General features: G+C 33.7%; 1 protein-coding gene and 1 pseudogene across 1 annotated transcript; both read right to left on the bottom strand.

The window, feature by feature from the left end:
• Window positions 1-25,627: 25,627 nt before the first annotated feature.
• LOC125867908 (serine carboxypeptidase-like 13) lies at window positions 25,628-36,050 on the bottom strand. Its single transcript, XM_049548496.1, has 14 exons — window positions 35,841-36,050; window positions 34,396-34,541; window positions 32,776-32,852; window positions 32,173-32,295; window positions 31,571-31,673; window positions 31,429-31,466; window positions 29,483-29,584; window positions 28,645-28,734; window positions 28,419-28,553; window positions 27,502-27,573; window positions 27,299-27,414; window positions 27,097-27,210; window positions 26,943-26,988; window positions 25,628-26,180 (listed from the first exon to the last, which is right to left on the bottom strand). The coding sequence occupies exons 1-14, from the start codon at window positions 36,026-36,028 to the stop codon at window positions 26,097-26,099; spliced, it is 1,434 nt and encodes a 477-aa protein (XP_049404453.1). The 5' UTR covers window positions 36,029-36,050; the 3' UTR covers window positions 25,628-26,096.
• A 26,564-nt stretch (window positions 36,051-62,614) lies between these two features.
• LOC125867910 (serine carboxypeptidase-like 2) lies at window positions 62,615-71,907 on the bottom strand (annotated as a pseudogene).
• Window positions 71,908-72,089: the final 182 nt, after the last annotated feature.

Consider the following 72,089-nt stretch of genomic DNA (forward strand, 5'->3'; position numbering starts at 1 on the left):
CATGGGATGAAGCCGTGTTGTGAAATGGGGGTTTGGAATTCTTAATTTTGCTCACTGGTTCCGTGAAAGTCGCTAGGGCGGGATTTATCTCTCCAGGGCGGGGCAGCTGTGGCGGGTTGGGTCCCGCTATAGCGGGACAGACGCGAGTTAAAGTCGAAAATAAACCCCAAAATTGTATTATTCTGCAATTTTCAAACTTGAGATCTAAGGAACGAACCCAAGCCTTTTCTTGACTGTTTTCTACCATTTTTGAGGCTAAAGGTAAGGTTTTCACTCCTCGAAACCATTTTTCGATTAGTATTACTTGGTTTCTTGGGTGATTATTGTTAGGGAAGGGTTTTTGGAATTGTTTGGATAATGGGAAAAACCCTAATTTGAGTAATGGGATCTTGGGTTGTCCTAGGGTTGATAATGTTGATTATAATCCGGGTAATTAGGCCTTATTTATTGATCCTTGTGTTAATTGTATGCTTTTAGACCACGAACAAGCGGGAAGATTCAAGTGCCTTAGGGGATCCAAGCTTGGATTCGAAGTAGGTGATGATTGTGATTTCATGTTGGTGTCATATGTGTTTGTAATTTCTCATTATAATGCATGTATGTATGCGAATGTTACATTATTGATTGCCTTAATTGTAAATGAGGATAACTGAATAATTGTATACCATGAATCACCTCTTGTTGTATGATTGTAAGAATATACATTATGATTGTGGTTTGTTGAATGGATTGGGTATTACGTTCCGACACACTAACTTGGATCGATTGCCATGCTCTGGCATAAATATGGGATCGTTTTCCACGCTCCGACATAAATATGGGATCGTTTTCCACGTTCACTAACAGTTTGGGTTCCATGAGAGGACCCTTGAATTGGGTTCCGTGAAAGGACCATTGAATTGTGTTGTGTATCTACTTGTGTTGATTACGTTCGTATCTAATGGTGATTGAGGTTGAAAGATTGTTTGTTGCTCTAAAATGATAACCAATGTGTATTATTGAGAGCGTGAAATGCTACATTGATCCTGAAAAGATGACTAATGTTGTATATGTTCTGTATATGCCTGTTTTATAATGTTGTGGTTACTTGCATGTGTTTCACTTATTAGGATAGCCGCGTGATTCCATCAGTACACTGTAGTAGTGTACTGATACTGCACTTGTTTGTTCTTTGTTGAATACACGACATCTTCAGGCGGCTATTGATAGACCTCAACTAAGTGACTATTTATCGTGACCAGATTCAAGGGTGAGCCAGTTCTTTCAGGTTGCCATAGATCTCTCTTGTTTAAGTCCATTCTTTCTGGACTCAAACTAATTTTTTAAAGTGTTTGTTTAGTTTGGGGGTTGTACCCCTTGTTCTTAGACTTGTCGTTAGTAGAGTCTTGGTACAATGACTTTCAGGTTCTAGGGATTGTTCTTCCATATTAGTTTGGTTAGTTGTTTGTTAAAACCTTGGAGTTTATGTGGACTCCATTTTTATAGTCATTTAAACTTGTTTATGTATCTTTAAATGCCTTAGTTTTCATAAAATTTGTTTGTTTAGGTTGTAGTAATGGTTCTCCCCACCGGAGGGTTTGTGTGGGTGCCAATCACGATGGTCTGGTGACAAAGTTGGTATCAGAGCCCTAGGTTCGTTGATCTCATTGTACCAAAACGAGTCTAGTAGAGTCTTGAGAAACGGTACGATGACGTCCGTACTTTTCTTCGAGAGGCTATAAGACTTTAGGAAAAAACTCACTTTTTTCTACTCCTTCGTGCTATGACTTGAATCCAATCGGTATCTGGGTGATACAAATTGAAATCTTTCCTCCTTCACTCTATGGTCCGAGCTAGAGCAACAACAACGGTACCACCATCACTAGCAAGAGAGGATGTGTATAGACTACCGACAGTTGAATAGGGTCACCATTTAGAACAAGTATCCATTGCCTCGGATAGATGACCTTTTTGACCAATTGCAAGGTGTATCGATTTTCTCTAAGATTGATTTAAGGTGTGGTTACCATCAGTTAAAGGTTGAAGCGGTTAAGAATTGGGTTCAACCAAGTTCTATGATTGAAATTAGCAGTTTTGTGGGGCTCGCTAGCTACTATTATTGCTTGTGGTATGAGTTGAGTCCAATTGGTATCTCCCAATTCTAATTGGTATCTCAACGAAAGGAACTAGATGTCGTAGTCCCGGCTGAAGGGACACAAACAAGTTAATTGGAACTGAGAAGGTTCCAATTAGTATCTAGCCTTAGGGGCCATATAAGGCATAAATTATTAGTAATGATCGTCTATGGAACGAACTAATTAAATAATTTGGACTTGTCTGCAAGTTGTAACTGCTCGAGTGTCGTGAAACTTGTTGTGAAAAAAAATTCATCACGAGATTAGGTACAAGGGTCTAGATATATTACGATGTGGTTCGTAAGCGAGAAATTTGGACGTGCGTTGCGACCAACTGATAACCGTGTGAGAGTTTGGGTATATCCTGGGGATATGTGTGTGGTAGTGTTGAAACAATGTAAAATGATTCTAAAATGCGTACTTCATTGGGTTGACAATGATTGTCTTAGCTAAAGGGATTTTCTTAAATGCCTAGTTATAGCCAGGAAATCTAGAAAAGAGAGGAACCCTAAAAATTGTTGGCAGTGGTTCTGTTTTCGTCAGAGCCGCTGGGGAGGGATAATCTCGCCAGCGCGAGACCGCCAGTGCGGGATTTCTCCCGCCAAAGCAGGATAGGGCAAGACAAAATCTCAACCCTGTCTCCCATGTTTTCCTCTAATCACAATTATGAACCCCGAATCGTATCTGAACTAACCCCTGTGATCTAATTCAATGTTCATCAATCGAATATAAGTTATAAGGGTGTTAAGATTGTGGAGAACCTGTGCATATGAGCAGGAAATCAGCGAGGCCATGGAGGTCAGGGAAATGGTAATGTAGGTAGTGGAGTAGTGCAGCCAGGTGAGGAGGTTACCTATCAAGACGACATGGCTCAGTTATATGCTTTTTCAGGCAAGACCGAGTTTGAGGCATGTGATGCAGTGGTCACTAGTGCTACTCTTGTCTGTCCCCGAATAACTATTGTTTTGTGTGATCTGGGTTCTACTTATTTGTATGTGTTAGTTCAATTACCTTGGGATTTGATGTGGTTTGTGATATACTTGATGCCTCCATCCATGTTTCTACCCCAGTTGAAGAGTCAATCATAGTCACCCTTGTATATCATGCTTGTCTTGTTGTGTTTATGAATTTTCAGACTTGGGTTAATTTCGTTATGTTGGGTATGACTGACTTGATGTAATCGTAGGCATGACTTGGTTGTCCCCCCTATTATACCGGACTTAATTGTAATACTAAGTCGGTAACTCTAGAGATCCCCGGTAGGGAAAGATTAGAGTGGGAAACGGTGTACAAGCCTAAGCTAGCTAAGATCATATCATTCATTCGGGCAAGGAAACTAGTAGGGCAAGGTTGTTTGGCTTATTTGGTTCATGTTTGGGGTGTTGAGGTTGAGTCTCCCTCTATTGAGTCTATTCCTGTAGTATCTGAGTTTTAAGGAAGTTTTTCCTATGAATTTTCCTGGTATGCCTCCCCATATAGAGATATAGATTTATACATTGACTTGAAAACTAACCCTTGCCCCATTTCCATCCCTCTGTATCATATGGCTCCAGCAGAATTAAGAGAGCTTAAGGCTCAAATCCAAGGGCTTCTTGATAAAGGGTTCATCCGTCCTAGTGTTTCCAAGTGGGATGCTCTTGTCTTGTTTGTTAAGAAGAAGGAGGGTAGTATGAGGACTGATGATTTTATCTTAGTCCATAAGGGAGTGGATTAATACCAAAAGGACAAACTTATGGATAAAGAAAGTTCCATTGAGTATATTTGGGTGAAGGAAATTGAAGATTTTAATAAAAAGTGTGTATCAAAATTTGGTTATTGTAATACCCCGGATACTAGTAAGTTGAACTAGTGAGTTCTAGAGCCTTTTGTAAGAGTTTTGAAGTGTGGTATGAGGATTAAAATCACAAGAAACGATTACCATAATTAGAATAGGGGTTAAAGGGTTAGGGCGTCAAGGTACAACCTCCCAAGGACCACCCAATGGGTCCTTGAGGAGGACCCAAAAGACAGCCCAAAAGCTGTCAAAATTCCAGCACCTACGTTTGACCACCTATGACTAGTAGGTGGACCCACGCCCCGTAGGTGGGGGTCGTGGGTCAAGGCCTGCAAAGTCCTGCCATGTTAAGCCCCAGACCTCATCCACGATCCAGCCAGTAGGCCTAACCCACCCATGGTCCGTGGGTGGGGATCCGTAGGTCCTGCCAGTTTTCAACTTTTTAGTTTTTAGTTGAGACTTAGGGATTTAATTAAGTAATTAGTTAGGGCTTATGGAGGTAGGTTAATTAATTAAATAGCAACCTATAAATACCTAATAAGACCCTAAACTAAGTCATTAACTCATTCATCTAAAGATCCACTTCCTCTCAAATATTCCTCTCTCTAGAAGCAAAGAAAAAGAAGGAGAAGATGGGCCGCAACTAGGTAGAATTCACCATTGATTCAAGCTTTGTTTAGGGCTATGAAAAGAGGTATGTTTAGCTTATTCATCTATAGGTTCTTCCCCCATAAAGCCCCCTTAGTTTTCCCCCAATTGAAAAGTCAAGAACTCAATTCTAGCTAGGGGTGTGCTTGCATGTGGGTAGTGCTTAGGTATGATTCCAATCTAGTGGATAATACGAAATAATGATTGATTAAGCTTTGTTTAGTGATATTATGATAAACTTATGTGATTTCAATGGTAAACCCTAATCTAAGTTGATGAATGTGATATTTGTGGGCTATGCCATTAGAGATGGAATTGAAGGTTCTTAAGTGATCTTCCTTGTTTTACTCAAAAAAAGAAAAAAGAAAAATGACTTTAGTTTTCGAAAAATCGACTTAACTTATGTTTTGAAGAAAAATTGATTTTCCAAAAAAGAGAGCCGCTACTTAATTTTTGAAAGAAATTAAGAAAATTTATAATTTTCAAAAGACTCAAACAGATAAAAAAATTCAATTGAAATAAAAAGGATTCGAATTCAATGTACATTTCGAGAAGGTATTAAACCCTCAGGATGTCCGCTAACTTGTGATGACCGGCGATTTGACTAAAATGACTTTTTAACTTAACTTTTAAAATCTTCACCAAGTTTATAAAAAAAAGACAATTTTAAGTTGTTACTTTTAAGGGAAAGATGACATAATTCTTATTAAGACAAAATAAATTATATGTAACTAGATATATCAAATAAATAAATAATAGATACTTCAAAAATAAGAAAGACTATATTGGGGAACTTAATTAAATTAAACCATAAAAAAGGGTAGATAACCAATAACATGAATTATAATAAGGAAAAAAGAAACAATTGAACTTGAGTCTTTTGCCCAAATCCAATTTAGTTGGGCTTTGGCCCACCTGTCCTAAATTCTAAAAAAAAATAATCAAAATCATGGGTCTTGGCCCATTTCTATTCCTCTTGCTGTGCAGATTTTGGGCTTTGGCCCACTTTTCTACCATCTGGACATGTTGGAAATGGTTCAAGACTTTGGCCTCTTTTTGTTTTTGGGAATTTGTGTATACATTCAACATATACCCTTGTATACCACATGCATACGACGTCTAAAACCTGTGTTTCTCCTTCAAACTTTGTATTTTTGCATTCCTCAACTTGTATATCCATGTTTTGCACTTGTATACTGTATTTTTGGCTGTATACCAGCGCATACAACAGGTATATCAGTGTTTAAATGCCATATCTCAGCCTGATTTTTGGCTTTCTAGAACATATTTTTCAATTTCCAGCTCCTTGTACCGCCTTCAACCTTTTCATCGACTGTTTTTGGACTCGATAGAGAGAAGCATTGTGCCTGTTAGGCCTAATCAACGAAATGCAAAGAGAGGGAGTGGAGTCCAAATGGACTCAAATGGATTTCACATACAACAGAGAAAGGATAAATAAATTAGTATAAGTTAAAAAAAGCTTTCATGATATAAAATAATCATTATATTTAAGATAGTAAAGAAAGTAAACAAATTCAAATAGCGAAATTTGAAACAAAAAATGAGCAATTAATGTAACGACCCGAAAATGATAGAGTGAAACTAGAGCCTCACATGTGAGTTTGGAGTCGAGAACTTAATGAAATGATTATATTTGAATTTGACCCAAAAGTTCTTAAAAATGTGCTTCGGAAGTTACCGGAAACTTGTTTAGCTGTATATTAAAAGATCCGTTTCGTTTTTCGAAAATCCGACTTCATATTCTTGTTTAGGGGGTCAAATTGAGTGGGAAATGGGTCTAACCCAAATTTTAGAGCAACCGTATCAAAATCCGAAATTTCCAAGTGAAGCCTTTTTCGAGGGTCTACTTTGGAGGGTCATATCTCCTAGCACACAAATAATTGGGTGGCCCATAATATATCCATGGAAAGCCCTTTGAGTTAGCTACCTAACGCACTTCGTTTCACCTCATTCGGAGTTCGGACGAAGAAGTTATGCCCATTTTCGTAAAGTCTGTCCGGCAGAAAATGCAAATTCCAGTAGCTAATTTTACTGTTCATTACTGTTCACCCGCCTGAAATTTTTTCTAAGTGTTGGACCATTTTTTTCAAAGGACTTATATTATTTCCTATATACCATTAGTTCATTCCCATCCCTAAAAACATTTCCCTCTCTACAATCCTCCATTTAAGAAGAAGAAGAAGTGGGAGCTAGGGCTTTGGATTCAAGGCTTTCTTCATCAAATTTCGTGGGAGATCATAGCAAAGGTATGGTGGTCTTGATCCTTGTCTAATTTTCCATTCAAGGAGCCAAATCCAAAGTTATTTCAAAGTATGAAAAATCTAGGTTTTCACTCAATCTCATGGGTTCTTCCACCAAATGGTTTTAAAAGGTTTCTAATGGCACTTTATGGTTATATTGTTGTTGTATTGACGATTTAAGATGAAAATACTCCATGAACCCATGATTTCTCTCTATTCCTAGTTTATGCCTTTATGAAGTGGGTTGCTAGATAATGAATGTATATGAATCAAACTTGTTTAAAGGTCTTTAGATTGTTGAAGTATGTCATTACCCATGCTTATTTTATGGTGTATTGTTGGTGTATTGGTATGTGAGGCTTATGGCCTTAAAGGCATAGTATGAGAAATTGGAGTGTTATCATGACATTATACGAATGAGAATTCAATGAAGATAATGTGATCATGTTATGAATGTAAAGGTGTTGTTGTAGGTTGTTCACTGGTTTGGTTGCATAATTACTACCCTATTTTCCATGCTCTTTGATTCCATTACATGCCTTCAAGGTGTTTGACAAAATGTCCAACTATGGAGAATTGATGAATCGATGCTTTAAAGTTTGAGTTATGAGATGTATGGAAATCCAGAGATGTGTTGATGACACTCATGAATGTTGATGATATAATATGAAGGATTCTTCAATATAAAGTATACCTTGAATTGGTAGGGCTTATGCATCATTTTCTTGTATAAATGATTATATTGTTGATTGTTGAATCCTTGGATCGGTAGGCTTATGGCACCCTTCCACACATGCTTATAATGAACCTTGGATCGGTAGGCTAATGGCACCCTTCCATTAATGATAAGTAATGAACCTTGGATTCGGTAGGCCTATGGCACCTTTCCATAAAGGTTAATGATGAGACTTGAATCGGTAGGCCCATGGCACCCTTTCAAGAGGAGTTAATGAGCTTTCCTAAATGTACCTTGAATCGGTAGGCTTATGGCACCCTTTCATGTGTTAAATAATGTACCTTGAATCGGTAGGCTTATGGCACCCTTTCATGTGTGATGATGTCAAAGTAATGAACTATTCTATGGGAATGTAGGCTAAGCACCGAGCGGATTTGGTTAGATGGAAACTCCCCCGACAGTTAGGCATGAGTTTCAATGATCGTCTACCTTATCCCATAAACTATGTGCCCGCATAGGAAGCTAGTGGATCCATTAAGCTATATATACCGGTCTTCCTTAGGCAAGTAGACCACCTCTTTTCGGTGTGGGGACTCATGACACCGGATTCCATGACAAGCTCTCATGGTCTATGTCGGTTAAACGCTTACTTCCCATCATGTGAGATTTCATTATGGTTTCTTGACAGGTTCTACAAAGTGTAGGTAGTAGTATGGGATGCTACCTATACATTGCACGAGTAGGCTTGGAGAGGGTCATAGTGAGTTTCTCTAAATCCTAATGACTGTGACATGAATGTACCCTAAATGAGGTTATTAAAGAATGTTGGCTCTTAAATGCTTAATATGTTATGCATGTTATACTTGGGTTATATTACGAGTTATTTTCCCTTGTCATGTCTTAATTAATGATATACCTCTTATGTATGAATATTGTGCAAAGGTGAAAGAAAGGAATGATAAGTTACTTTAAGTGACCTAAATGTGGTGCCTTAGTATGGATGGTGGTATGGGACGTCATCCATACATTGCACGAGGTATAGCATAAGGGTTTCTTGAGGTGAAGGTCCAAGGTAAAGGTTTTCATGTTGATATTGTTTAAAGGTGATATTATGACTTACTTGATGTTATGCTTGTCTTGTATGTCTTTTATGCTATTGTTCATGATATTTCAAAAAGGTGGCATAATGCATGGTTTCTAACTAAAATGTCCCTTTTTAAGCATGTTTTGCATGGTCATCATACTTAGTACATTTTGTGTACTAACCCATATTCTTCATATTTTTACTATAAGTGTAGGTTCCGGCAAGTGATCCCTCCTAGCTAGTTTGAAGTGTTGGATTGCTTTCCTCCAAGACTTGGTATGTCCTCATGGATTCGAGGACAAGACTTTTAAGTTCTTTTGTTCATGTAATAGACTTCTTTTGATTGTAAAGGGCCGTGTCCCTACTTATGTTTTGCGACTGTGTCTAAGATGGCCATGTGAGACTTAGACTTCCGCTGTGTGTTTTTTTTTAGTTGTTTTAATGAAGTTCAAATGTGTGGATGTAAATAAGTTTTTTTTTATTCCGCACTATTTTCATTATTGAATGCAATGAATGACTATGTGGCTTGTATAAGACCCCTTCGGGGTCGAGTACGCCTTGTTACGACTTGGGGGTGCTCCCGGGTCGTGACAATTAATTAAGCCTATTATTAGATATGACTGTTCTTAATACTTATCTAAGAAAAAGTAGATGCCCACCCAAGATCTTTCCCAGATGACAAAGAACATGATAAAATCTTATTCATAAACCTTCTTAAGCTCAAGTGACATCAAGAGATATATTTAGCATACCAAGAATTGATTAACCAAAGCATTTAAACTTCTTTTTTAAATAGACTAAAAGAGATAGCCAAAATAGTAATTTGAAAAAAAAAGACATCTATGCCATCTAAAAAAGAACACATGAACAATGGTGGCAGATAGGACTTATCCAAAGAGGTATTTTTTTTACAAAGATGAGCTTTCCAAACAGATGTAACAATAAGAAATGAGCAGTCATGACTCAATTTGGGAACAAGAAATAATTTTAAATACCATTATAGACAACAATTCCTTACTGATCTTAATCTTCCCATTTAGAAATAAAGGTCAGGTACATGCTCTCAACTATTACAAATAGTGAACATGAGAACCAGTACATAAACACGACAGAGTATCCAGAAATAAAACCACAGTGAACCTAAACAAGTACTATCAACTCGAGAATGCAAGGTGGAACAAATAGAGACACTATACTTAAAGAAATCTCATGCTAAACTAATACTCTACTGAATAGGTAGAAATTAGATCATTTCAAATCAAGAAGGCATGGAACAAACTTAAACTAATGCAATAGAACATGATCAGTCGTATGGAGCTATATTCATGCTAGTAATAAGCTCTTTGAATTCAGGGTGAAATATTAGGCTAACTAGGATGAATGAATGAGTCACGAGAACATCTAATCATCAAAACACTAAACGAGTCCAATAATTTCATACTACAAAATGATCCCAAAACAACCGAGTCACATTATTATGACCTGAAATTTCTACTCGAAAATGCACAAGAGAAATAACGAAATGACTTCTTTGACACTTAAGAACATGTAGTCAAAAATGGGAAAATTACTTCAGCAAACAGAGACAGAACATAATCAAGGTGATTAACAAACGATTAAATCAAGCTTAAGGTGAGCATAATAGCCGTGAATTCGAAGAGAACATAATCAACGATGTGAGCTTAAACAAGCATTAAATCAGCAAGAAAACGAACACATACTAACATTTTAGAAAAATAAGATGAAGAGAATAACACAAATCGAACACATCATGCAAGCTTATCTTAAAATCCGCAAAGAACTACACATCAAACCAACACAATGAACTCAAAAAAAATAAAGTACCTTGTTCGAGGCAGCGAACTGAAGACAAACGAGCAGAGAAGTGACGACCTTCACCACGATAAACTCGAATATGAACGATAATCAAGGAAACTAGGCAGAAATTCGAGCAGCTACCTCGAGTTCGAACGAGCTTGTGAGAGAGCAATGGACGACCCAAAACAAAAGAAACGAAACTAAGGTCTTCAGGGAATTAACTTCTCTGTTCCGAAGTATATTTCGAAGGTATTCAAACTACTTTTCTTAAGCTATTCTATGTATTTTCGCTAAAAATCCCAACCCTTTAACATTGAAAAAGAGGGGGTTTATATAGGGGAGTTCTAGGGTTCCAATCTTTTTGGGGGGAAACGGATGAAACCCGTATAGGAACGAGGCCCACAAAATTCAAACTTCAAAAATCTTTCACCATTAAAGGGAAGTACCGATTTTCCTAAAATTTTGACCAATTCCAAAAGAAGAAAGGGCGAAATGGACGTCTCGAGTGTCCTTGAGATGCTACATGCCTCAATCTCAAACTACAAGGACGAAGACGCGGCTACAACAGGTGCTTTAGCTGCTCTGCTGTACTGTTGCAGCGAGGAAGACGACGAAAAACAGCGTATTGATGTACTAGGCACGCGTTTTCTCGCGTTGTGAACCTGCCGTGTGGTTTCTGTCTACTTGTGAACATTAGCATCGTTCAGAATTGTTGTTTGGTTTCTATTGTTTCCGCATTTTGCTAGGCGTTGTTGACGTCGCCTTGTATCGTGAAGACGCCGTGTATTGCTACGTTGGATTGTTGTTCAAACGAAGGTTCTGGGTTCTTTTAGAATTGGAAATAGGCCGGGTCATGGAGTGGGATGCTAGGTTACTGAAATTGGAAAACAAAAGGGTATGAGAGAATGGGCTGGGAATTTTTGGATGATTGGCATTGGGCTGTTGAAAGGTTGGAAAAAGGCCCAAGCTTTTGATCTCCAAATGGGTTGAATGGAATGTTGAGTTTGGCTAAAATTGTAATAGATTAATTAACAATTTAGCCAAACGGATTAAAGGGGTAACCAAAAGTATTACTTTTTAAAAGATTTGACTAGAATTCAAATAAGACGAATTAATATGATTAATTTATGAGTTTCTTAATCTTAACGAAATGAAATAGTTAATTTAGTTAATTTAAATACAAACTAATTAGTTCAAAATTAAAACTATAATTCAAACTAAGACTAAATTAATAAAATATTTATCTTAACAAAGTAAAAATCTTTTGATATGATTTTCGAATATTCATAAAATGTACTAATTATATGGGATATATTTATTATTCAAAAATTATAAAAATCTACTGAAATTACTTAAAATAACTTTGAAACTATTTGAATTTTATAAGGCTAATTATTCCACATTGTTTGGAAATTAAGAAGCTCGAAAATCAATTATTATCGGGGAAGGTCAAAATTGGGGGTCAACATTCCTAAATCAATGGCATGTGTAGTAATTTATCAAAGTTAGGAACATATAATCATGAATTGAACTAGATCTTATTGAATATGATTGATCTTGACTTGTAAGTTAGAATTGAACCTTTATGATCAATTGAGACTTGAATCACCTAGTAATGAAAGATGTGATCAAAATACCTTGAAATCTAGGTATAAAGAACAGATTAAGAAAGAAACCTTGAGAGTAAGGCTTGTGATCATAATATCTATGGCTTTAGGGTGAAGCTAATGTCATTACCTATTAATGCTAAGGCTTTGAGAGTATAGTCTAAAAGAGAATAGAAGTCTAATAGGTAGAATTGTGGTGAAAGACTTATACTCACCTAAACTACCTTATGAATGCTTAAAAGTATAAAGTAATGGAATCACTTGAACATGGATTGATTGTCAAAGACATCCTTCCATGAGATATGAGTGTTAAGCAAGGCTTAACAAGAAAATATTGGGGTATGCTTGGCTCCAAGTTGATATTGAAAATGAGATGGAGTGTCACACAAGATAGGGTCCAGGCTGCAAGTAGAAAGGGGAACCACACCTAGTTGATGTGAGGACTATCCAAGTAAAAAGGGGGAACTCTTACGTAGTAGAGTGTGGATTTTCCCAAAGTTAGGTCTCATGAGATGGAAGCCTTCACGTAGTTGAGTTAAGGTTTCTAGTAGCAATTTTCATATCCAATGAACTAAGACATGCTTAAAGAAGTATCTCATAGTGTTCTAAAGCATAATTGAACTAAGACTTACTTAATGAAGTACCTCATAGTGTTCAAGAGTATAAGTGGACTTAGACATGTTTAAGGTAGTATCTCATATGGTCCATATAAAGAAGGAACTTAGACATACTTAAGAGAGTATCTCAGAGTGTTCAAAGTACAAATGAATTTAAACATGCTTAAGTAAGTGTCTCATAGGATCCATGTTAGTAATGAACTTAGATGTGCTTAAGGAAGCACCTCATAGTGTTCCAAGGTTTAAAAAGAGATGAACTAAGATGTGCCTAAGAGAGTACCTCTTAGTGTTCTAAAGTAAAGAGAGGAACTAGGTTCCAAACCAAGAAGTGTTATGTTAGTATGAGGACCCAAATGTGGTACTTAACATGAATCGTATTATAGGGTGATATCCATGCATTGCACAAATATGACTTAGGGTTATTAAAGAGAAGTCTTGAGATAAGATTGTGCTATAGTTGCCCTTCCTAGCTATAGTTGACTAAAGGTGACAAATTCCCTTAGTTATGGGAGTTAAGCTAATAATGAGATCAAAGGAGGGTGAGTATGACTAAGATGAATTCAAGGCTATGCTTAGTGTGAAAGGTAGGATGGGATGCCTTTCATACATTACACAAGTGTGCTTTGAGGTTACTTAGGAGTATGGTCCCCTTATGGTAGAGATGCTTAAGAGTTTACCATGTACATAGATTATGATTAAGATGACCAAAAAAGGATACTTGGCTTGGGTGGTATTATGGGATGTTATTCATGTCTTACACTTATATGTTTTTAAGGTTACTTGAGAATGGTGCTATTATGGAATAGATGACTAGGAGTCAAATTATGCTTATATAATGCGTATGTTGAAGACTTGACTTATTAGGATTATGATGTATCTCCCATGCTCTTTAACTATGTCTTATATTGACTTATGATTATATGATGCGTATGTTGGAGATTATGCTATGACTATGTTGATTATGCTATGATCATGTTATTGTCTCTTATGCGTATGTCTTATGTTGACTAACCATTTGAGATGCTCTTATGATGTTGTGCTAGCTTTCATGCTTGGTACATTTTGTACTAATGCATATTGCCTACATTCTAATCAAATGTAGGGTTTCGGAGATTGAGTTGCTTTGGAGGCTAGGTTTCTAAGGTGCAAGAAGGGTTGAAGATTTGGTGAGCCATCATAGCTTTGAGGACAAATCCATATTTCCTTTATGTCATTTCTTTATGGTTTAGACTTTGTATGGGCTGTGTCCCAAGAGTTTTATTCAAGAGTTAATAGATGGTTTGAGACAAAGTATAGAAAGACTTCCGCTTGATTTTTATGAAATTGACTTCGATTGTAAACGTTTTAAATTTTTCCTGTATTTTCTATTATCTTATGTTCAAGATATGCTAAGGGCTTGTATGCAACCCCTTCGGGATCAAGTACGCCATGTTACGTCTAGGGGGTACCCCTGTGTCGTGACAAATAGTCCTTTGAATTTGATGAGTTTACCTCAGTTTGGGGAGTCATGTTGATGAAAAAGGTTGACTTCGTAGTGATAATCAAGGTTGACGGAGTGTAATAGCATTAAGAGTTCGTGATGGATTGTGACAGGATGCAACCATATAATAAAATTGTTGGTTAAGTAAATTTTTGTATAGTAATTACGACTTGTGAGTATCCAAGGTCGTGGTTTTCTAAAACTTGGTGAGTAACGTGGTTGTATGGAAGATTATAAGAGATGGTAGGACACCGTTCGAATAAAAATTTAAAGAGCTACAGTTATAATGAAGGAAAATATAGTATAATGTAGTACAACCTTTAGAGAGAGGCGAGAGCAAGAATATTTTATTGGACTCTTAAGGCTAAAGAGGTATCTTCAGAGGGGTAGATAATTCAGATAGCCGCATGATCCTACCAGTACATTGTGGTAGTGTACTGATACTACACTTGCTTGTTCTTTGTTGAGTACAGGGCATGTTCAGGCGGTTATTGATAGACCTCAGCTAAGTGACTATTGATCGTGATCGGATTCAAGGGTGAGCCAGTTCTTTTAGGCTGCCATGGATCTCTCTACTTTAAGTCCATTCTTTTCGAATTCAGACTATTTGTTTAAGGCGTTTGTTTAGTTTCGGGGTTGTACCCCTTGTTCTTAGACTTGTCGTTGGTAGAGTTTTGGTACAATGACTTTCAGGTTCTAGGGGTTGTTCTTCCGCATTAGCTTGGTTAGTTGTTTGTTAAAACCTTAAAGTTTATGGGGACTCCATTTTTATAGTCATTTAAACCTGTTTCTGTATCTTTCAATGCCTTAATTTTCATAAAATTTATTTGTTTGGGTTGTAGTAATGGTTCTCCCACCAGAGGGTTTGTGTGGGTGCCAATCACAACGGTCTGGGTCGTGACACTCCATTTCGATTTATGTAATGTTTATTTGACTTAACAAGATTTTTAAAAAAAAAACACTTTTAAAGCCCATGGTCTAAAATAAACCATAAATGTTCATATGACTATAAATCATCTTACTAAGAATAAAATGAATATTTTAAAGTCAAAATGTTATTAAATATATTAATACATCATTCTTTTGAAATTGACTACAAAGAAAAATATGTCACATAAATTAAAGTAAAAATTATATAAATTTTCATAGTTAAGAGCTAATTACATTATATCCCTACTCTTTTTCAAATTACAAAAATTTATTAGAATAAAAAAATTTCGGATACATCAGCTAACATGCGGATACATATGTCGTGATACATTGCTATTCAAGAAACTTGTAGATACATAGCTCACAGATGAATCCGAGAGGGGAGGGGTGTATTCAAGAGGGAATATGAATGTATCCTAGAGGAGAGAGATGTATCCAAGAGAGGATAGGGATGTATTCAAGAGTGGATAAAGATGTATTCGAGAGATGATAGAGATGTATTCGAGAGGAGATAGTGATGTATCTAACAAAGGATAGGGATGTATATGAGAGGGGATTTTTCTGATTTTTTTAAATGCTAGGAAATTTTAGAAATTATAATAAAATAAGATGCGAATTTAGGTGAAAAAAAATTAAATTAAAATTGAAAAGATAATTAATTATATTGGGCCTGTGAACGGGCCTTCAATTATCTAGTATTTTTATAAAATATGACCTAAATTTATTGTATTTGTCTAATAATATTTTGGTTTAAGAATTTTGCAACATATATAAACTATAAAGTAGATAAGATTGAAATGATCAAAGAGCTCAATTTTTTTCTTATTAAATCAATAGGAAAATTAAGTAAACTAAATAATGTTGAGTTATGTTGTCGTATAAGGCGCATTTTGTTCTTGAGAATTTTTAATTAGAAAAATAAAATAATTTTTTTTTATATATATATATATATAATAAGCCACAATGCAACTATCATTATAACTATCTTGTTAGCTTTCAACCAAAAGCTAACACGATTTTTAGTTAATTGTAACTATCTTGTTAGCTTTCAACCAAAAACTAACAAGATTTTTAGTTACATATTTATTATTTAGTTAAATAATAAATATGTAATTGTATGAGCTATTTATTACTCATTCCTTTTGAATTTGTTAATCTGATTTTGATCTGACACATAGTTTATGAAGGTAAATTAGATTTTGAGAAAAAACATTAAGTGATACTTGAAGTTGTCCCAGATTTTCAAAAAGACACCTTAACTTTGCGTGCGTCCTATTACCCCACAAAACATTCAAAATCACAATAAATACACATTTTTTACACAATACTTCCACTTTGGACAAAAATATCCTTCGAATGTGCAATTTCTTAAAAACAAAAAGTCGGACCCATTATTGATGTATTGAAGGATGCTTTGGTAATTTCCTATGATGAATTCGTTTTGTTTGTTTCTTTTAAATTTCTTTTACTATACTAAATAATTGTATAAAATATTATGAATCATGATAATTAATTACTTAAATATTTAAAAGATATAAAAATACATAAAAGATCTGATTGACTCTTCAAATTTTACCGGTGACACATAAATTGGGACAAATGAAATAATATATGTTATTTGAAAATTTCTTAGAAAATACTATAAATTACAGTAATTAACAGCTATAAATATTTCAAAGACAAAAAAAATTGATTGAATCTCAAAATTTTTTTAGTACTACATAAATTGAGAAAGAAGAAATGACCTCTATTATTTGAAAATGGCGTAAAAGTATTACAAATCATACAATAAGAATTAACAATTTAAAATTTTAAAAGACTTTAATGTTTTATACGTATTCTATTTCCACTTTGGACAAAAATATCCTCCCAATATGCATATTTTTTTAAACAAAAAGTGGGACCCATTATTGATGTATTCAAGGATGCTTTGGTAATTTTCCTATGATGAATTCGTTTTGTTTGTTGCTTACTATTTTTTAAATAATTGTATAAAATATTATAAATCACAATAATTATTCACTTAAATATTCAAAAGATATAAAAATATGTAAAAGATCTGATTAACTCTTCAAATTTTATCGGTGACACATAAATTGGACAAATGAAATAATATATATTATTTGAAAATTACTTAGAAAGTATAATAATTTACAGTAATTAACAATAGAATATTTTAAAGACAAAAAAATATTGATTGAATCTCAAATTTTATTAGTACCACATAAATTGAGAAAGAAGAAATAACCTTTATTATTTCAAAATTGCATAAAAGATTTTACAAACCATACAACAATAATTAGCAATTTAGAATGTTAAAAGACAAAAAATATTTACCATAGTTAACAATAATTAAAAATTTAAACTATTTTAAATTAATATTAAAGTTTGATTAACTCTTTAATTTTGTCTTTATCACATAAATTGAAACAAAAAATGATACATATTGGGCCCGTGCTAGCACGGGCTCCGATGTCTAGTGTATATATATATATATATATATATATATATAATATTACCTCTATTATTAATATCATAATTTAATATATGTAAAAATAAAAATAGTATATATCCTTTTTCTTTTTGTAGTGGAGCATGCGTAGGTGTTGCTAAATGCAGGGTCGTTTGGTATTATATATAAAAATAGTTAACTAAAATGTACTGATATTATTGAATTTTAGTTATATGATGATAATTTTTTATTTTACTGTTTGATAGGTTGTATTAATTAAATATAATGTATTAAAAATAGCATAATATTAAATAAGATATATTAAAGTAAAAATATTACCTCATATATTAATATCCCTTAATACCTCAAATTATTAAGGGAAAATTGTATAAAATAGCAAACTATTAATTAAAATTAAATGTTATAACTATAGTTTCATTTAATTTTAATCCGTAGCAAACACTTTGTCAGTCTCCTCTCTCCCCAGAAGTCTCGCTCGCCACTCTCGCTGATCTCGCTCGCCACTGATCTCCCTCGCCTCTCTCACTTTATACAAACACAAATGTATAAATTGCATTTGTGTTTGTATAAATAGAGAGAAAACTGTATATACAAATACATATATCTTCGTCCTATACACTTGTAATTATACAAATACAGATCTTCCCCTATCGGTTCTCTTTTGTCTTGCTCTCTTTCTCACTTTATACAAACACAAATTATACAATGAGAGAGAGAGAAAGAGATTTGATGTACAAATATTTTATTTCGATTCAATTGTATACAAATTCAAATTTTATGCAGATATACAAACACAATCATTGAAACATATACATATAGTAGTTACATATATACTTTTATCTAACCGATATACATATATAATCGCTGCGCTTTTATACAAATGAGATGTCTGCCTATGATTTATACAAATCTAATGCTCCATAGAAATGGGTAAGAAAACTTTTTGAATAGTGACTTGAAATTTCTGGCTAGATCTGTAATGACCCGGTCAGTCATTTTTGGAAAGTTTCATGAATTTACCATTTTTCCCTCCCATGATTGACCCTGAGTCTTCTTTGATTGAGTTTGAAAAGTTGGTCTTTGAACTTTGAGTTAAAAATTGAGAATTTTGTAAGCTTTGAGTTTGAAAGACTAAGATGTTAAGAAAGTGATTTTTGGGGTCTTTTGGAGTTTCAAATGTCGGAATGAAATTTCGTCGATTTCATCAGTCCCAAAATATGAAATCTGATCAGTGAGAGTTCTCGGTTTCAGATTTAGAATCTTTTTGAGGATTTGAGGCCTAAATTGTGAAATTGTGGAATTCGAGAGTTCTGAAGAAAAATAATTTACTCAACTTCTCAGGTAGAGTTGGTGGTGGGACCTGTTGGCATAATGCACGTTGGAACGTGGGAATTCGAGGTCTCATGAACTACTACTAAAAAATAGCCTTGTTTTGTTTTATTTGTGGACAAATGATATCCGGTCAAGCCTATGGTTGGATCATTAATTAAGATATACATACTAGCCGGCCTCGAGCGTTTACATGAACATAGGAAATCTATACTCGAGCGTTCCACTGGTCCCTTGATAGGACAAGTGATGAATCACTCTGGATCTTTTTTTGGACGATTATAGGATCGAATTCGCTCTTCAAGAAATTGTTGTCCCATACCTTCTGTTTGTTTCGTATGTGTGGAACCTGGTTTTTTTCAGTTCCAACCTCTCACTCGAATACATAGAGTAGGTAGGGCTGGGTGCGAAATGGTTCCCTCTTGCCAATAAATATTTCCCGGCCTTCGAATAAACTTACTCATAAAAGGTCTTACGATCGGGAGAACTACCTAACTAAAGAAAAATAGTGTTTTTTCTAGGAGTAGGTGGAATCCCTAATTTTACTTGTATATTTACTCTTTTTTTTTTATTATTTTGACACTCCTTAGAAAATTAGTTCCTCTATTTTAGTCAAGGTAGCTTAAGTTGATACTCATAAAATGATAAACAAGTTCTAGGCAAGTAAACCTCACTTTGCATAAACCATTTACAACCGTCATTTCTATTTTTAAGTAGAAAATGAGAAAAAAGCTTTTGCATAAACGTTGGACATAATTAGGTTTTGAAAAAACACACTCACTCTCTAGAAGTGCTTTTTTTTTTGTCCTAAAAGAATCAGAATTCACTTTTTGCTTGTCCATTTTCAAGAATCGATGGAAAATCTGATGGTGGATGTAAGAGAAGTGTTGATGATTTCACCACTTGGTGGAATCCCACAACTAAGTAAAGCCCTTTGTTGAACTTGATAATTTCATCGATTGAAGGTCCAAAATAAAAGCATCCTTAAATTTATTTTCCATTCGAATCTAACTGGACATTAAAAGTCTTCTTTAATGGATGTAATGGATGGAGGGATCAACAAAACAAATGGAAGACATGAGTTGAAACGATGGAGTCATTCCATCACCCTGTATGGAAAGTTGCTAGAATTTGTGAATCAATCATGAGTTCAGTTTATAGAATCCACATCCTTCTACCAACCCAAAAATCAAATATTTATCTTTGTGGACTCTATAAGTAAATCATGATTGATTCACAAATTTCAACAGGTTTTCATACATGGTGATGGACATACTCCACCGTTTCAATCAATTTCATCCATTTGTTTTGATGATGCCCCATTCATTACAACCATCAAAGAAGATTTTCAAATGTTTAGTCAGATTCAAATGGAAGAGGAATTGAAGAATGCTTCAATTTTGAAATTTCAATTGACGAAATAATCAAATTCAAGAAATTGACTTTTCTTAGCTGTGAGATTTCACCAAGTAGTGAAATCACCAACGCTTCTGTTTCATTCATCATTGAATCTTCCATTGATTTTTGAAAATGGACAATCAAAGAGTGTTTTTGATCCCTTTAGAACAAGAAAACAAAATACTTTTAGAAAGTGAGTATTTTTTTTTCAAAATCTTGTTTTGTCAAAAAACATTTGTAATTTTTTTTCTCAGATTTTTTTCTACAAGTTAAAAATGGAAATGACTATTGCAAATGATTTATGCGGGGTGAGGTTTACTTGCCTATTTTTTTTTTGTTCTGAGTATCAATTTAAGATTACACTTTGATTAAAATGGTGGAACTAAAATTTTTAAGGGGTGTTAAATAAAAAAAAGAAGATAAATATACGAGTAAGTTTAGGAATTAAATAAATAATTGTATATAAATAAATAAAAATTACCTATCTATATAGTATACCTTTTCAGTGAAGTGGTATCAATTGACACTTTTTGAATACATGTAGTTTCACTATGATGATGATGAATATTCTTTGAATTTTATGTGCATGAATTTTTAGTCTTAATATTATTGAGGGAAGAAAACACTGCAAAAAACAAAAAAGATTTTAAAAAATAATCTTACATCCAACTATAAGATAAAGAATATAAAAATTCTCACCTTTTTAAAAATTAACATGGACATTCAATATAAGAAAAATTGTGATGGATCTCTAATGGGGTTAATATTGTGTTAGGTCTCTAATAGAGATACTTTCGGGAAGAAGATATAAATTCTAAAACTTGAAAGAAGAAAAAAAAAAGAGAAAAAGAGAAAAATATCATATTTTAAAAAAAATATAATATAGCTTTCGCTCTATTTTTGTGCAATCATTTTTGGTTTGATAATGAAAAATACGGTTGACAAATTATGAGGAGAGAGAAAAAAAAGAATAATAAAAAAAATATGTTAGGGAATAGAGAGAGAGAATCATGAAAAAAAATCACTTTCTAAAAAATGAAATGTGACTATCTAGGTATATCTTTCAAAATGAACTTCCTTTTATGGAAATGTTGGAAAGGGAGAATGATGTTTTACAGAGGATGAGGATCAATTTTACCTTCAAATGCTATTGTTGTGAGTCTACGGCGCAAGAAGAGATTATGACTCATTTATTTCTAACAACTTCCGTAGCTTTCAACAGTTAATAGAAACATGCAAACAGAACTAAATGCAGAGCAATATTAACATCAGAATGTCTCACATCTATGATACTAACATCAGCAAAATTTATCACTTCAGGGCTTATATAAATGTAAGATTTAAGCTACTTAGAGACTATGTGAACTTACAAAAAATTGCACCCGCAAAAGACGAGAGCTTGAAAGTCAGATGGAGACTTGAGAAACTTAGGCTGGGAAGGAACTCCTTCAATTTTCTCCCGTCGCCTGTCCGCTCAACTGCGATACCCAAATTGATCTCCTTTTGTTTGAAAGGAGAACGGGAGCATCTTGAAATCTACACAAACACTTCAGCTAGAAAAAAGAAAGTTAGAGAGAGTTGGGAACAAGAGGAACACCGGAATAAAGAAATGAGCTTACTTAGAGTTGGGTTCGCAACTCATTAACTTGGCACCTCTACGAAAATCTCCTTGGAAATTCAAAGCATCCACCAGAACACTCGTAGGCAGTAGAATAAAAGTTAGAAGGGAGACAGAAAAAGGACAGGAGGAAGAAACAATTAAAGCTTACCTTTGTGAGTTGAGAAGAGGATCAGAGAACAGCAAGACAAAAGGATTGATAATCCAATGCAACAGGAAAAGGAAGGTCAAGTTGGTGAAAGTCCCATGCGGCGACATGAGCGATATATTTGGAGAGCAAGCTCAATTGAGAAACCCTAGAGAATAGAAAAGTGATTGTTATAAAGAGACTGGTGTCACGGATTTAGAGTCTCACTAAAGTTTCATGCGATACTTGACAACTTACTCACGAATCTTTTACGATCTTGTAAGCTCAACTAAGCCCTTTGAAACTAAAATCACTAAGAGAATGCAAAGAAAAACTTAGAAAGATTTGGAAGAAAACTTTATATTGCTTAAAAGAAGCTTGGATGCCTTGCAAATGAATGACACCCCCTATTTATACTAACTCCTAAGGGCTTAAGTGTAATTTAAAATTACTTACAAGTCTCTAACTTATTTACACTTTGGTCCCCTTTCTAGAGAGTTCTACACTTTCTAGGATTTTCCAAAGACTTTCTTGAAAAGTCAAGTTATTCTAGAGAATTCCTTAACTGTGATGTGGCGGAACGTGACACGGGTGGAAAAGAAATGGGCCACATAGTTGTTTAACTTTTGTATTGCTTCTTTTAATTTCTTTTGGGCCGTTGGCCTTATTCTATATAGATTTAACAATCAATAAAACGAACCATCAACTCAATATTAAACAAAAAAATGTGGCTATTTAGTGCCAAATAATTTTATTTTACAGTTTTGCTAAAAAAATAAAATGAGCTATTTGTTGTCAATTAAGTCTATAGATTGTCTTGTTATGTCATATTTTTTAATTTTCTTAATAGAGAATATCACAAAATGATTTACAATCGAAATTAACTATGAATTTCATCACTAAATAACTCATAATCAATAATAATTTTCATAATCTATCACTAATCTATTATTAATAGAATTAACGAACAATTCTTTTGATCACCCTACAACGCAATCATCATTATTCAACACCATCCAATTAGAAATAAATGATTATAGAGTCATGCATGTATATAAATCGTAGTTTTGCTAGATTTACAATGAAAAGCATATGTATGGCCTCCGAAAAAATGAATGGCTACTTATCCGTATCAATTCTGAATTGATTGTTTGATACTTGAGGAAGATCTACGGAGAAACTGTTCTCTAATCGTTCTCCATCCGTTCTTCGTCTATACCTTTTAAGAAAATACATTACCATTTGTTATCACCAACATCTTTATTAATTAATATTATAATTAAAAAAAATAACTTTCTATAATTAAATTAAGGGATAAGACTATGAGACATACCACAACATTAATTGTCCAAATTAATATTCTTAGCTGCTAAACATAACTTCAAAATTTATTTCATAGAACAACTAACAATAGTATGTATATACTTGATAGGAGTAACAAAAAGTATAGCATAAGTCAAAAACGTATTTAATGTTAGTGTGCAAAAAGCAATTGCAAATAATATGTTGGTATATTATTGTTACCCTACAAACTAAATTAATTGCTTCATATATACCAAACATGTTTTGATGTAGTGGATTCTTTCATGCATTATCAGGTTCGATTTCAAATTATGAAATCATTTTTGTTATAAGTATTTTACTTTTTATATGAGATTTCTCAATGCAAACTCTAATTTAAACAAATCTCAGTATGAATATTGAATAAAAAAAAATAAAACAATTGCTTTATACCAATAAGTTGTGGTGGGGTATATCTTTTCATCTTTAGTTATAGATCTTGTGTTTTAACTTAAAAAATTAAAATTATTTTTATTGAAACACTTTATACTCGAATTCAGATATAGTTGAATTTGAATATCAATATTGAATGGACCCCCCCTCCCCCCACCCCCTCCACAACAACAACAATAACAAGAATAAATTTCTACAGCCAATAAGTTGGAGTGTACTCCTTCATTCATAATTAGAGGTCACATGTTCAAATTCAAGGATAAAACTATGAGACTTACCACAACATTAATTGCACAAATTAATTAACTTATGGTTGCATTTATTCAATTGTACGAGAGTCAACTGAGTTCATTCATTGAGTTGAATGAATCACGTGCCAAGTGGCATTCATGTGGCAATGAAAGTTCTTGTTAATGGTTCAACTATGACAGACCATGAAGTTGCAAGAGAGATCGAGTATCTTCACCGAAGGACTGCTTCTCCCTTTTTGATATCATTAAAGTACAATATACTCTCGTGGTATTAATGTGTAATTGAACAATGTTTTTATTGAGGTTTACTTCAGTTTTTCGATAAAATTACTCAATCATCCATGAAACCATTACGGTATATCTATATACTATTGCGGTATCATTGAGGTGTGTTTCAATTCTTTAATATTTTAATTTAAAAATATATTTTATACTAATTTAGAATTTAATAAATAGGATTGTGACTTGAATAATTTTCTCTTAATTGTTTCTTATTTATTTCTTAATAAAAAAAGAGTTCAATCCTATATGAAACCAATAGGGTATCAATATATCGACGGAGTATCACAGAGGATTAAGCTTAGTCCTATATTATACAAATATGGTAGGGGTGTACAAAATCAAACCGAAAACCGAATCAAACTGCAAATTGAGTCAAATCGAAAAAAAAACCGACTAATGATTTGATTTGACTTGGTTTGGTATTGAAAAAAAAACCCGATTATACTTGGGTTGGTTTGGTTTTAACTAAAAAAGGTCAACCCGAGACCAAACCAACCCGACATTAGTTTTTAAAATTTATTTTACACATGAAAGTATTTACTTTGATGTAATTTCTAAATATTACTTATACGTTTTCATAATTTTTATTTTTTAACATATTTTTTCAAGTTTTTTTAAACTTAGAATTTTGAATGGTCCAATAAAAGTTATAGTCTATAGATATTAGTAACTACAATAAAGCTCAATTCGAAATCAAATCAATACTATGCTAACAAGATAAATTAATTCAACACTAAGAATAACAATAATGTTGAATATTTGTTATTTAGTTTTACATTGGTTTAGACATTTAAAATACAAAATTTAATTTTCTTTAATTTTTAATCATGTAACTAATACTTATTAGACTTATTTTAGAATGATTTAGTACTTTTAAATTAGCATCATTTTCACTATGACTATGCAATATTTATTTTATATGATGATTTCATTATTATTTTTTATTGAAAATTTTTGTGTCATCACTCATCTCATATTTTGTGTTATTTTTTTAAGAAACACCTTAGATAACTGTATTTTGGTTGGACTAAAGAGATATTTGAAGGACAAGTTAATTATGTGTTTGTATGCACACTTTATCAGAAAAACCCAAAAACCTGAAAAAATCCTAGATTTATTAGTTTGGTTTGATTTAAAAAATTAAAAATCCGACACAATTGTTTGATTTGGTATTTGAAAAACCCGAACCAATCCGAGGTTGAAAAACCCGAGTTTATCAGTTTGGTTTGATTTATAAATTTAAAAAATTTATACAAATGATTTGATTTGATATTTGAAAAACCCGAATCAACCCGGCCATGTACACCCCTACAATATGGTATCAATATACCGACGGAGTATCACAAATAATATATTTTCTACTAATTTAAAGTTTAACCAATAAGATTGTGACTTTAATAATTTCTCTTAATTTTTTGTTATTTATTTCTTTAAAAAAGTGTCCAATCCTATATGACATCGATAAGGTATCAATATACCGATGGAGTATCATAGAGGATTAAGCTCAGTCCTATATAATATCAATATGGTATCAATATAGTAACTGAGTATCACAAGTTTCCACTCAGGGGCAATATGCCCTCCTCCCTGAATTCAAAATGCATCACATAAAATTACAAAAGTTATTTAAATGGGTGAAGCATGATAAATTTTACGCGACTGCTCCTTTGTTCTAGTCACTGAATCACTGCTTCTTCATCCTTAATACCATCAGAATATATATATATATATACTCTGATGGTAACAACCTAGCATAGCCAACTAGATTAAGCCAATGACATAAAAATATATTAGACTGTTAGTATATGTAACTAAAATCCTATAAAAAGTACTTTTAGACTCAAAAAGAGTTTCATTAAAAATGATAAAAATTAGTTAAAGTGATACATGGGATAACCAACGCTTTAACATGGCAAGACATTCCGCAGGTTTCCACTCAGGGGCCGTATGCCCTCCTCCCTGAATGCAAAATGCATCAAATAAAATTATAAAAGTTACTTAAATAAGTGCAGCATGGTAAATATATGNAAATGTTTTGTCTATGTGGAGTATATATATATATATATATATATATATATATATAATTAGTGTATATACTATTTATTTATTTTTGTATATCTGACTAACGACTGCAGTTACTTTCAGCTAAGTGATTAAGTGCACTAAAAGTCCTGATAATGTATATATATACACTAATTCTCCCTATAGTTTGAAGTAATTATATTTTATATTACTAGTTAAAATTTATATCATATTTTAAGTCAAATACACATAGATACATGATTTTTGCTATCAAATTCATTGAAATAGAGAGAGAGGCTATCGAGATTTGTCCATGCATCCTAGATACATACGAATCATTCTAGATACACACTAGATAAATATATCTGGTGTGATTGACAGGTATCTGGGATATCAAATACATAACAAAGTGGCAATTGAGATTTATTTATGTATCCTAGGTACATGTGAATCCACTTAGATATAATGTATCGTGAGCAAATTACACCTAATTTTGATTATGTATACCGAGATATGTATATCTGAACTATATGGACTCAATAAAATCTGGTAAGATTCGTAATATACCAAACTAACATGTATCTAAATAATTAACTCCTAAACTACTGGCAATTTTATAAGTTGCGGTGAACTTAATCACAATTTAATGATAAATGTATGTATGAAAGAGGAAATCATGATGAAGTTAATTAGTCTTACCTTGACCGTGGCAAACGTCATTTGGTTGGAATAACTCCTTGTATGACTATGCAATAATAAAACTTAAATTAATTTTATTTACATTTACCTTTTTTTCTTACCATTATAATATACATATATAATTGAAGACATATTTAAGTTATAAGGACCTCACCCTGCAACGTGACCATCAACAACCCATGGCTTCCAATCATCAATAATTGAATAGCTTAGTGATTTAATCCATAATTGTGTTGAACTAAATGGCACAACCATGTCATGATCACCACTACTCAAAACAAACAAAAATTAATATACATAAAAAATATGTACCAAGTTAAATAATTTATGATTATAATATATAGTTTAATAAATACCTGTAAATAAGAGATCTAAAGCCTTTATGACTAAGATTTGCATGATATGGTACAGTATTGTTGATAATTGTTCCAAAAGACAAGTTGCTCCTGCATCTCTCCCATGCTATACTAGTCTGTTGAAGTTTTTGAATTTTGTGTTTTAGTAAATAATCTAGGTTTAATTTTAAAGAAAATATTATTTTATATTCGAAATATCATACCTTTCGAACATGTAGAGCGTCTTGTACAATTTTATCGTTGGCCCAAATCACAGAGAGTTCGTGCCATTCTTCCTAAAGAAAGAATTACAAAGGGAGCAAATTAAATTGGTAAGTGTTTATCCTGATTTTCTAATTATAGTTGAATAACGAGAAAAAGTTTAATTTTTGTCCATGTATTCAAAATTGTTCAAATTTATTCTCCAATACAATTTTTGGGTTAAATTTGACCAAGAAGTTTGAGATCCGACGATGACTTGAACCAAAACTTGAGACCCGACTTTAGCTTGGAACTCGAGATTGGACCCTCACTCGATATTTGAGACTCGAGACCTGAGTTTGACCAGGAACATGAGACTAGAGACCCAAACCTGATATTTGAGACCCTAGATGTGACCATGACTTGGGGCTCGAGACTCGACTTTGACCTAGAATCCAAAACCTAACCCTAACTCCGATCGGGACTCGAGTAGTGGCGGAGCCAGAAATTTCACAAAGGGTGTCCAGAAATAGCACAACAAAAGCTCTTTTCAAAAAGTAGAAATAGTGAGATTTGAACACACGCGCACTTCTTCATTCCAAGGAGGTGAAACCAGTGGGCTATAACAGTTTGTTATGTTAAGGGTGTCCAAAATATGTCATTTAATCATTTCGTATATCATTTTACTTGTGTATACGGTATTTTTTCCGACGACCTGACCACCATGTAGCTACGTCACTGGACTCGAGACCTAACTTTGACCCGAAACTTGAAACTTAACCTGAGACTCGACTTTGACCTCGGCTCAAGACTCGACACACCGAACCTAGACTTTGGACTAGAACCCTAAGTCTAAACCTTGATCCATAGAAAAAATCAAAGTAAATTTCAAACAGTAAAATCCAAATTAAAGTAAATCTTAAAAATAATAAAAACTTACTCGACATTTAATTCCAAAAAATGTAGTAAGATTTTTGAGCTTTTGAACATTCTCATGCAACGATCTTCTTGAATCATGTGATACAAGTTCACAAGGGGACTCTAGGATATTATATTGATAAATATCCTTAATCAACTGCATTAATATATTAATTGCTCTTAATTTTTAACTTGACAACCAAAATTATTCTTCCAAAAAAAATTTAAATGAATGAATGAGGGCTAACCCAATCAAAAGTACGTATGTCCCTCGAACAAAGTTGGTTGGTTGAATCATTATGGCTGTAATGATCTCCTCCACAATTATTCACAAATGACTGTTTAAGAAATTAAGCCCACTTAATTAATTAGTTCTCTATAAAACAAAAACAAAAATAAAAGTCACCAGTCATTAAACAAGTCATTATTTGTGTCGTCTGACTTTTTGTGATACTTACTCAAATATATACTTTGAAAATATTACGTATCTTACCATTAATTAAATATATGTATTTTTGCTATCAGATATACTGAAATAGAGAGGCGAGCGAGATGGGGAAGAAAGTGAGCGAGATTTGTCATGTATCCCAGATACATGCGAATGCACTGTGATACAATGTATCTAGAACAAATTACACATAATTTTGACCACATATATCTCGAGATGGATGTATATAAGCATATTTAGACTCACCAAAATCTAGTAAGATACGTAATATTGCAGACTAGAATGTATCTAATTAAGTAATTACCTTCTAAACTAGTAGGATTTATGTAAGTTTCCCTAATTTTAATACATTTATATGACATGTATAATTCACTTTTAATACTAAAGTGTAATTTTGTTTTATCAAAACAAGTCTAATACATTTTAAGACACTTGTCATACATCTATATTGCATGCAAATTCAATTTTTATATATAGTGTAATACATCCAAATTTATTTACATGCATAATTCATTTTTAATACATAGTGCAACTTTTGTTTAATCAAAACTAATATAATATATTTATAATACGTATATATTACATATAATTCATGTTTAATACATAGTAGAGCGACTATAAATGATAATCATATATACCTTGTATAGTTCATCAGGAATTAGGCCCATTGCATGAGCAAAAGGTACCTTATACTTGTAATCTGGAGCAGTAGATGTTACTGGATTCCCAAGAATATATCCCTGCAAATACCATTAATTCGACAAAAAATACATAACAAAATTCGTTTAATTTTACTTGTCTATTATTTTTAAAATATTTTTTTATTTTTAGTTATCGTTTTTAATATACGATATATATATTTTTTTCATATTTTATATTTAGTGTTAATGACTTATATATTCGTCAAATTATTTTTAAAGATTGAAACACCAATTAATATGAATATTATGGTGACTCGTATAAATCATTTTTAAGAAGCATGCAAAATTAAAAGTGAATGGAAGAGGTAGTAAAATTCCTCTTTTAATTAGAAATTTTGGATTGAGTTTTGTGTATGAAATATTTTTAGTTAAGGAGATTTTCCCCTTACATGAATCTTGTATGATAGTGAATTTAGATAGTCAGAATTCTAATACAAATATTGAATACCAACCTAATGAATACATAATGTGTTTTGTGAGCGGTACGTAGAATTAACTCCATTAACTCATTAAATGTTATATAAGCAATATTCAAGGCTCAATACATTCATGAAATTAAATTAATATACCCATTCCATTTCATACTATTTGGCTTTGTTAATTTAACATTTTTTTTATAAAAAATTAATTAGAGGTGTATTTTATTAAATTTTATTAAGGGAAAAAGGTCAAAAATGTCCTTAAATTATGTGAAAAGAATAAAAATGCCCTCCGTTTATAGTTTGGCTTAAAAATGTTCTTACCGTCAATATTTTGACTCAAAAAACCCCTTGTAGTCAATACTTTGGTCCATAAATGCCCCTATAGTTACAAAATGGGTCAAAAATGCCCTTTTTCGAATAAATATATATATTTTTTCTTTTTAAACACATCTTCTTCCTAATTAAAATATTATTAAAGAACACTATTCTTGTTTTCTTTCTTCTAAAATCACTTTAACAAATAAAAATGTAGGAAATATCTCTTTTCTTCTTAATCTCATTTTATCAATTAAAATAGAATAACTTCATGTACCCTTTCGACAAATAATATATGTCATATATATATAATCACAGTATATCCATCATTAATTTATATTTATATGACGATAAAAATTAATGACAATAAAATAAGAAATATTTTCATTTTTTATTTTTTTCTGAATTGAAGTAAGATAAACATTTGCTAATTTTAAAAAAAAACATTATTAGAAAAAGAATGTGTTAAAAAGAAAACAATAATATATTTATTTGGAAAATGAGCATTTTTGACCCATTAACTAACAATAAGGGCATTTTGGACCAAAGTATTGACGACAAGGGTATTTTTGGACCATACTACAAACGGAGGGCATTTTTGTTCCTTTCGCTTAGTTAAAGGGAATTTTTGAACCAAAGTATTGACGGTAAGGGCATTTTTGAGCCAAATCATAAACGGAGGGCATTTTTTTTCCCTTTCACATAGTTTAAGGGCATTTTAGACCCTTTTCCCTTTTATTAATAATGTATTAGGACTTTAAATTTGAGTACTACTACTTTGGTAGGAGAACGAAAGGATATCTCGAGATTAATTTTAGGATGACTTTATCCAATGTTTCATTGTGATAAAATTGCGGGATAACTTATCCGGGGATCGTAGTTTCATTTTTATCTCACTTCAAGGGTGAGACTTCTAATCTCAGGATAACGTATTCCCAACCAAATGATTCCCAAGGGTAAGTACAGAGAAAATGTTATAAAATTTCCTTGATTTGCTAAAATGGATAAGCAAAATAAAACATATATTTTAATAGATGAGTCAAGTAAAATAAAACGGAAGGAATAAACCAAATAAATAATTCAGGAAATTAATCATTAAATGAGCTTGGCTTAATAAAAAGAGAAAAAACATGTATGATTACTGACCTTAAGATTGATCCATGGCTTGATTCCCATATCAATACCTGCATTATTGCATAATTTGCATCAACAATATACTATTATATTTTTCTATAAGAGAAAAAACTATGTATTATAATAATAATTATACAAACTATTAATTTATTACCATTTGATATGACTTGAGTAACAATAGGAACTGTAATTCCACTATAAGAGTCTCCAGCAACATAGAAAGGATTATTGAGATATTCTTGATGCTCAATTAACCACTGCAAAATACATATATTTTTAAAAAATAGTAAACTAAAAAAAAAAAGATTTTAAAATTTTATATAACTACACTACAATAAATACAATTTTTAACGGCAATAAATATGCACATTAACAAAAAGTGCTAAAACATATATCGACATTAGTTAATTGTCATTGGATCCGGTGTGGCTATAGACTTTAGGAACATTTACAAAAAATACTAAATGCCACTAAAAATACATATTTAGTGACAATTAAGTTATTGTCGTTAATTAATTGTCGCTAAAGATTCTAATGATGACATTTCAAGGTTTTTTTTTTTGTTTTCCACCTAATATTCAGTATCCATATTGGAATTCTGTTTAATTTGAATTCGTGCCGCGTAAGAGAATGCACACACTCCCTGATAAGATTTTTTTTTTCATATCTAGAGTTCGAACAAGACCTCTGATTAAATTAAATTTTCTTTTTATCTATCCCGCCACGACCCTCGATAATGACTTTCAATTGACTTACCTTTCGAAGAAATTCATAAGCATGATCAGCTGATTGTAAATCATCTGAGTAATTTGCTTTTTGTGTGGTTGCATAGGAGTATCCACTCCCTACTGGCAAATCTACAAAAATCATGTTTGCCACCTATAATTTAACCATTATTAATTAGTTATCAAAATTTTCGAGAAGTTAAAAGTATTTATTTTAGAAAATTAAGGTGTTTAATTTAACCAAAACATTTTTTTGGAACTTTTAGATTATTGGACGAGCACAAATTAAATGACTTCTATTCTCCGAAAGTATTTTTTTCCAATAATTACTTTCGAATAAACAACTTTATAAAAGAAACAGATTTTGAAAATTTGACTGAACAAAACATTATTATTATTTTGTTTGAGACTACTAGCTTGAATGGTTATTTTAAAAGTTATTTTGTGTCGAAAGTAATTTTTTTTAAAACGGTACTTTAATGAGAAGTAATTTGTAGGTTACTAATCAATTTGAAAAATATTTTTAAACAATCTATTTAAATTTTGTTTTGATTATCCTAATGAGTCATAATATTAAATTTATCTTCAAATAAAAAGAAAAATACATTATTACAATGTATTTATTGTTTCTAACCTTTGTGTATGCATATGGATTTAAAGACAACGTTGGCAAGCTCCCATTATACGCTCTAATATCCATTGTAATGGGTCCTGCAAATTTTAGCAAGAAAATTTTAAAAAAAGTATATATATATATATATATATATATATATATTTCGTCTAAAATTATGTGATTGTATTTTGTTTAATATAGACACTAAAAAAGGAAAACTTACATAAATCTCACTAGTTAAAGAGTTAATTACTTAGATATACTCTAGTTTTCAATATTATGTGACTTATCAGATTTTGGTGCGTCCAGATATGTCTAGAAACGTGTATCTCAGGATAAATGAGGTCAAATTTGTTCTAGATACACTGTATCCAAGTGAGTTCGCATGTATCTGGGATACATAACAAATCTCGCTCGTCTTTCTCCCATCTTGCTCGCCGCTCTCCTACGTATTTGGTATCCCAGATACATGCAGATCAAACGAGGTACATATCGATACATGTATATAGTGTGTATCTAGTGTGATTTACATGTATCTCGGATGCATAACAAAATCTCGCTCGCCTCCCTCCCCGTCTCGCTCGCCTCTCTCCCTATTTTAGTGTATTTGGTAGCAAAAATACATGTATCTAAGTGTATCTTTCTCAATCTATGATATGAAACTCTTAGTTAGTGGTAAAATACATAATATTTTAAAAGTATAAGTAATAATAGTATATATAAGGGAAAAAAGTCTGAAAAATACCCCAACTTTGGCCGGAATTATTGTTACGATACCAAACTTTAATGAGGACCTATTACCCCCTAGACTATTTAATACCGTATTTTAAACATATTTATTTGCCCATACTCAGACTATGTTAGTTGAGTGTGTCACACGCGCGTTTTAATTCATTAAATTAATTAAATTAGTCATTTCGTTCCCTTTAATAAACATATTTGAAAAAGTCAAAAATAAGGGAAAATCAATATCACTTCACTGTCACTCGTCTCTTTCCCAAAACTCTCTTTCACTTCATTGCCAAAGAAGAAATCAAAGATCAAAATTGTGTTAGAAATCAAGGAAAGAAATTAGAAGACCTAAATAACAATAGAACAAATAAGATCAAGAAAAATAATCTGAAATTAAAGAACATAATTTGTTCCCTACAAAGCTTACCTGGCCCTTCAATGGTGGTCTTTTGGATTTAGAAAATAATTTCCAGCGAAGGAGAAAGGGATTAAAATGAATTAGAATTATAGGTAAAAAGAAATAGATATAGTTTAATCCTTGTATTGATACGTGGCATTTAATGATTGGCCTAAAAAAATTTATCCTGTGCCCCTACGTGCCTATGCGTCGTGTTTTCACGCACTTGACCAGCTGGGCAAATATATATGTTTAAAATACGGTATTAAATAGTCTAGGGGGGGTAATAGGTCCTCATTAAAGTTTGGTATCGTAACAACAATTTCGACCAAAATTGAGGTATTTTTCATACTCGTTTTCCTATATATAATAATGATAGTGAAATATGTCTAATTATGTAAAAGAAATATAAAACAAATTATAAATACTAATTATCTCATAAAAGATAAAAATTCTCAAATTCAACTAATATGAGGCATTATGATATAAAGACAAATTTTAGAATAACTTACCTAATTCAAATAAAATCGCACTCAATGGAGAGCAACCAGGACCTCCCGTAAACCAATAAATAAGTGGATCGATTTTTGAATTAGATTGCGACTTTATAAAATAATAGAAGAGTTGCACCTCATTTGCTTCACCTACTCCTATATACCTGATTAATTAATTTAAGAATCACCAATATATAAAAAAAAATCATATTTATTGCATTATCAAAAAATGACAAAAAAAAATTGTAACATAATATAATTAAAAAAATGAGCTCATATTTTACCTTACCTTGAAATGATTAAAAAAAAAGTAGTTGGTATGATACTCCTTCTATCCAACAATAGTTGTTTATTATTAACTTGGCACACCCCTTAATAAATAATAAATAATAGGGGTAATATCACTATTTGATTCTTTGATTTTATTAAATTTAATATTTTGAGAAATGTGTTAGATGATAAATAGTATGTAATAACAAGGGTAAAATGGACCCAAAGGTAAATTATCTCTTGATTTCTAAATTGGACAAATATTGTTGGACAACTATTTTTAATATAGTGAACAATTATTATTAAACGGAGGGAATATTAATTTTTCAAAGATGATACAAATTTGATATTTTGGTCGTCTTCTACTATAGTATGGTCATTAAACACCATAAATCATATCCTCCATATTTTCCTAATACTAATTAAGTTGGATGGTGCACTTTTGGGCAAAATTATGGAGTACTAAAATAATTAAAAAATATATGAAAAATTTATGATAAAATATAATTTTTTTTAAATTTTAAAATTCAAAAAATGTCATATAAATTAACACGAAAGGAGTAGATACAAACTTTAGGGTGTGATTCAAATGTTTTGCAATAAAGTAACCCTATGTGTTGACTAGTAGACACATAAGTAAGAAAAGTAAGTGCGCTGCCAGCTACTTTATAAACTACTCCATTTTTCAATAAGATTGCAAGCGTGTCATAAATATTTTGTTTATTTTTACTCATTTATTATATTAAAAATAAATATTTAATTTAGAAATTAAGAAATAATTCAATATTTTGTACATATTTTTATCCTCTAAGTCAACCTGTAAATGGAGGAACCAAGACTAGATATTTTCTTTCTAGTCCCAATCAAACATTTTTATGTTAAAAATAATAATAATAATTAAAAAATAACTTAAAAACAAAAACATTTCCATGTTACATACTAAAGTTATTGAGGAAATAATATTTTGCCTCTAATAACTGAAAGATTAGTGAATGAAATACTCTATCAGTTTACTTTTATTTGTATATTTTGAATATGCCTTTAAAAAAAATTAATAATTGATATGAATATTTTTCATAATCTAGAAAACAGATAATTAATATTTACTTTGATACATTACAAGTTAATAGCTTCTTTTTTTTTAGAATATATAATGAATAAATAAAAATAAATGAAGAAAGTATTAAAATTACCCGGTTTCAAGTTGAAATGGAAGTGGTCCTTCAAATCCAGGAAGATACTTGACAGGTGAACCAGCAAGAACAAAAAATGGATATATCTCAAATATTACAAAAATTAACAAGACAATGTGAAGTGAACACTTCATCTTCAAGTATTTCATTCTTTTCTCTACTTGAGAATGGAAAATACTGAATCTCATATTTTTCGATTTTAGCCTCTCCCTCGAATACATATGGTGGATAAAACTGGACAAGAAATAAATTTTCTTGATATATATTTTACAAGACAAGTGGTACTAAGTTTGTGGGTCTCAATTTTGTTAATTAATTAATTAATGGCTGCTTCTGCGCATATATTATACTACTAGATACAGGACACCGTGTCAGTACGGAGCCCAATATATATTATTTTTTTTTATCTTAATTTATGTCATATTATGAAATTTGAGAAGTTATTGAAATTTTTATATGATTTTAAAAATATTTTAAATTGTTAGCTATTGTGATTTATAGTTTTTTTTTTTTTTACATAATTTTGAAAATAATATTTATTACTTTCTTTGTTTCAATTTATGTGGCACATGTAGGATTTCAAAACTTAACCATTTTTTATATGTCTCTTTTATATATTAAGTTGTTAATTATTGTATTTTATAATACTTTTGAACTTAATTTTTAAATAATATATGTTATTTTCCATGTCCCAATTTATGTGGGTGGCATTAATTGATAGATTTTTGGAGTCGAGCGATTTTTTTGTTAATTATTGTAATTTATAGTTTCTTTTTCGTCAATTTCTAACAATATATGTTGCTAATTGATAGATTTTTTGGAGTCGGACTATTTTTTTTTGTTAATTATTGTAATTTATAGTTTCTTTTTCGTCAATTTCAAACAATATATGTTTATCATCTAATCCATTTTATGTGGTACCAATATAATTTAGAGAGTCAATTAAATTTTTTATATAAGTTTTAAATATTTAAGTTGTTAATTATTGTAATGTATAGTATTACTTATATTATTTTTAAATATATTTAAATATTATATGTTACTCTTTTTATCCTAATTTATATGGTATTGATAGAATTTAAAGTGTCAAATAATTGTTAATTATTGTGATATGTAATTCCTTTTAAGTAGTTTTTACTATTTTTAAGTATACTAAATTGTTAATTATTTTAATATGTAGTACTACTTAAGTTTTATTTTTAAATATGTAATCAACGAAAAATAGTGAGACATGATAATTAAAAGGCGGAATGAGCCGAGGGACCCTTGTACTTGATTCCGTTTGTCACCTAGACCCTTTTACTCACGAATTTGTCAACTGAACACTTAAAGTAATTAAAACACACCATTTTAAATCCCTTTGACCGTTGACTAAGCTTATGTGGCCTTTTTTTGCTGAATCGGATCAAAAGCGTGGTTACACACGTTTAAAAACAAGTCAAGACAATTATTTAAATTTTAAAAAATATTTAAATTAAAAGAAAAATATAATAATTTAAAAAAAAATTAAAAAAGAAAAGAAAACTCCATTTCCAAAATGATGTACATTTCTTCTTTTGCTCCCTCATAATTTCACCCAACACCCACCATCACCGCACACATCTTCTTCGATTTCTTCTAATGCTCTTACACACAATTCTTCCTCTTTCTCTTCTCAGATGCTTCCTATAATTTGAGAGTTCTACAATGATTGGAGAAAAATATACTTATTTAGATTTTGGTAAAAGAGATGGAAAAAAAAGAGGTTCTAAATTGAGAAATAGACGTGGATTTTAGATGGGTTTTTGAAAAACATATGTTTGATTCTTTCTAAATGTAACACAATTTTATTGAGAGCATCTTGAAGAGTTTTTCTATAATGACCCATTTTTTGTCTCCTTCTCTTCTTTCTCTCATCCTCCATTTTAATCACTTTATTTCTCACCATTATTAAAACAACAAAATTTCTAATAAAAAACAAAACAAAGCTTTGCTTATCTCTAATTCCTCTTCAACGTAAAAAATTCACTAGGAAAGAAAAAAATGAATGATAACATAAAATCTAAGTAGCAAAATAGATGAAAAATATGGCAAGAAAAGAAAAAATGGAAAGAAATCAAGAAAGAAATTTTGGAGATTAGTTTGAGATTTCTTTTTAAAAAATATTATTTGTAATAAAAAAAATGACGTGGCAATATATATTTGATGTGGATAGTGAGGTGTTATCCACATCAGCGCCATTGAGAGACACACATGATCAGAGGAGTTTAAAATAGTGTGTTCTAATAATAACTTTAAGTGTTCAGTTGATAAAGTCGCGAGTAGAAGGGTCCAGGTGACAAACGGAGCCAAGTATAAGGGTCTCTTAGGTCATTCCGCCTAATTAAAATAAAGAAATACACAATAGTATTGGTCAGCCGACATGATAAAGTTGGTGGGCCCCACTTAAATTAATTAAAGAGTACAATTTTTTGATGGGTATATGTGTCATTATGGAGATGTTGGTTGGTTTTTTTGTCTAAAGAAGAAAAGGTACAATTATAAAGCACAGACATACAAAAGTTATAAGGAGCAAAAGCTAGTAAATACCAAAAATACCCTTGTCACTGAAATTCAAACAGAAATAAAAAAATGTTGTTGCCAAGGTTTGAAACCTCAAACCTTGCACTTTAAATGTCAAACCTAAACCAATAAGCTAAACAATTGAATATTAAAATAAGCACACAATTGAAGCAGACATGTTGACCCTCAGATGTGTGCTTATTGACACTTATATATTAGTAGTAGATATTATAGCGGGGCATTATTAATTGGTCATAAAATATCATGATCACGTGAGGTAACATAGACAGTTTTTATTTCTTGACAAGGTTATTATAGAAATCGATGCATCATAGAAACATATTTTAGTTTAATTATCCAGACATAAGAATTTATTAGGTTGATTAATTCGATTTATATGTGGTTTTCTCCACCCTCTCATTCATGTTTTAAAATGTAACGATTTTCAATTGTTATGGATAGATCAGTGTTAAAAGAATTTGATAAGAAAACTTTTTGGGTATCGACTTGAAAATTTTAGGCTAGGTCAGCCTTAGGTGGAATCTGAGTAAGGTGAGGTCTAGGGCAATATGAGAAAGGATTGGTGATAATGTCTAAGTGTGGGCTGGTTTCTTTTAGCTAAGACATTAAGGAGCTCGTAAGGCTTTTTCGAAAGTAAATTCGAATGCGTAGAACTCCCAATATCGAACTTAGCATGAAAGGATTATTTTAGAACGTTAAGATTTGACGGTGTGTTGCGAAATGGGGGATTTTAGGGAGAATTTCAAATTTATGTCTCGTGTAAGCCACTATAACAAGGTTAGTCAGATTTTTGTGTAGAAAAGCTCCAAAACCTCTCATTATTCTGCAACTTCGTTCTTGAGAAAAGGAATGGCGACATAGGGAAACTTTCCCCAATTTTTTCACCAATCTCTTTTGTAAAGGTAAGTTAATTACTCCCCTAATTTGTATTTTGATTCTTGAGCCTTAGAATCTAGGGCATTGATTGTCTTGTTGTATTATTATGTTAGACCAAGTACAAGCTAAAACTTCACTAAAGGGTCAAAGATTCATGGTCAGACTTCTGCATCAACGGTTTGGTTTGCAGGAATGCTAGATTATTTTAATAAGGTAGTTAGAGTTGTATTTACTTATATCAATATCTTGTAGACTGCAGGGAGATTTCATGCATATGCCTTCAGGCACAGGGTCTAATTGATTGAATGTGTGGTTTAACACTGATTTAGGCTAATGATGGACTTGATTAGTTATCGTTGATATTATGATATTTGTTAGGTGTTATACTAGGAAGAAAATTGTGGATAGTCGAATTATTATAAAAAAAAATTTGGGAATGAATCTTTTTGGTAGGCGATGATTGTTGTTTTCTTGTCTATGTTATATGTACTTGTCAGTTGTTTCCTTCATATTGCATGCATGATATATGATTAGGATAAATGGAAAGGGAAAAAACATGATTTTCAATGATGAATGTTGACAATCTCATGCAACAGAGGGTGTTGCTTACTTGTATTTACAAGGGCATATGATTGTGCTTGTATTTGTGTGATTAATGATTGGCACGGGTACCATGCTTGATATAGGATGTCACCACGATTGGTTTGGATATGATGCATTGTACGTATATACTAACAGTTGGTATGAATATCATATTTGGTATGGAGATATACATTAATAATTGACTCAGATATCACGCCGGTACACTAACAATAGTTGGCTCGGGTACTATATCAGTACACTAACAATTTGTGTGTACCAAATTTACTTCTTTGTAGTGGAATGGTTACATGTTTGTCCATGAATGGCTAGATTTGTCTTTGAATGATGGGATAATTCTTGTGCAGACCAATTTTGCATGTTAAATGATGTTTTAAGGATCTTTGATGGTTCAGTGATGAATCATGTATGGCTTGTTATGCTGAGGTTGTTCACATTTATTATGCATATCAACTAAGAGTGAAGACTTGGAGTTGAGGCTATGCTATACTTGTGATTTTAATTATATATTATATGTTTTGCTAAGTTGTGGTTACTGTTGACACCTAATTTTGACCCTCCCCGATAACAATTAATCTCGAGCTTCTTAATTTTCAAATGATTTAAAGTAATTAATTTTAGGAATTTCGAAAAAAAATATATAATAGAATAATTTGCAAGTTGTTTCGAATAGTTTGTCACTCGTTATAATTTTTAAATAATAATATGTCTTTTATACAATTATATATATAATTAGTGTATTTCATAAAATATTGGAAAATCGTCTCAAAAAGATTTTGTTTAATTAGATATTTGGTTAGTTTGTTTAGTTATCTAATAGTTTACAATTCTGAGCTAATTAGTTAGTTCATAATTAAGTTAATTATAATATAATTATGTGTCTAATTAGTATATTTTACGAATGTTCAAAAATTGTCTCAAAAGGATTTTAGTTTTATTTAAATATTAGGCTATTTGGTTTAAATTAATTAATAACTTATATTTCGAGTTAACTAGTTTATAATTAAGTTAATTTATATAATTATGTGTCTAATTAGTATATTCTATAAATATTTGAAAATCATATCAAAAGATTTTTATTTCTTTTAGCTAAGTGTTTTACTAACTTAGTTTAATTTAAATCATAATTACGATTTTGAATTGATTGGTTCATGTTTAAATTAATTATATTATTATCAAATTAATTACTTTATTTCGTTAAGATTGAGAAGCTCCTAAATTAATTATATTAATTCATCTTATTTGAAATTTAGCCAAGTTCACTACATAACATTCAATTTTGGGCTAATTTTGTAATACACTTGGCTATGTTTATTACAAACATACCCATTTTCTAACCTCAATTTAAACCCATCCAAAGACCAAATTTGGGCCTTTTTACTTGTCTGTCAGCAGCCCACACGACCCACTCCTACATTCCCATTCCAATTCCCAGCCCAAATTCAATTCTAAAGAAACCCATTCCGATATAATTCCAATTAACCCATATGTACAACAGCCCAAAACAGACCCGACCCCGTATGCATTTCCTCTCCTTCACGCGGCGTGAACAACAACGTTTGCCAACAATGTTCACAAATCAGAAGCGATGCAGTACACTGCTCATTTTGTCGTCTTCCTCATTTTCCCTCTGCAGCAGCGCGATTCAGAGCAGCAGGGCGACGTGCTTTCGTCCTTGTGGCCTCGAGATAGAGCCACGTTGCTCGCCAAGGACACGGTAATCGATCCCAACTGTCCTTCTACCCTTTCCTCTTCCGGAAATGGCCAAATTTCGAAAAAAAGGTGTCTCCCCTTAATGATGAAAGGATTCTTGAGTTTGAATTGGGAGTGGGTCCATTCCTATCCGAATTTTATCCGTTTTCCCCCAAGAAATTGGAACCCTAATCCTTGTCTATAAATACTCTCTTCTCCATTCACCACAGGGGAGATTTTTTTTTTAAAGGGGAAAAAGGAGATAGAGGCTGGAAAGAAAACAAAGGTCAAAAGGGAGAACGAATTTAGGTTGAAGAACAGTGTGGTTGATAGCACAAAATCCATAGACCTTTGGACCCTTAGTTTTTCTTTTATTATTTTTCTTTTGTTCATTCGAGCTCGCCAAAGTTCATTTTGTGGTGGAATCGTCTTCGTGATTAGCTCGATTCCTAGCTCGCTGCTCTCATAAAGGTAAAATTCTTTTGACATTAACTCTTTAGTTGATGTTTCATGTGAAAATTGAAACTTTTTGTTGGTTCCCTCTTTCCCTCTCATGAATGCATTTTCTCCGTCTTGGTTTACTGTCAAGTGTCCAATATTCGCTCGTTTAATGTCTTAGTTGACGCTTCTCTTTAGTTGTTGAAGATGAAAAAATGTGCTTCTCGGTGTTTGATTTAAGTCTGGAATTTATTAGTTACGAGTTTGAGTTTTCACTATTATTGGTTTATTTCGTTTCTATTTCGAGAGAGCTGGACGAATCTCCGTCTCAATCAACTTGAAATAGTTTGAGCATTTGTTTGATCTCAACTTTGATTGTGTTAGTTGCATAGACTCATTTTTTCTCACGACTATTCGTACTCTAGTTGTCTTCTTTCGTCGCCTTGAATTGTTGTAATAGCTTCTTAGTTATGTTAATCTTTTCGAAAGGTCTAATCTCTATCCGTATTGATGTCTATGTCTCTTTAGTTTTAACCTTTGATTTATATCTTTAATGTCAAATGGTCAGCTCCCCTTTGTAAGTGATCTCCCTGGTCATAGTTCAAAATGTTCGATTTCCCGATAGAAATTCCTCATTGTTGTTCTTTTCCCTATTGTATGTGATATAGCGTATCCTATTCAAGTAGAATTTTGTTTCCAAAGTCGGTCTTCGCTCAATCATGGTGTTCCATATGATATAATTGATTGAATCTGACTCTTTTGCTCTTAACTGTTAGTACTACTTGTTAACATGCATTTTAAATTGGTTGGAGGGTATATACTTGTGGTGGACTTTAAGTGTTAAGGCAGTAGCCTAAATAGTCATTACTTTGTTTTTTTTTTTTGGCATGATATGGGTTATCAGTATCTTTACAATTTATTCTCCTCTATTAGATCTCCACTATTTAGTTTAATCGAGTTGTTGGCCAAATATCAATTTAGTTGTTGTTATGATAAATTGTCTTAGATACATTATTATTCTTATTATCTTTGGGTGCTAATTCTTTTTCTTCGTTTTTTTTATGGCATGCAATCCGCCTGAGTTCGCCGTGAACTCCTATATTTTCATTTGCATCCCGAGGGAGCCATAAAGGCTCAAATTCCCTTCTTCGAGTCAGTCAATCATCAAAATCAACACAGGTCTCAAAGTTGAAAGAATTCGAAGCAGATCGAGAAATTGAAAAGATTGGGCCAAAGGCCCACTCTTAATTCAAAAAGTTGTATTTTGTTATTTTGGGCCTAAGCCCTTGTCATCTTACTATTATTATTTCGCTAGAGTTTAGGACAGGTGAAAAATTGGGCCTGAGGCCCAAAGATGAAACATATTTCCTTTTATGATTAGTTTAGGACAGGTACAGGTGATTCAAATGAGCCGAAGGCCCAAAACGAAAAAATGGGCCCAAATACTGGTCCAGGTGGACAGAACCAGATTTGGGTCTCAACTCTCTTTCCCTCTTTACTTTTTTATGTTCGTTTTACTTGCTAGTATTTGCCAGTAATCTTAGGGTTGAAAAGTTCAAATCCCCGAAAGACGCTCATTTCGCTTTAACAATTTAGCTAAATCGACCATCTTTCAAAAGACTTAAAAGAATAAATTTCAAAAGGTATCTCACTTAGGTCGTAGGTCAATATTTCCCTTTTTGCCCTTTTATAATTGTCTCAACTATAAAATAGTTCAATCGTTCTATTCAAGCTAAGTTAAAATTATTTTAGCCAAATAAATTAATTGTCGGATAACCGCATTAGCGGGTGTTCTAGGTGCTTTAAAACCCTTCCTAAAACACTAATATGAACCCCCGGACCCCCCCTTAAGTATTTTCAATTGATTTCCTGTTTTAATCTATTGAAAATCAGTTTTCTTTATTTTTCTCAAAAAATTAAGTGGCGACTCTTAAACCAGTCCAAAATATATTTTCCTAATAAAACAGAATGGCGACTCTGCTGGGGATTTGAATGGTTTTAACCTTAAGATTAACTTATTTGGCTATGTGTTTAACTGTTTACTTGTTTAGATTATCGTATCTTATTGAATTGTGGCATTCATGGCACCCGATTTCGCCAAACGGCAAATAGATTGCATTAGAAAAAAGGCGGTTACGTGGCATACCACGGCTGTCCTTCAGAAAAATACAAGTTGAACTTTTTGGAGGTGATAAACGAATAGTTGGCTTGTGGTCATCCAACGTCGTTTATTAGAATTCACCCCGTTGTTTGTCCGACTCGGGTAACCGTCATTTTTAAACTAATTCTAGTCAACCTAGAGTAGAGCGAAACCAAATCCAAATCTAAGCATTAGCCTAAGACGGCTTAATACCCAATGTGTATTAAGTCCATTAGTAAAACTGCCAAAATCATGTCCAAGGTCCACAACCTAACGCCATATCATATTATTTGACATTTGAAAGATGTATGTGTGGAAACCTGATTGTTGCCTATTTGGGGGAGGGAATCTTAACCGTGCTTTGTTTTGTAGGTATGGATCGATTCCCCAAATTCGACATGGTAGTGGAAGCCCCAGTTTTGCTCAAGATGTGGTACAACGACCTCACTGTGGTCCACAAAAGGGTCCTCAACAAATATATAGGAGCCCTAACAGAACTCATCAACATGGTTGGGTGGCCCGAACTGATTGAAGTCCTCACAGGTTATTGGGACAACGAGAAAATGGTGTTCCGATTTGGAACCATGGAAATCACCCCGACAATTGAGGAAATTCGGGATGGAATAGACACAGTTGGTACAGGGCTTGAAGGAAGAGTGAGAAAACGGGAAAACATCCTAATTCCTAACAAGCCTACCCTCGAGGATATTGTAAACTGACTCGGATTAAGAAAGAATTGTGCCTACTGGGCCGAGGGTTCTAGCGTTTCTTTCATGGATCCCTATGTTAGATTCGGGGATGCGAGCTTTTATGTGAATTACAACCAAGAGTTCAGGGTCACTTTCAGAGAATGGGACGGGATCAGACTTTTGACATTTACCATTGCACTATTAGGCACCATGGTTTTTTCACACGGCCCGAGCCTCAGTATCAATACCCGGGTAATAATGCTTGCACACACTCTCTTCCACGGGCATTTGAACCAAGGGCAAATAAAGTATTATCCTATTGCACCTGTCATCCTTTCCGACATATATCGGGCTTTGGGGAAATGCAAGGAGGGGCATCGTTACTTTCAGGGTTGCAACCTTCTTCTTCAATGGTGGATAATGAGTCACTTGGTGAAGAGACATGGAACTCAAGAACTCCATACACTCGATGAACATAATGCTCTTAAGAGTTTGAATGACATGTTGTTCTGGGCAGACTTGGAAAAAAGAAAAACTAGAGAAAGATGAGATCAAATTTTCTCTGAGTTGAGAGAAGAAAACATCCAATGGATGTTCGACCGTTTCATCTTGAAAGATGTCATAGTACGGGGCGACAGACAACTTGTGCTTCCTCTACCAGGTATTCGAGGTATTCGCCCATATGCACCCATTCGGGTCTTGAGACAGTTTGGAAGAAGACAGAGTACACCTCCAGAAGCATACTACCGTATCTATGTGTTCGACATCGGGGATGATAGAGTGCCTGAGGCTTCAGAGATGCTAAGAGAATGGAAAAGAGCAGTGCGAATGAACAAGGGCACTATTGCCATAAATCGATTTAATGCAGGGTATGATGAAACTTACAAAGCTTGGTTGAAGCGCAATATACAGGGTACCTCCTTCTCAGTTCCGAACTTTTACCGCAGTGTAGAGGACAAAGAGTCCAAAGCTTTGATAGAACTGAGAGAGGTAAGAAGAGAAGCCCAGAAAATGCACGAGAAATTTCTCCGAAAGCAAGAAGAGGATAAGTACGCCTTCCAGAGTGTAACTCAAGAACTAGAAAGCTTAAGAAGCGATTTGGGAGAGCTTAACTTATGGATTGGAGATAAGAAAAGCGGAATGTGCCTCGAAGACTGGGAAGAGAAAGGTCACCGGAGCGAAGGATACTTGCTAATGATTCAATATAGGCTTCAACACCTCATGACGCAGAACAAGAGGAGCAGATCAGAGGCGGAGCCGACGGGAACATCTTAGCAGATTTCGCCCCTGCGTGGGTTTTTCTATATGTACTTATTTATTTGCCCCTGCATGGGCTTGCCTTTCTTGTATTTTGATACTCTCTTCAAATGACCCCTGCGTGGACCTTTCCTTTGTGATTTTCGTTTATTCCCTACTTCCCTTGCTTATTTTCGCTTCTTGTACATCATTTTATATGCAAAATTTTCTTTGGGGTAACAAAATGGTTCAATTCTACACATACATCTTTCAAATACGCTAGGCCTACCCTTGGCTCAAAAGGGTCCCCTACTTGTTTAGTACGCGCGATATATGCTTGTGTGCTTTAACTGTTTATGTGATATTGTTGCTTTGAATGATGATATTTTAGCCCACTCCTTTTCAAAAATTTTCCAAAAATCTCTACAATACCAAATACAAGTCACTATCAAAATGTCCGACCAAAATTCCTTGAGTCTTGAGTTTCTCAGCCAGAAATAAAATCCTACCACCAAAATCCTAAAATATTACTCTATCATCTCAGGAAAGGTGAAATTGCCGCTAAGATGGAAAAAGGCAAGAGTATCGACATAGAGCTAACCGAGGAGGATTTGAGGATGGAGTTGCAGCGGCTCAGACAAGAGATCCAAGAAACCAGAGAAAGAAGAATAGAAGTGGAGTTTGCCACCGCAATCGCACGAACAGCAAATGCGGCACTAGACGTGGAATTGGCAGCAAAGATGACAAAATGTGTTGTTATAGATGAAGAGACAGCTGCTGTGCGGAAGAAGCGAGATGCCCTCAAAGAGATAATCATGATGCTTCAGAAGCCACGTGGAAATCACTCTTTCTTAAGCCAAGAGGCCACCAACAGTGATCCCAGAGGCGCTAGACCTGAAGCTACTGAAGAAGATACTGGGGAGGAAATTGTCTATAGGCCTCCTCCTCAGGGACGGTGGAAGGAAGGGAATGAGAAAACCACCCGTGAAGCATATTAGTTTACCCCCTGTGATTAATGCGACAATCAGGAAAAGAATGGCTTGGGTAGAGGCACATCTATCTTTAGGAACTTTATTATCTGTTTTTTACTTTCCTTGTAATCACCAGAAATGAATGAATGAAAATGAAAATTCCTTTGTATTCGAACTACGTAGGGCCTGAATTCTTCATGGGAGATACGTAGGCAGCCTTTCACGGCCCAGCCCCTATCTTTTTCAAATTTTCTTTTCCCCTTCTTTCATTCTACAAGGAAACATTGAGTTCAGATCAACAGATGCCAGAAAATGCAGCAAGAAGACCTTAGCTCAATGCAATTTAGCCTTTCTGAGTCACTAGCCCCAAAATAAAACGAGCAAATTTCTGCTTGTTCAAAAATCAGTCCCCATTACTCGTGGGTTAACGTGTCCTCAAACGAAGCAACTTCTATGTGTTTATCTGATTTCTATGTGATATCTTGCATTATTCATCCATAACTAATACTGACAGATTTGCCTTTGAGTTGTTTTTCTCTACAGGTAGTTAGAACTGATCTGTGTTGATACACTGGCCGATCATCCTTATTTTACCAGATCAAAAGGGCCTACAGATTCCTTTCCCAGTCAAGGTTCACAAAAGGGAAAAGCAACAATGGGTGATAACAACGAAGAAACCAGCCTTACTGATGTCGTGGTAGCCCAGCCCGCCCTTGCTGATCAGAATGAACTGATCCTGCAGTCGATGCAACAAATTGTTGAGATGAGAGTCGAGATGTAGAGAAACCAAGATTTGCCTCCTTCGATTTTTGCTGTCAACACTCAACCAGACGGAAGACCTCCACCTCAAATTCCCCCTCCTAACGTGGAACAAGCTCAGAACCCGTCTTCAAGTCCTGCTCGTAATCCCTCCATCATTGACCTTACTACCCAAAACCCTCATTACGCCTCAGGCTCCTATCAAACATCACCCCTTCCTCAAAATACTAACCTCCAAGCACCACCCCCTCCCCAAAATACTAACCTCCAAGCACCACTCCCTCCCCCTAATGCAAACCACCAAACTAGCCTGCCCCCCACATCCAAAATGCTAATATCCCACACACTTCCCTCATTCACCAAAACCTGTACACCAATCCCCAGACTTATCCCCAAAACTATCACGCCCCTTTAAATGGCCAGAGTCCCTCTATCGCTCCACCATTACCGCAAAAAGCCATTTTCCAAATACCCGTCCCCAACGAGCATGACGCCCATGGTTCGGAGCTCGATCACTATGAGGAGAGGGAGAGAAAGTGGAGGTCAAAGGAAGAGACCGCCAAGATAGATATGAAGAAGGAAATTAGAAAAGCCATGAAGGAGTTGAACTGCATTCCTGAGGTTGCCGGGTTGAGTTATGAAGACCTATGCATTCATCCAAATTTGGACCTCCCGGAAGGGTTCAAGGTGCCGAAATTCGACATCTTTTGAGGAACAGGAAACCTCTTAGCGCACCTGAGGGCCTACTGTGACCAACTTGTGGGAGTTGGGAGAGACGAAGCTTTGTTAATGCGGCTTTTTAGCCGAAGTTTGAGCGGAGAGGCTCTAGAGTGGTTTACGTCTCATGAAACGAAACAGTGGTCTAGCTGGAATGCTCTGGCTAAGGACTTCATCGAACGATTTGCCTACAATGTGGAGATCGTTCTTGATCGTTACTCCTTGGAGAAGATGAAACAGAAGCCGACCGAAAGCTACAGGGAATTCGCATATAGATGGCGAAAGGAGGCAGCTAGAGTTAGACCTCTTATGTCAGAAAGGGAAATTGTCGAAGTGTTTGTGCGGGTGTAGGAGCCTGATTATTATGACAGAATCATGTTGCTCGTTGGAGCAAAATTTGCTGAGATAGTCAAGGTAGGTGAGACTATCGAAGATGGATTGAGAACCGGGAAGATTGCCCGTGTTGCTGCCTCGCCCGGATCTTCGGGCTTGTTGAAGAAGAAAAGAGAGGATGTGTCCTCTGTCTCTTATGAGGGGAAGAAGACCCCAAGGAAACCATCATCATACCAAGGTCGTTCTCGACCTTCACAGAGTTCATACCTGACTTGTTACGCACAAGCCGATTACCAGAATACCCCTCCCCCTAGTTACCAAAACGCCCCTCTTCCCAACTATCAAAATACTCCCCTTCCTAATTACCAAACTCCCCCCACCATCTACCAAACTCCCCCTCCAGTTTACCAGACTTCATCTTATCACTACCGAAATGCCGCCCCCAACTGTGCCAACATTCAGACAAATTACCAAACGCCTCCCCCAATGTACCAAACCCCAGCTCCACTTTACCAAAATACCCCCTCGAACTACCAACCTGCACAACCAAACTACTAAACCAACTCATACCCAAGATATCAATCCCCCCGTCCGAATGCTCCAAATTATCATCAAATGCCTCCTCCGCAACAAGGCAATTACGATCCCCCCGCCCTAGATTTGAGATGAAGCCTGCTAGAAATTTCACTCCGCTTATTGAAAGCCGAACAAAGCTGTTCGAGCGATTAACTGCGGCAGGATATATTCATCCAGTGGGTCCCAAGCCGGTTGACATTAGCTCAAAGTTTTACAGACCTGATCAGAGGTGCGCATATCACTCCAACAGTGTTGGACATGATACTGAAGACTGTATCAACCTGAAGCATAAGATTCAAGACCTGATTGACCAGAATGTGGTCTCTCTTCAGACGGTTGCGCCCAATATCAATAGTAATCCTTTGCCAAATCATGGAGGCGCCACTATCAATATGATAGAGACAGACGATGATTGGTGCGTGACAAAGTCGACAGTTCCGATTGCTCCTGATGAACTAGAAAAGGCTGTAGCTTCGTTGAGCATCAGAGAAAAGAAAGAGTTTGTGATTCTGACACCCGAGAAGGCTGTTGCCTTGGTGCCACGAGAAACCCTTACCCGACCAAAATTTGTGATTGAAACGGCTGTTACTCAAGGCATGACCAGATCTGGCAGGTGCTACACACCGGAAGAATTGGCCCAAGGAGGGCAGAAGAAGGACCAAACAAAAAGGCCAATCAGTGAAGCCGAGGCCGAGGAGTTCTGGAGAAAAATGCAGCCGAAAGATTATTCGATTGTGAAGCACTTGGAGAAGACGCCAGCTCAGATTTCTGTATGGGCTTTGTTGATGAGTTCGCAGTTACATAGGCAGGCTCTGATGAGGGCTTTGGATGATACTTATGTGCCTGTGAGTACTAACAGTGATAATTTAGCAGCCATGATAAACCAGGTCATCCGAGGACACCGAATCAGTTTCTGTGATGAAGAGCTACCTTTTGAAGGGAGAATGCACAACAAAGCTCTGCATGTCACCTGTATGTGTCGAGATAAGATAATTAATCGCGTCTTGGTCGATGATGGATCCGGTCTTAATATTTGCCCACTTTCGACTCTAAGGCAGCTGAAATTCGACTTGGGAAAGCTTCACCAGAACCAAGTGAATGTTAGGGCCTTTGATGGAGTACAAAGAGACACATTGGGTGCAGTAAACTTGAATATTCAGGTGGGTCCTGCGGATTTTAATGTGGAGTTCCACGTGTTGGATATCAACACCAGTTACAACTTGCTTCTGGGAAGACCGTTTATTCATATGGCTGGGGCTATGTCTTCTACCCTTCACCAATTAATGAAGTTTGTTTGGAAGGACAAAGAATTGGTCATTTATGGTGAAGGCAGTCATTCCAATGGGTATGCACCGATCGTTGATGATGTCTCTCGAGGTTGTGATTTCTACATGGTGGAGCTGGTAAATGCCACCGGTGATGACCTGGCTCCACAGCCCCCTATGCCTGCCGTGTACAAGATGATTGCTACTGTTATGCTTCAGAATGGTTTCGAACCAGGTTTCGAATTGGGGAAGCGCTTGCAAGAAATTGTCGAGCCTATCCAAATTCCGGCCAAAGGAGTAAAGTTTGGTTTGGGATATGTCCCAACAGACGACGAGACAGAGATGAAGAACAAGAGTGTTGATCAAGCATTGGCCAGGCCAATTCCTCATCTGTACCAATCATTTCCGGTACGAGAAAATGTCAACGATGGTGGTCTCGGGGAAGGAATCTGTGGCCTTTTTAAGGAGATTGATGCGGTCATAGAGGAAGAGGCTGGGACATCAGGCATCCGTGATGCAGAACCTGATGAACAATTGCAGGACTGGACCTCCACACCACTCCTGATTTCCTGCTCATCTGGGTAGAAAAGGCATGTGTCTTTGTTTGTTTTAAAATCGGTGGTAGTCCGGAAGAGGCCCGAGACCCACCCTTTATGCAGTTTTATTTGTTTGAAGTTTTTAAATTTCCTTGTGATGTTTCAAAAGGCAAAATGGCCCTCGGCCATGGCCAAAGTTTGTGCTTGTCTTTCAATCTAAATGAAAAGCCTCTTTTATCGAAATTTGTTTGTTTACTTATCTATTTCTATTTTACTTTCCTAACTTGGTTTGTTTATGATTTCAATAATATTAATTTAAAACCTGCCAATGTCATGTCATGTCATGAACCGAGTGAACAAAATGAGGCAGGTGACGATGAGTGTGAAGAATATGAAGAAGAAAATGAGGTTCCCGAACATGTTGCTGAAGAGTTTCGACAATTTGAAAATCAACATAAGTCAAATTTGGAAGAAACCAAAAATGTGAATCTCGGAGATGAGGAATGTGTTAAAGAAGTAAGAATCAGTGTCCATCTGACGGAAGCTCAAAGAAGAGACCTGGTTCGCTTGCTTAGGGAGTGCATTGATGTATTTGCCTGGTCTTATAAAGACATGCCAGGGCTGAGCACAAATATGGTGTCCCATAAGTTGCCGATCAATCCAGATTTCAGTCCAGTAAAACAAAGGACTCGGAAGTTCAAGCCTGACTTAAGTTTGAAGATCAAAGAGGAGATTACAAAGCAGATCGAGTCCCAAGTAGTGGAAGTGACGCAGTATCCGACTTGGTTAGCTAATGTTGTTCCGGTTGCCAAGAAAGACGGAAAAATAAGAATTTGTGTCGATTACAGAGATCTCAACAAAGCTAGCCCAAAAGATAATTTTTCGTTACCAAATATTCACATTCTCATTGATAACTGTGCTAAGCATGAGATGCAGTCATTTGTGGATTGTTATGCGGGTTACCACCAGATCCTGATGGACGAAGAAGATGCAGAAAAGACAGCTTTCATCACGCCTTGGGGTGTATATCATTATCGGGTGATGCCTTTTGGTCTCAAGAATGCCGGTGCTACTTACATGAGGGCTATGACAATCATCTTTCACGATATGATTCACAAAGAGATCGAAGTATATGTAGATGATGTCATAATCAAGTCCCACGAGAGTTCGGATCACTTGACTCACTTGAGGAAATTTTTTGATCGTTTACGCCGATACAATTTGAAGTTAAATCCCGCTAAGTGTGCTTTTGGAGTGCCAGCTGACAAGTTATTGGGATTTATATTCAGCAGGAGGGGCATTGAGCTGGACCCTGCCAAGATCAAGGCGATCCAGGAATTACCCCCTCCGAAGACCAAGAAAGAGGTGATGAGTTTTTTAGGAAGGTTGAACTACATTAGTCGGTTTATAGCTCAATCCACCGTGGTGTGTGAACCCATCTTTAAGTTATTAAAAAAAGATGCCTCGACCAAGTGGACTGGAAAATGTCAAACTGCTTTTGATGCCATCAAGAACTATTTGTCCAATCCACCGGTGCTGGTCCCTCCACGAGAAGGGAGTCCGTTATTGCTATATTTATCTGTCTCGGATAATGCATTGGGATGCGTGCTTGGTCAACATGACGAAACTGGGAAGAAAGAGCGAGTCATTTATTACTGGAGCAAAAAGTTCACTCCATATGAGGCTCGTTACACTATTTTGGAGAGAACGTGCTGTGCTTTGACTTGGATCGCTCAAAAGTTGAGACATTATTTGTCTTCTTATACCACATACCTTATTTCCAGGATGGACCCATTGAAGTATATTTTCCAGAAAGCAATGCCGACCGAAAAGTTGGCTAAATGGCAAATGCTTTTGAGTGAGTTTGACATTGTGTACGTGACACAAAAGGCGATAAAAGCACAAGCCTTAGCTGATCATCTTGCAGAGAATCCAGTTGATGATGAGTATGAACCGCTCAAGACCTATTTTCCTGATGAGGAATTTTCATTTGTGGGTGAAGATATTTCTGAAGCCTACCCTAGTTGGAGAGTATTCTTTGATGGAGCGGCAAATCACCAAGGGAAAGGTATCGGAGTGGTCTTAGTGTCAGAATCTGGTTAACACTACCCTATGGCGGCTAAACTCCGATTTAATTGCACGAACAATATGGCTGAGTATGAAGCTTGTATCCTTGGTTTGAAGATGGCCATCGACATGAATGTTCATGAGCTTTTGGTTATTGGAGATTCAGATTTATTCATTCATCAGGTTCAAGGAGAATGGGCCATGAAGAACCCAAAAATCACACCATACGTGCAGTATATACAGAAGTTGTGCAAAAGATTCCGCAAAATTGAGTTCAAACACACTCCCAGAACACAAAACGAGTTAGCCGATGCTCTTGCCACCATCGCATCAATGATTAAGCATTCAGATACAAGTTATATTGATCCAGTGGATATAGAGGTAAAAGAGCAGCATGTCCACTGTTCACATGTTGAAGCGGAACCAGATGGTTTACCTTGGTATTTTGACATCAAGAAGTATTTAGAGGACGGGACTTATCCTGAGAATGCAACGTTCAACCAGAAGAAGTCGATACGCCGTATGGCCCTCAATTTCTTTGCAAGCGGGGAAGTCCTTTACACGAGGACTCCAGATTTAGGTCTTCTCAGATGTGTTGACTCTAGTGAAGCTGCAAAGCTTCTGGAACAAATACATGCTGGAGTTTGTGGTACTCACATGAACGGACTGACTTTGGCAAGAAAGATCCTTCGAGCCGGCTATTTTTGGATGACTATGGAACATGATTGTTGCAAGTTTGTGGAGAAATGTCATAAATGTCAAGTGCATGGTGATTTGATTCGAGTCCCACCTCATGAACTCAATGCCATGAGTTCACCCTGGCCATTTGTAGCCTGGGGCATGGATGTCATTGGTCCGATAGAGCCAGCCGTCTCTAACGGACACAGATTCATTTTGGTTGTCATTGACTACTTCACCAAGTGGGTGGAAGCAGCTTCGTACAAATCAGTAACCAAGAAAGTTGTAGCTGATTTCGTTCGCAACAATTTGATATGCAGGTTCGGAGTACCTGAATCCATCATCACTGATAATGGATCGAATCTCAACAGTCACCTGATGAGAGAGATATGTGAACAATTCAAGATCACTCACCGAAATTCAACCGCCTATCGTCCCCAAATGAATGGAGCCGTAGAAGCCGCCAACAAGAACATAAAGAAGATTTTGAGGAAAATGATTGATAATCGCAGAGGTTGGCACGAGATGTTGCCATATGCTTTGTTGGGTTACCGAACGACTGTCAGAACATCAGTCGGAGCTACTCCATATTTGGTAGTATATGGAACAGAAGCGGTTATACCTGCGGAAGTTGAAATACCTTCATTGAGAATCATCCAAGAAGCTGAATTGAGTGATGATGAATGGAGTCGCAAGCGGATTGATCAGTCAACATTGATTGATGAGAAGAGAATGGTTGCTGTTTGTCATGGACAACTGTATCGACAGAGAATGATCTGTGCTTTCCACAAGAAAGTAAGAGCTAGAATATTCGAAGTTGGTCAGTTGATTCTTAAACGCATTTTCCCTCATCAGGATGAGTACAAAGGGAAATTTTCACCGAATTGGCAAGGACCCTATATGGTTCGCAAAGTGTTATCTGGAGGTGCCTTAGTCCTGTTGGAGATGGATGGCACCGAATGGCCGAAACCAATCAACTCAGATGCTGTCAAGAGATACTATGTGTGAAGTTTATGTTTGTATTTTCTGTCATTTCCTTGTAATCGTTCTATTTGCTTGCAATTGCTTTGTTTAGAATTTATCCCTATGTAATGAACTACGTCTGACCTGAATTCTCAAGAATGAGATACGTAGGCGGCCTATATCGGCCTCGGTCACCCCTTTATCCCTTTTAAATATTTTCTTTAGTAATGAACTATGTCTGACTTGAATTCTCAAGAATGAGATACGTAGGCGACCTATGTTGGCCTCGGTCATCCCTTTATCCCATTTTAACATTTCTTTGTATTTTGAACTACGTTCGACCTGAATTCTCAAGAATGAGATACGTAGGCGGCCTATGTCGGCCTCGGTCGCTTTCTTTGTAAAATTCCTACTTTTGTTAATCCTTGGGGGAACTACGTTTGACCTGATTCCTGCCTCAACGGGATACGTAGGCGCCACAAGGGTTCGGTCATATTTCCCATAGGATTTCTATTTCTCTTTACAATAGAAACTGGGACAGAATTTTTGAGAGGGACTCAAAAATTCTCAAAAAGAAGATCTCTCCAACAAAGTTGAGACTGAAGTTACTTTGAGATTTGCAACTGGGACAGAATTTTTGAGAAGATCTCAAAAATTCCGTGATTTGCTCACCGATGGTTAGAGATAAGCCGAGATAGTTAATTGGGACAGAAATTTTGAGGATGGCCTCAAAATTTCAACAGGGTCTATCGGCAGTTTAGAACAACTTTGAATACTTCCAAACAAGTAATCAGATAGATCCCAAAACATCAACTCCAAATGGCGTCCACTAAGTTTGGCGTGACATGACACTTGGCAGTGACATTTTCCAAATGCTACTTTTTGAAAATCTACTTTTTCTTAAAACTTTTCCTACATGTTTCAATTATTTTTGCATAAAAATGTTTTGTCTTATCTATCAAGAAGTGGGAGGTTGGAGAAATCAACCGGAGATAGCGAGACAAGGAGCAGACAACCGAAGAGATCAACACAGATCAGTTCATTTTGTAAAAAACTAATAATTTTTCTGTGGACGCAGGTCTATAGGTCTGCCTCAAGATCGGCATATTCTTCCATTCAATGAATATTGAAAAGTCAAAAGGGCGAAGAGCTCCCCAAATTGACAACTTTTCTGTAGATGCAGGAAATATTTCATGCTTCTTATACCAAGAATTGGGAATATGAGTAGCATTAATTTATTCAAATTCTCAGCAAGACAAGGTTCATAACGAACATGCAATTATGTTCGGAGATGGGACAAATGAAAATCTTGAAGAGAGAAATATTATTATTTTCCAGCAACTAAAGATACCTGGAAGATATTTATCTACATTATATTATCAGATATGATAATATTCTTACCCTGAAGGTTATTTATATTGTATTGTCGAATGAGACGATACCACTACCTGGAGAGTCATTTATATCGTATTGTCAAATGAGATGATACCACTACTCCGAGGGTCATTTTTATTTATATTGTCGATTGAGACGATATCGCCGTCCCAGAAAATACCCAGAAGATCACATATGTTGCTCGGTGGAGCATTATCTTCGTTCGGTATCAGGGAGGCATCAAGGAAAAGATTCATGCATCGCGAGAAAAAAGATTCATGCATTGCAAGAGGAAAAAGATTCATGCATCGCGGAAAAACATTCACGTATCGCAAGAAAAAGATTCATGCATCGCGAGAGAAAGAAGTCATGCATTGCAAGAGAAGAAATCATGCATTGCAAGAGAAAGAAGTCATGCATCGCGAGAAAGAGGTTCATGCGTAGCAAGAAGAAGAAACCATGCATAGCAAGAGAAAATGTCATGCATCGCGGGAAAGAGATTCATGCATAGCAAGAGAAGAATTCATGCATCGCGGAAAAGAAGTTATGCATTGCAAGAGAAAGATTTACCCATCACAAGAAGATCAACATCGACTGCATCATTTTTTCTTTACAAAATGACATCAAAAGAACCATCGACAACGACATCAAGAGAACTGTCAACATATTACATCAGCCTATTTTATTACTTTGATATCAAAGGAGGAGTACATTAAAGATTATATTGTAAACATGAGACATAAGCTTTATTTGCTTCATGTCAAATCTGAGGGAGTTGACGTCAAACGTTCAAGGAGAGAAATTAAGTATCAGCACGGTAAAAGACACTGTCTCCCATTTGAATTACATTTTTGTGCTAATGAGTTTTTTATCTCAGTCTTTGTCGAGAGCATCCGAAAGGATGAATTCTCCAAAACAAACCACAGGTGCGGATGACATCAAAAAGGATGCAGCACAACATGGAACCTTTTCTTAGCAGCGAACTGGGACATAGTCCAAAGAGGAGTGTCAAACTCTTAGGATGCGAGCAGAGGAGCGACTTCCACCACAATCAAACCACACCCCTATCAGAAGGCGTGTGAGTTTTTGTTAGGTTTGTCGGTTTCAATTTCGCTTCCGAAAATTTTTGGTCTCTACCGGAAGTAGCTTTCCAATCTGAGTGACAATGCACCAAGAGCTTTGAAAATTATGTCCGTGTAAGTTCTTACTTATGGGTGTGAAGTGCACCACATTCATGACTAAGAGGTCGCAAGCCTCCTTTTCATACTCGATTTACCTTGTCACTCGTCCTGAACCAAAGGTTATCTTGCATAATAGATTTCCTTTTCAACCGATAGAGTCGAACTACAAGCAGCCTGATTCCCTGAGTTGGATATGTAGGCGGGCTCAATGTTGAAAATTCGGCTGTATTCCAACATTCGCTCTTAAATCTTATTTCCGATCATTCTGATTTCTTCATAATTCGATATTGGATCGCTTTTGAATTCTTTCAAAATTGTGCGTTAAATCAAGCGTATCGAATTATAAGTGGCCTGAATTCTCATATAGCCTGAGATATCTAGGAGACCCACTTTCGAGGTTCGGCCATAATCCTTAAAGTCCGTACCCAAATCCTTTTTCCTAAAGTGAAGATGTGGTCGGTCAAACTTGGATTAGTCAATTTCATTTTCCTCAAATTTCTTGCATCAATTCGAGTAAAATGAGGGACAGTTGTTGACACCCAATTTTGACCCTCCCCGATAACAATTAATCTCGAGCTTCTTAATTTTCAAATGATTTAAAGTAATTAATTTTAGGAATTTCGAAAAAAATATATAATAGAATAATTTGCAAGTTGTTTCGAATAGTTTGTCACTTGTTATAATTTTTAAATAATAATATGTCTTTTATACAATTATGTATATAATTAGTGTATTTCATAAAATATTGGAAAATCGTCTCAAAAAGATTTTGTTTAATTAGATATTTGGTTAGTTTGTTTAGTTATCTAATAGTTTACAATTCTGAGCTAATTAGTTAGTTCATAATTAAGTTAATTATAATATAATTATGTGTCTAATTAGTATATTTTACGAATGTTCAAAAATTGTCTCAAAAGGATTTTAGTTTTATTTAAATATTAGGCTATTTGGTTTAAATTAATTAATAACTTATATTTCGAGTTAACTAGTTTATAATTAAGTTAATTTATATAATTATGTGTCTAATTAGTATATTCTATAAATATTTGAAAATCATATCAAAAGATTTTTATTTCTTTTAGCTAAGTGTTTTACTAACTTAGTTTAATTTAAATCATAATTACGATTTTGAATTGATTGGTTCATGTTTAAATTAATTATATTATTATCAAATTAATTACTTTATTTCGTTAAGATTGAGAAGCTCCTAAATTAATTATATTAATTCATCTTATTTGAAATTTAGCCAAGTTCACTACATAACATTCAATTTTGGGCTAATTTTGTAATACACTTGGCTATGTTTATTACAAACATACCCATTTTCTAACCTCAATTTAAACCCATCCAAAGACCAAATTTGGGCCTTTTTACTTGTCTGTCAGCAGCCCACACGACCCACTCCTACATTCCCATTCCAATTCCCAGCCCAAATTCAATTCTAAAGAAACCCATTCCGATATAATTCCAATTAACCCATATGTACAACAGCCCAAAACAGACCCGACCCCGTATGCATTTCCTCTCCTTCACGCGGCGTGAACAACAACGTTTGCCAACAATGTTCACAAATCAGAAGCGATGCAGTACACTGCTCATTTTGTCGTCTTCCTCATTTTCCCTCTGCAGCAGCGCGATTCAGAGCAGCAGGGCGACGTGCTTTCGTCCTTGTGGCCTCGAGATAGAGCCACGTTGCTCGCCAAGGACACGGTAATCGATCCCAACTGTCCTTCTACCCTTTCCTCTTCCGGAAATGGCCAAATTTCGAAAAAAAGGTGTCTCCCCTTAATGATGAAAGGATTCTTGAGTTTGAATTGGGAGTGGGTCCATTCCTATCCGAATTTTATCCGTTTTCCCCCAAGAAATTGGAACCCTAATCCTTGTCTATAAATACTCTCTTCTCCATTCACCACAGGGGAGATTTTTTTTTTAAAGGGGAAAAAGGAGATAGAGGCTGGAAAGAAAACAAAGGTCAAAAGGGAGAACGAATTTAGGTTGAAGAACAGTGTGGTTGATAGCACAAAATCCATAGACCTTTGGACCCTTAGTTTTTCTTTTATTATTTTTCTTTTGTTCATTCGAGCTCGCCAAAGTTCATTTTGTGGTGGAATCGTCTTCGTGATTAGCTCGATTCCTAGCTCGCTGCTCTCATAAAGGTAAAATTCTTTTGACATTAACTCTTTAGTTGATGTTTCATGTGAAAATTGAAACTTTTTGTTGGTTCCCTCTTTCCCTCTCATGAATGCATTTTCTCCGTCTTGGTTTACTGTCAAGTGTCCAATATTCGCTCGTTTAATGTCTTAGTTGACGCTTCTCTTTAGTTGTTGAAGATGAAAAAATGTGCTTCTCGGTGTTTGATTTAAGTCTGGAATTTATTAGTTACGAGTTTGAGTTTTCACTATTATTGGTTTATTTCGTTTCTATTTCGAGAGAGCTGGACGAATCTCCGTCTCAATCAACTTGAAATAGTTTGAGCATTTGTTTGATCTCAACTTTGATTGTGTTAGTTGCATAGACTCATTTTTTCTCACGACTATTCGTACTCTAGTTGTCTTCTTTCGTCGCCTTGAATTGTTGTAATAGCTTCTTAGTTATGTTAATCTTTTCGAAAGGTCTAATCTCTATCCGTATTGATGTCTATGTCTCTTTAGTTTTAACCTTTGATTTATATCTTTAATGTCAAATGGTCAGCTCCCCTTTGTAAGTGATCTCCCTGGTCATAGTTCAAAATGTTCGATTTCCCGATAGAAATTCCTCATTGTTGTTCTTTTCCCTATTGTATGTGATATAGCGTATCCTATTCAAGTAGAATTTTGTTTCCAAAGTCGGTCTTCGCTCAATCATGGTGTTCCATATGATATAATTGATTGAATCTGACTCTTTTGCTCTTAACTGTTAGTACTACTTGTTAACATGCATTTTAAATTGGTTGGAGGGTATATACTTGTGGTGGACTTTAAGTGTTAAGGCAGTAGCCTAAATAGTCATTACTTTGTTTTTTTTTTTTGGCATGATATGGGTTATCAGTATCTTTACAATTTATTCTCCTCTATTAGATCTCCACTATTTAGTTTAATCGAGTTGTTGGCCAAATATCAATTTAGTTGTTGTTATGATAAATTGTCTTAGATACATTATTATTCTTATTATCTTTGGGTGCTAATTCTTTTTCTTCGTTTTTTTTATGGCATGCAATCCGCCTGAGTTCGCCGTGAACTCCTATATTTTCATTTGCATCCCGAGGGAGCCATAAAGGCTCAAATTCCCTTCTTCGAGTCAGTCAATCATCAAAATCAACACAGGTCTCAAAGTTGAAAGAATTCGAAGCAGATCGAGAAATTGAAAAGATTGGGCCAAAGGCCCACTCTTAATTCAAAAAGTTGTATTTTGTTATTTTGGGCCTAAGCCCTTGTCATCTTACTATTATTATTTCGCTAGAGTTTAGGACAGGTGAAAAATTGGGCCTGAGGCCCAAAGATGAAACATATTTCCTTTTATGATTAGTTTAGGACAGGTACAGGTGATTCAAATGAGCCGAAGGCCCAAAACGAAAAAATGGGCCCAAATACTGGTCCAGGTGGACAGAACCAGATTTGGGTCTCAACTCTCTTTCCCTCTTTACTTTTTTATGTTCGTTTTACTTGCTAGTATTTGCCAGTAATCTTAGGGTCGAAAAGTTCAAATCCCCGAAAGACGCTCATTTCGCTTTAACAATTTAGCTAAATCGACCATCTTTCAAAAGACTTAAAAGAATAAATTTCAAAAGGTATCTCACTTAGGTCGTAGGTCAATATTTCCCTTTTTGCCCTTTTATAATTGTCTCAACTATAAAATAGTTCAATCGTTCTATTCAAGCTAAGTTAAAATTATTTTAGCCAAATAAATTAATTGTCGGATAACCGCATTAGTGGGTGTTCTAGGTGCTTTAAAACCCTTCCTAGAACACTAATATGAACCCCCGGACCCCCCTTTAAGTATTTTCAATTGATTTCCTGTTTTAATCTATTGAAAATCAGTTTTCTTGATTTTTCTCAAAAAATTAAGTGGCGACTCTTAAACTAGTCCAAAATATATTTTCCTAATAAAACAGTTACTAGGTCAAGTTGATGACCAAGGGTCTGGTGCACAGTTTAAATATTGGAATTAATATAGTTGTTTAGTATTTAGAACATATCTGATAAGGAGAGATTTGAGTCAAGATGGTTTAGTAGGAATCTTACATATGGTCTACTAAGAGGGTTCAAGGATTAGGGTGTTGACATGAGAACTTGAGGAAGAGTAATAGGTCGATTAACAGAGTTAGAGACGGCTTTCTATTCAAAAAATTTCTATGTGATAGAAGGTTAGGTTTGATCTGATACCTAGACGACGGAGTTGACAACAGAAGAAGGTGGGTGACTTGAGATAGAGCATATAAGTTTTAAGATAATTTGATTGTAATATATAATTGTAATAAAAAAAATTTATCCTAAAATAAAAGGATTGATCAAATAAATAAATAAATAAATTTCATTACTGTATTGAAGGGCAAACATAAGCTAGTCCACTCATAATAAGAACAAATTTGGAATCAAATTTATTCTATTTATTTTTTTTGTTGAGAGGCAAATTATGAACCAATCTACGAGTTATAATAAGGGTATGTTTGGACTTTGTAACCATAATGAAAATAAGGGCAATTTTGTTCATTTTTTAGTTGAGGTGTATTTTTGGTCTATTTTTCCTTAAAAATATACTCCTTGAAAGTTGAAGCCGAAATTTGGAAAAAACTTACCCGCACCGGGTGTTTACACCAAGCCAATGCAATTTCTATTATTACGTGATTTAATGAAGTAAAATGAACTATAAATTTAAACACATGACATGCATGTATTGACTTGATGTAAACACCCGATGCGGATAAATTTTACCCCCGAAATTTAAATTCATAAATCCACCTATAATTAGAGCTAATTAAATATTGCTTAAAGTATCATAAGGTAAGTTGCTCACATTTTTTATTTTTAATTGCTCTCTTACCTTTCAACAACAGGTAATGCTTCATACCAAACTTAATATAATAATTTCAAAAACAAAGTTCTTTATAACTTCTCATAATCAATCAAATAGAATTCATGGTACAAAAATAATATTATCAATAAATATACTTTAAATCAGAGTGATTCATAGGTTAACCAACGCTTTAACATGGCAAGACTTTCCACGGGTTTATATTCTGGGCCAGTATGCCCTGCTCCCTGTATTCAAAAGGCATTAATTAGAATGACAATCAAAAATTATTTAAACAAGTGAGCTAGAGTAGATGTATATTTATGTGCATCAAATGTTTATACTAAACTAAATAAGTTCGTAGTTAAAAATGAAGGTAAGTTAATAGATATTATTTCCTAGGAACCATTTGGCTATAAAAATAATTTATTTTTATTGGAGTAACTTTTATTTTATTTGAATGAGTATATGATCATAAAATTCAAATTAAACTTGAAATTGTATTTTAAATTTAAAATAAACAGCTTATAATTTATTTTTCAACTAATGTTTCACTTTTAAAGTTGTATTTAAATACATTCAAACATAAATATTATTTCAATTTTTTTTAAAAAAAATTTGCATATAGTATAACTAAACACAACTTCTTCTTTAACTCCAACTCCATAAATTCCAAACAAAATAAAAAATATTAAAAAATCTATAGCCCAATGCCTATTTAATCATTTGTTAATTAACATATAAATACATATCCATGAAAGATGCATATTTTGTGTTTATTGGTTTGATGCCAACATCATATGCAATCAAATTTTTATTATGAAAAGTATTGCTCCCTTCATTTTAATTTGCTTGTTTGAGTTTGATTTGATACACAAATTAAGAAAACTTTTGATTTCTTGCTATTTTAAATTAAAGATATGTATAATATACTAATTTCTCTTTGATCTTATGATCTTAAACCTGACTTGCAAAAAGTTGATATAAATAGCTGTAAAAAAAAAAAAAAAACTAAAAAAAAAAAGTAAAACAAACAAATTAAAACAGGTGTAATAGTTTTTTACCTTAATTGTCACGAATGTCATTTGATTGGAGTAACTTCTTGTATACCTATATGCAACAATCAAACTTAATTAATATCTCTTTCAATTTATTCTTTTGCTTAACATTAATTAAGGAATAATTGAAAAAAAATAGGTTAGAAATTCACCCTGCAACTTGACCATCAACAATCCATGGCTTCCAATCATCAATAATTGAATAGTTTAGTGATTTAATCCATACTTGAGTTGAAATAAATGGCACAACCATATCGTGATCACCACTACTCCAAAAAATAAAATTGTAAGTTTTTATGATACTATGGTAAAATTGAATAATCATTTCGTTATAAAAAATAGTTTGGTAATTTTACTGTAATAATATAATATTAAGTGATTATTAATGAAATTAACCTCAAAAATAAGTTTAGAAAATTATTATAAAATGTATTAGCTGGAAAATAAAATAGTCTAATAAATACCTATAAATAAGAGATCTAAAACCTTTACGACTAAGATTTGAATGATATGGTATAGTATTGTTGATAATTGTTCCAAAAGGCAAGTTCCTCTTGCATTCCTCCCATGCTCCAATAGTTTTCTGAATTTGATTTAATTTTGATATTTTAATAAATAATATCTAAATTTCAATTTGATTTTTTTTTTATTATTAAAATTACATACCTTTCGAACATGAAGAGCATCTCTTACAATATTATCGTTGGCCCAAATCAAAGAGAGGTCATGCCATTCTTTCTACAAAAATAATTACGGGGAAATAAATTGTTAGATATTTGTCCTGATTTTCATATCATAATATATAATATAATATAATGTAATAACAAGAAAAAAAAAATCTAAATTTGTCCATGTATCTTAATTTGTTCAATTGTCTTGTTTTTCCAAGATAAACAATATTTTTTGTCGTACGTTACCCAATATTATTCTTGCATTAGCGAATTGTCTCATATTTGTCATTATAATTAGCAGAGTTTCAACGTGAAATATATGAATTGCATGTGTAAGGTTCAAATTTATCCAACTTATGACTATAGTTTCGAATTATTCTCAAGTTGAAGTTACATTAGGATTCAAGGTAAAAACAAGATTGTTTCCTCGTGGCGAGATAAAGTAAAAAATAAAAACTGATAGTAACTTACTCGACATTTAACTTGTGGATATGTAGCAGAATTTTTGAGCTTTAGAACATTTTCAGTCAACCATCTTCTTGAATCATTTGATACAAGTTCACAAGGGGACTCTAGGATATTATATTGATAAATATCCTTAGTCAACTGCATTAATATATTAATGGTTTTTAATTATTAACTTGACAATTAAAATTATTTTTTCAAAAAAAATAAGTGAGAGCTTACCCATTTGAAAGTATGCATGTCCCTTGAACAAAGTGGGTTGGTTGGACCATTATGTATCGACTCTTCTTCACAATTAGTCACTAATGACTGTTAATGGAAATTAAATTACACCTAATTATAGAGGCATTTGAAGAAATAAAACAATTTAATGTGATACTTAGATAATAATTTAACTTTAGTCATATGTGTCTGAACTTCAGACATATATGACTTACGATGTCTGAAGTTCAGGCACATATGACTAAAGTTCAATTATTTTACCTAAAATCAGACATTTTTATCTCAATATATAATTGAATTTCTATCATTTTTATCTAAAATCACCGCATATCTAAAATTATTTTGAAGTACTCATACCTTGTATAGTTCATCAGGAATTAGGCCCATCCCATGAGCAAAAGGTATCCTATAGTAATCTTGTCCAGCAAATGTTAATGGATTGCCCAAAATATATCCCTGCAAATACCATTTAATTTATTGGACATAAATGCATAATAAATTTTCTGTTACTATAAGTAAAAGTTGCAGATATTTTTTCCACCATAAAATCTTTTCTAGTATTAAGCTATATAATTCAAGTTGATTTTTATATAAAGTTATTTAACTTCACTCACTATAATAATAAAGTCACAAACCTAGTTTTTTATTATCTTATTAAAGCAATAAAAGTTTATTATCGATCGATATGTGAAATCAACTTTGAATAAAATTATTAAAAATGAGATAGCTTGATTTACCTAATTTCCATAAAAAATCTACATATAATTAAATTCACCTAATTTCCATCAAAATGTACATATAATTAAATTCGCCTAAATAAAAGATACATGTATGATTACCAACCTTAAGATTGATCCATGGCTTGATTCCCCTATCAATACCTGCATTGTATAATTTGTATCAACAATATATTAAAATTTTCAATAAAATAAAAAACTATATATTATAATAATAAGGAAAAAGGGTCTAATATACCTCTCAACTTTGTCATTTAGATATGATAAATCCTCGTTATAAAAGTGGCTCATATATACCTTTACCGTTATGTAAATTACTTACATATACCCCTATCGTTACAAAACGAGCTCACATATACAGATATACCCATCATTTAACGGAAGTAAAAAAAAAAAGTTTTTAATTTATTCTTTTGACTTCTATTTTTTAAGAAATTCATGTAAGGGTAAATATGATGTTTCTAGCAAAGTTCAAGATATATATTTTAATTTTTTTTCATACATAAATTATTCTTTTACTTCTTTGATTATCATTAATTGAGTTTCTTATTTTTTTATTTTTTTTCTTTCATTCTTTAGTGTAAAGGAGAAAAATTAAAACTATTTTTTTTTGCTATATTATAATTTAAAATTATTTTTTCGGCTAGATTGTACTTTAGTTTTTGTACTTCCAAAATAAAAAATGGCGCATCTATAATAAAATTTACAAGAAAATTAGTGAAACATAAATAAATTTGACCATCAAAATAATAAATTTAAATTAGTCGTTGAAACAAAAAAGTCAAAAACTTACATGTGAGGAGGATCAATATACCCCCATATGGATCATATTTTTAAAAATAATAATAAATTAAAATAATTTTCTTCACTTCCGTAAGAAGAAAAGGATATATATGAGTCACTTTCATAATAAATGATATATCAGCTCTAAATGATAAAGTTGGGAATATATCAGACCCTTTTCCTTAATAATAATTACAAACAAATTATTTATTAATTACCATTTGATATTACTTGAGTAACAATAGGAACTGTAATTCCACTATATGAGTCTCCAGCAACATAAAAAGGATTATTGAGATATTCTTGATGCTCAATTAACCACTGTAAAATACTTGAAGAAAATTGGTGACTTAAAAAAATAGATTTAAATATTATCATAATACGTGATAATTATGCACATATAATATTATTAATAATAAAAATAAAAATAATATTTTTTCATGACTTACCTTACGAAGAAATTCATAAGCATGATTAGCTGATTGTAAATCATCTGAGTAATTTGCTTTTTGTGTTGTTGCATAGGAAAATCCAGTTCCCACTGGCAAATCCACAAAAATCATGCTTGCCACCTATAATTTAATTAAACAATTAGGGGCATTTTTAGATATACCATATATAGGAGTTCGTGTCGGTACGAGTTTGATATATGTTATTGTATTTGTCTCAATTTATGTGGCAGAAATTGTAACGATCGGTTCCCATCGTTATAGAAAAGTCATCGGGAAAAAAATTTGGACCGAAAAACTTTTTGGTAATATCTTAAAATTTCTCAATCTAGTCCAGATTTGGATGAAATCGGAGTCAGTGAGGTCTAGGGAAATCTAGTAACAAATGGGAGATCAAATTATGAAATTGAATTCAGGGGAGTAGAACTCCCGAAAATGATCTTAGCGTGAACGGGTATTTTCTGACTGTCGTGGGATGAAGGTGTGTTGTGAAATAGGGGTTTGGGAATTCTTTAATTAGCTCTCTGTTCCGTGCAAGCCTCTATGGCGGGATTTGTGCCGCTAGGGCGGGGCCACTACAGCGAGGTGAGGACCGTTGTGGCGGGACAGACGCGATTTAAGTCGAAAATAAACCCCAAAAACGTCATTATTCTGCACTTTTCGACTTTGAGAGATAAGGAACGACCCCATGTGTTTTCTTGAAAGTTTTTCACCATTCTTGAGGCTAAAGGTAAAGTTTTCACTCCCTAAATTCATTTTCTGATCCGTAGAACTAGTTTCTTGGGTAATTATCGATGGGGGAGGGTTTTGATATGGGATTTATGGTGGAAAAAACCCTAATCTGGGTATGGGGATCAAGGGTTGGACCTAGAGTTGATGTTACTGATTATAATTCGGGTAATTAGGTTTTGTTTATTGATCCTCGTATTAATATGATTGTTTGTAGACTAAGAACAAGCAAAAAGAATCCGAAAAGGGAAGAATCAAGTTTCTTAGGGGATTCAAGCTTTGTTCGAGGTAGGTGATGGTTGTGATTTCATGTTTGTGTGATATATGTTTGTAATTGCTTCATTGTATTGCAAGTATGTATGTGAATGTTGCATTATTGATCACACCTTATGTAAATGAGTATGAACAAATAACTATATGTCATAAATCACCTCTTAATTGTATGATTGTGAAGAATGTACATTGTAATTGTAGTATGTTGAATGGATCGGGTATTATGTTTAAATACACTAACTGGATCGGATGTAACGTACCGACATAAATATTGGAACTCACAATCCGACACACTAACTTGGAACGGGTGCCACGATTCGATACACTAACAGTTTGGGTGTGGGTTCCATGAGAAGGTCATTGACTTGTTATATTGATGTAATTGAGAATGTGGAATTGCACGTTGTTCATAAGTGTTATTTGATATTGTATATGTTCGATGTATGCATGTTTATGATGTTGTAATTACTTGCTTATGTTGCACTAATTGGGACAGCCGCGTGATCCTACCAGTACACTGTGGTTGTGTCCTGATATTGCACTTGCTCTTTCTTTGTTGAGTATTGGGCATCTTCAAGCGGCTATTGAAAGACCTCATTTAGAAGAGCAATGATCGTCATCGAATTCAAGGGTAAGCTAGCTCTTCCGGGCTGCCTTGAGTTCTCATTTTGTTTAGTCCATCTTTTCGGACTTAGACTAGTTCATTAGATATTCCTATGTTTAGCTTGGTTTGTACCCATTCCTTAGACTTATGATCCTTGTTAGAGTTTTGGTACATTGACTTTTAGATTTTATGGAATCATTTTCCGCATTGTTTTGTTAGTCATTGTTAGACCTTTTGAGAGTTTATGGGAACTCTATTTGACTCTTACATTTAAACCTGCTTATGTATCTTTAAATGCTTTAGTTTTCGTAAATTTGCTTAGTTGGGTTGTAGTAATGGTTCTCCCACCGGAGGTTTAGTGTGGGTGCCAATCACGACGATCTTGATCGTGACAGAGATGAAATTAGGAGACTCGGTTAATTTTTTATATAAGTTTAACTTGTTAATTATTGTGATTTATAGCATTTTTTTTATTTGAAAAAACTATCTTATAGACGTACATCAATATTGTATATACTAATTATACCTATACTTTTGAATAATTACATATCTTACCACTAGTTAAGAGTTTTCGATAATATGTTGAGAAAGATACACCAATACACATGTATTGTTGCCACTAGATATACTAAAATAGGGAGGGAGACGAACGAGATGGAGACGGAGATAGGCTCATGTATCTCATATATATATGAATCACGGTACATACATACTAGATACATGTATCTGATGTGATCCACATGTACCTGAGATACCAGATATAAAGGAGAGTGACGAGTGAGATGAGAGGAAGGAGAGCGAGATATGTCTATGTATCTCATATACATGCATATTCACTTGAATACAATGTATTTAGAAAAAATTATACCTAATTTGACTCAGATTCATGTATCTGAAGGCACGCAGATCTAATAAAATTCATAATATTACAAATTAGAGTGTATCTAAATAATTTACTCCTAAACTAATGAGATTTCGTAAGTTTTCCTTTTTATTTGTATTTCTGACCTTTGTGTATGCATATGGATTTAAAGACAACGTTGGCAAGCTCCCATTATAAGCTCTAGTGTCCAATGTAATGGGTCCTGCAAATTTTAGCAAGAAATTTGAATAATATTTAACATCTTAAAAACATAATTGAGTGATTTCATAAAAAATTAATAAGTACAATTTGCAATTTGTAACCTTTTTTTTTTTTTTCTTTAGTATATGATTGTAGTTTATATATATAAATATATAGGTAAATACTACTCAATTATTTTTCCTATCTTATAAAAATTGGTTAAACACTTATTTCTGCTAATAAATAATGCTAATAAGTTATTAGCATCACGTTAAAAATATTATTCTAATAAATAAATAAATAAGTATGGATTATGATTTATTAAAAATAAACAAAATGAAAAATTCTTTCAGCTTAATTTAAAAGTTGAAATAAAAACTTCTACGTATAACTATTCAAAAACACTTATTTCTTTGCGAAAAAAATTATTGTAAACACCTGTAATATATTTTTGGCCGATGGCCAAAAACTGAGAAAAGCCTAAAAGAAAACCAATTCTTATAATATAAGGATAAAGTTAGATGAATAATTTACCAAATTCAAAAAAAAATCCCCCTCAATGGAGAGCAACCGGGACCTCCCGTAAACCAATAAATAAGTGGATCGACTTTAGGATTAGATTGCGACTTTATAAAATAATAGAAGAGTTGCACCTCATCTGCTTCACCTACTCCTATATACCTGATCAAGTAATTTGAGAATAGTCAATATTTTACGAATTTCATATATACATTATTGAATATTAAAGTATCCCATGAAGATATATAACAAATCAAATAAACATCAAACTTCAAAAACTTTTCTAAAGAGTTTCAAGTAGCAATACGTATAAAAAAAAGCGTTCTAACTCCTAAATAATTGGGTGTTCACATAAACCCCTAAATTGTCACAAAACATATATATTGTAACTAATAAAACTTATTTTTCAAAATTTTCATTTTCATCTCTCAAGCGCCTCGTAATCTCAAACATTTTACCACATATAGGAAAAGTACATTATAGCTTTAGTCCATTTGGGACTATATATATATATATATATATATATATATCCCCTTGTGGGGATTGGATTTCTCCACTACAATTCATTGTGTCCAATAATGTCCAATGGATGTTTTAATATCTGTATGTTTATTTTTAAAAAAAATTATGTTGCTCGAACTCAAACATTCAAATGCACACAATTACTATGGGTATAGATTTAAAGATTGAATTCGTAAATAAATGGTGTTACATTAGAGTAGATATTCTTTTAATTAATAAAAGTTAGTTCTCAATAAACACTTAAAATTTTGTACACTATTTGGTATATTTTTCCAATGTATGATATTAGTTATGCATTCTAATTAGTATGAAGATATGTCTAATTGATACATAGAAATTCATGATATTAATAACGCAAGAGATTTTAATATATGCATTAGCATGGTTAAAAATACAATTGCCCCTTAATATCTTTTCTACATTCTTTTCATTATATTTAGCCAGGGTATAATTTTTGTAAATAAAAAAAATAAAAATTATTCAACGTATATCATTTTAATACACTAAATCAAATAATGTATAAAGATAATTTCTACATAATTAATATCATCATAACTAATATTATCATCATTACTAAAACACCCTATTCAACATTATTCTTATATATCCTATCAAACACCATCACATGCTAAGAACGCAAAAAACTCATTCAACCACTCCTTCCGTTCCTTTTTAATTGTCATGTTCCGCTTTTCAAAAGTCAATTTGACTATTTTTCAAAGTTACATTAAATTACATTAGTTCGATATTTTAATCTAAAAATTTAGATATTCAAAAACTTTACGAAAAGTACTTAAAAAAAAGGAAATAATAACAAATAAAAGGGAACGGAAAAAATATATGTCATGCATCTATTAATTTGATATAAATATCTGCTGCCCAAGAAGAGTTGGTCTTTAACATTAAAAATGTTAAAATGAGAATCAAACCCGGAGACAACAGATGCAATGTAACTTTGAGCACCCACAAACAACCACTGCACCAATCAATTACTTGTTGCTTGAGTGCTCACTGGTTAAATTTATATCATTTATTTATATTTTTATTAATTAGATAAAAAATTAATGAATGCTCCAAACACCTGAAAGCTTCAATGTAGATTCGCCCCTACGATTAAATATTTACTTAAGATAAATAAAAAAAAATTACCCGGTTTCAAGTTGAAAGGGTAGTGGTCTTTCAAATCCAGGAAGATACTTGACAGACAAACCAGCTAGAGCAGGCTGTAGGCATATGATCTCAAATGCAACTATTAAGATGAGAATTGGAAGCCAACACATCTTTTTACAGTGACAAATTCAGAATATTCGTCACGCATTTATTGAAATTCAGTAGCACTACTGAATTAACAAATTTTGAATTTTGGATCTGTTTCTAATTTTCGAATATAAAATTCGTCTCTGTCAAATAGATTGTGAAAACAAGAGCAGTTATATGTGGATAAGTATCATTCTTTAATTGTGTAACACCAATCACATGATGCTACGTGGATATTTATTGGCCATTTCTTTA

This window comes from Solanum stenotomum, chromosome 6, assembly GCF_019186545.1.
Source record: "Solanum stenotomum isolate F172 chromosome 6, ASM1918654v1, whole genome shotgun sequence".
In the NCBI taxonomy this organism is placed as follows: domain Eukaryota; kingdom Viridiplantae; phylum Streptophyta; class Magnoliopsida; order Solanales; family Solanaceae; genus Solanum; species Solanum stenotomum.

Coding starts and splice junctions, on each gene's coding strand:
- LOC125867908 (XM_049548496.1), bottom strand. CDS start 36,028: ATGAGATTCAGTATTTTCCATTCTCAAGTAGAGAAAAGAATGAAATAC. Junction 27,574..28,418: donor TTTTTGGAATTAAATGTCGA/GTAAGTTTTTAT, acceptor TTCTTTCTTTAG/GAAGAATGGCACGAACTCTC. Junction 27,211..27,298: donor TTTAGATCTCTTATTTACAG/GTATTTATTAAA, acceptor TGTTTTGAGTAG/TGGTGATCATGACATGGTTG.